Raw genomic sequence first — 70,881 nt, 5'->3', positions numbered from 1 at the left:
GAGCCACGCAATCCATCAGAGTTGCAAGTTAGGGTATTCTCCGTTTCATAGGCTGTTCCATGAAAATGTTTGCGTTGTGAGAAATATTTGAGGTATTTATTGCTGGCTATGTTATTTCAACCTACTTGAAATTATGATCATTTGTAGTGGACTGAATATTGGAAAACCGGGAAAAAGGATGAGAAATAACAAGCATAGATGAAAGAGCATAATCAACTTACTCAGTTGTTAATATACTAAATAATATATTAATAAAATCACTCAATATTGACAAACTCTTCAGTAAGTTACATGTAACTATGGGGGTCTAGGGTCGGCCCCATTTTATTATTGTTAGTGATTTATACACTAGATGGAGTCTGGTATATCAATTGATCCAGGCGAAAGCTGGAAGTTCTTAAAATAGGAGTAATTTAATCAAAATTTGCTTTTCTTGAAACCGAGATAAAAACTTACCCATCTTCTTTTATGGATATTACAATTGGCTTTGTTCCTCAGATGGTAGCCTATTACCTAGAAAAGTTCAATTGGACAACTGGGGTTATAACTAGTGACTTTATCTATTAATACCAATTTGGTTCTACTTGTTTGCACGACAGATTAGCATACAACGTAAATTTTGAATGGTTGTCCGACATAAGGTGTCCCATTCTGTTGTTTTTCTGGAGCAGGGGTGTGCAACCTTCAATACAGGAGGGCCAAGTACAAGTAACTGGATTAAAGCGCGGGCCGCACCTTTGTTCAACATAAGAGTTTTAGTAGTGGCATGCAAGAAAAATGGTTTCCTATTTTTTTTATTGATTTTATGGCATATGGATATGATGAGTTACGGCGCATAAAGTTCTCAAAAAACTGCTATTCAAATTTATTGCCACGCCGACTTTGAGCGAATTCAGTGAGAAATTTGTAGCTGGCTTCTTTTCCCTACTACCAAATTTGCCACAATAGAAGTGTTAGCAATTCGAAGTCCATTTTCCAAGTATTTATTTGTCAGGACCGATCGATAGGGGGATTTCATGATACCCATTTTAGAACAAAAATGTTCGCACGAATATGTTGAGCCAATAAAGGCCATTTTTGAATTTTTTGAAGCTGGAAAGTTATCTTGGTTGAGATATTTTCATTAACAGTTGCCAGCATTCATTTTCAAATACTTTGCTGTTAAATCTGTCTTATTCTAGACGAGATTTAGATGAAATTGACTGATACGCTGGAACCAGAACTCATTTAACTTCTGTATCTATCAACGGTCAAATTCTTCAAACTGCATTTCGCCCGCGCTGCTCTAGTACTCCCACGCAACTAAGAAGTTATAGTTATCCTCTCGATGTCATCAGAGAGTCAATTTTACTTGCTAATAACTTTTGCATCGCAATATAATATATTGCATTCATTTTAAATTATCTTCCAGTACTGCTATCCACATGTGTTTAGCTCGATGAAAAAGTAAATCCACAAACATCTGAAACGGCTCCGTATTCCGATATACCGTCTTTAGAGTGCACTTTAATATCCCAATAAAAAGTACGTGATGTAGAGGGAATTTACGCACCCGGGAAACTTGTTGTTCTATAATTATAGATGTGCAAACATTAAAAAATGTTCCTAAAATATATTCAAGATATAATATTCAAGATCTAATGGCAATAGGAAGGATTTTTTCATAGCCAGTGAAATTTGAAATAAGTTTACTACACATTGCAATACAAATGGTTATTTTGAGATAATTATTTAAACGCAATAGTATTTTTTTAGAAGAAGAATAGTTTCTGATTTTTTTCGAAATGAATAATTAGATGAAAAATAATTAAACAACTAAAAACGGGTACTCTCGAAGTAGGTGAACCAATATGGCGGACACGGGAACGTAGTATGTGTACCAGGTTAGGGTTGGGCCATAATTTCAGGTACAAACACTACGGGAGTCACTTGGCTAGTCCTCGAACTCATAATAAAACTAAAATAAGAAAATTGGATTAAAATTATGGCCTAACCCTAACCTGGTACTCATACTACGTTCCGGTGTCCGCCATCTTGCTTCACATATTTCGGGAGCGCCAAAATATGACATTTTTATTGATTGTTTTTATTTTTTAAACCACGCAATGTATTCATTCAGAAACCTAAATGTATGTTGATGTTTGGTTGGGTCAAACTTATTCGAGGAAACAATCAAAATGACAAGGGTTCTTATTCAAACTAACGAACGATACTACATATAATCACTTAATATGATTTGAATTATGTTTAATTCACTCCGTTGTTTTTGCAATTGAGTTGTCAATTTTGCTTTGTGATTAGTTCATTGAGATAATTAACATAATAAAGATTGAACTGATAAAATAACAGAAACAGATATACTGTTGTTTTATGCATGTGCCCTCTATCTAGGATACCAAACACATGTTAAAGATGTTAAACGACCTTTCCTGCGGCTCTTGTTGATGCTTTAAAGATTAATTACTTTCAAAAAAAAAATGTTCATTGAAAGATAATCATTGAATTAAGATGCGGAAGTCTATTAGTTAGTCGAATGTATTCCCCCGTAAAACGCCGAAAAGTCATTTTCACATTCAATTTTAATCAACTATATGTTCGTTAAGAAGTCAAAAAGTGACTAATGACATGTCACCAAGCATGCGGAGTTTAAAATCTGGGAAATTTATTTTAAATACCTAATCTGGTTTGACGTTTCTAAATTCTACGGAACGGTCGGTACGTTTTTTTGCAAAATATGGAATTGAAACGATACGTTAAGTGCAAAGATAAGCATATAACACCAGCGATCGTCGTTGGGAAATCTCGCACAATTCAAGATGAAGTTGGAGACGCACGAATTCGGTGTTCAAGCAGAGCGGCGCAGGTCACGTGGTACCGGATATTCGAATAGTAAAATGCCATTCGAATATTTTGCCCAGCCTTAGTTGTTACGTATGTTGTTACGATGACTTGATATTTTAAATACACGCACGAGGTTTGTTGCTATTTTAACTTGCGTTGTTTGTGTGCGGCTCTCCATAACTTTGAGATTTGAAATGCGGCTCTGGGGCTAAAAAATTTGAGAACCACTGGTCTAAACTCTAAAGAGACCGACCTAACATTTCACATAAAATGCATGCATTTTAATTCAGAATGCCTGGTTACATAGAGATATAGCTTGCAAATTCAAGACAAATGATTGTATTCAGCACCGTGCTTATCACAAATATAGACATTATATAGGAAACATGCAATAACGCTCAATATATATTTAAATATATATACCCATATCTCAATCATCTCGAAATGAAATTTGTGATTTATCCTGTATTAACGAAACAATATTGCCACCAAACCATCCATGTCGTTTCGAACTCTTTAAATTTATTTGTTGGATTAATCTCACTTTTCTGGAGCCACTACTTTAACAACACTGAACAAAAATTGTTAGTATACCTTTATTTCATCTCAAAAGTTTTGTTCAGGATTTCAGGATTTTTTTTATTATACCTACTAGTGTTACATCTATAAAATTGAGAAGTATGATTTTACTTTGTTTTCAATTAAGCAATATTAGTTTTTAATTAAATGAAACTCTAAAGCAACAGGAGATGGCATTAAATGCTTATTACGGGTTGTGGATATAAGTTATAATTGTTATTATACCACGTGATATATTTAATAAATTTTCATTATTAATAGACGTTTTATTGTTTCACATTGCATCGTGAATTTTTATTTCAATTTTACATTTTGGTTTACAATATACCGCGTACTATATTACTTAATTTACTTCATGTTAAGATTATTTATATCATCACTTTATATTATAAAGAAATATTTATTCACAGAAATAAAGATAATAATCTCTAAATGACAAACATATACAAATTCTGAAAAACATGAAAATAAAATATCCTACTGCTTGTAAATCAACACATATAAATAATTGGGCAATTGTAAATTTTGTCTCATTTGCCTGGGACGTCCTGACTTCTGTTGATAAAACAACAGTGCAGCTATAACCACACAGTCAATTCTTTGTATTCACGGAAATTTTATAAGTAGTACTAATCCGTTTTATCAGAAATTTGTGATTCATTTTTTAGTTTAGCTGCCAAAGCAGTGAGCTTCAACTATTGATTGTGACGCTTAGGTCAACTTTTTCTTTCATTTCTAAGTTATAAATTTCTGAGTTTGAGGTAACTATGAACACAGATCTTCTTTTCTTCATGGTGAATGGAAAATATTTTTATACTTTTTCATAAATACCTTGCAAGAAGAGACGAGTAATTGCATCATAACAATGATACATTTTCTGAATTCAAAGGAACGTTAGGTTGCAAAGAGATTTTAAGCTAGGTTAGGTTGCAATGAGATTTTGAGCTTTTTTATCTATTTTACATAGGTTGCATGATGCAATGTTTCATCATCTTCCAAAACATCCAATTACAGCATCAAGGGTTGGCATAGTGGCTGTGATCACAAACTCTGTACATAAACGTTAAAATAACACCCGCATGCTAATAAATCAACACAACTTCATAATGAGATAATGTACATAATTCATTGTTTGCATTTCAAATCCTGTATCATGTCGATAAAACAACATTATAATATTTCCAATCACATTTTAAATTCCCAATTTCTATTGAAACCTTACAAAGTAAACACTAATATCGTGTACATTGCTATTATGAAAAAAAAGTTCTGATAACCAACACATATGCATAATTGGATAATTGTAACTTTTGTCTTGTTTGCCTTTAACTTCCTGACTGCTGTTGATAAAACAACAATGCAGCTATTTTCAACCACAACATCAACCCTTTGTATTTCTTGAAATATTACAAGTAGGACTAATGCGTAGTATAAAGACTTTGTTATTAAGATATTTAGTTTGGCTGCCAAAGCACCAAGCTTTAACATATCAGATTGTGTCAACAATTTTGTCATTACGAGAAAAATGCACCACTGTAGTCATTTGAGTAGTGATGAAAATTTCTGTGTCAATTTTTCAAATAACTTATTTTTTAAATTAGCATCTACAATTGTGATATATCATCGTCTTATTTTGTTGTTGTTATAATAAAGATAAATTGAAGGAATATAAAATAGTATGACCATATGTATGAATATCTTTCAAAGAAATATAACAAATGTAATAAGAAAACAAGATACTGTGTCAAAAATCGCGCCTTGATTTCGTACACAAAAATCGAAATGAACCAGCTTCCCGTTATTCGAAATAGGTCGCGTGTGTATGCTAATGTAAATTTTGTCAAATAGTGGTTTAATTTCTTAGATAGCAATGTCCTAACGCAAGAGAGATGAAGTTTTTATCAATACTTGACTTATAATTCTTCATTCACTATTGTTCATTAATTCTGCTATAACCCGGGCAACTCAACTTGGTAATCGGAAGTACAATCTTTGGACTCTTTTATGCTACGTTACTTTTGAAATTATCGGTCACCCGCTTGTTGTTGCTTTACCTCAGCATAGACAGCCCCACGACAGCAAATATTTAAAACTTTACGCTGTACGAGACCAAAGAATCATTATACATACTTCGTTTAGCCTGGAATATGGTATAACCCTTATTGGAGAGTACCTATGGAGCGTTTTGGTATTATGTTGTTGTTGATCATCATGTTGTTAGTATTCCTTTCCTTCTTCACTTTTTTTTTATTACCTACTGGACCAATTGCTTTGAAATTTTCAGTGGAAAAAATTGTATTGGTTGCTAGGCAATTACTTTTATTCATTTCAAAAATTTCTGTTGGCTCTATGAGATTCGTTTTTAGTGTGTGATTACCTCATCAAGAAATCGCGCATCTTGCGGCGGTTCACGTTTGCGTTAGTCGTGAAGTTTGCCGTACGTATTGGAATTTATGTTCTTATATTTGAGCTTTGCCCCCTTGTTTACTTTACACAATATATATTGTGTATTTTTGAAGACATAAATTTTTTACTATTCCCTATTTCATTATCACGGAAAGGCCAATTAGTAGAAATTTGAAATTAAATACAAATAGAAAACTGGGATATGTAACAATCAGGCAATATAGCAAATTTATACTTGAAATTAATAATATAATGTTCCGATATAGGAAACTTTTTAAACACTTTGGTGTTATCTGAATTATTTACTGTTTAGCAAAACTATAATTGACTTTTTATTTTTTATTAAATGTATAACATTAAATAAATTTTTTTCAGCAACGAAATGATCGGTAAATCTTTAAAAACACGATCATGCTAAAAGACTCCACTTGAGAATTGGCTATTGTTGGTATTGTCTGCTCAATATAAACATGAAGCAATGTTGAGCTACGTTTTAAACATATAATCCCAGGCATCAAACTGTTTCTAACAACAAACTATACACACGCAATAGCACGAGTATCATTTAGCTATTACAAGAGGAGGGATGTGTTTATTAACTAATAAAAAAGGAAGATGACCTAAGACACAAAGTTATTTCAATGATATAGGCGTATGATTGGCACAATCTAAAGTATTGATGCATATTGCCCTGACAACTAAAAGACACACCCAAAATTACAAAGCCCTTCAACCCGAAGAAGTGTTTGCTTCGATAAATTTATAATGAACAATCAGGAATTATGAAGTGGATTTCTACAGCATATATACTGGGAAATTTTCTGCAAAAATCAGTCCTTATTCGACACCGAGTAGAGACAATCATGAAGACTCTGTTAGTACTTCTGGTCTGCTTGGCCGTAAGTATATTGTTAGGGTATTAAATTAATTTTCAATTTTGTTTGACAACCAAAATCTTCCATTTTCAGGCAGCAAATGCCGCCGTTTACATTCAACCCAGTCACTGCGGTTACGTCCGCTGGAACGTCAGGAGATATTACACTTTCCCATCCACGTGTTTCCAATTCAGCTTCAAGTTCAAACAAGCATGGTGCACTTCTAGATACTATCGCTCTGTGTTGACCTCATATCCCGGAAAGAGATGCACCTCCCGAAAATTCAGAGGTATATTTTATTGAAAGTTTATAAACAGCCATGTCATGCAAAGGGAATTCAGCCAAATAATACATTATTTGTGGAAACAGACAATGTCATGTTTGACAGTTTTTCTGTCTGTTTGATTAGACATAATATTAATAAAAATGTCTCTAAGAATTTCACCCTGAAATAGCTTTTGTCTTTATTATTTGCCAAATTGATGCGTCAATGAAAAAAAAAATGAAATGAAGAAACTGGCCGTTGCAAGGACGTCCAATATCACGTATACCACTACAAATACCCCATATATACACAAATACTAATGTACAATATAAAGTGTGGAGCAATAAATATACAAATTCGAATTTTTATTAATTTGTGCACATTTGCTCCAGGAAATTAGATGATAGCCAGGAAATTTCATTTGACATTTCTTATGCATTATTTTCTATATGAAATTTTAAGAATGGTCTGAAAGGAAGTTCGTTCGGGTTGTCAGAACTCGTTTGTCCAGAAGAGCCCTCTCAATCCACAAACAAATGAAGAAGAGCTACAGAAAATGGTACAATGTAATGTGCGTTCGCGTGTCTGCAGCCAAAAGAAAATACAGAAGATCAGTCAACAAATACACCAAAAGATACCTTCGGTAAGTCCACTAATGTTGCGACTTATAAATGCATTCTCATGACATGATTTAAAATTTGTTATTTACAGTCGTGCTTCAAGGCGTGAGAGAAGACGTATCCTCAAGTTGAAGAGTAAGGCAATCAGAAAATACAATGCTGCTATCAGCAGAATGTACAGACGTGCAGTCAAGAGTTACAAGAGAGTTATGAAGAGAATGTACAGTACTGTTCTCAAGTTCCACAGAAGACTTCGCAGATTGTATGATTAACTTCATAGATAGACATAATGTGCATGAAGATTTCTATACAAAATGATATAACATATTATTTACAGCTCTGTAAGGTGCTTCAGAAACCGCAAGACCAGAATTACCAAATACAGAAGATCTTTGAAGAAACGCATGAACAAATATGTGAGAAGGTACAAGAAGGTCATGAAGAGATTCGTCACCAAGAGAGTTGCCATCTTCAAGAAACTCCTCACTAGAGTCCATTGTAAGTAGTTTTACTTTCAAATAAACAATTTTGAATACAAAAAGCACTTTGTTTGGCATTCGAAGTATCATCATGAACAAATTGAAAGTATTGATCATTTGTGTTGAATTGTGGCTTCAATTTTTAAAAACAATTGTTTTTCTATCATCAATATTTTACAACTGACTACTGTGCTTTGTCAAATTCGTAGTACCACTAATCTATTTCACCCTCATTTGATTTGCCAATCCTTGTTCTAAAAACTGCGTGACAATGTCATTGACGAATCTTTCCTGTCCATATATTTGTGTGTTATCTGTCTTGAGTATAAAATGAATTATTTTTCTCAGGCTCTAGAACATGGAAAAGACGTGACGTGCGCAAAGTTATCAGAGTCTTCAGAAGACGTGAAACAAGAGCATACCTGAGAAGGGCCAGCGTATACAGCCGCAAGCTGAGAAGTGCAACCGCCAGACTTGTGAAGAATTACGCATGTGCTTATCAATGTGCAACAGGAACTTTGTGCTTCAGAAGAAGACGTTATTACCGTACCTGGTAAGACGACAAAAGTTTATTTGATATTGAACTGGTTTGACTAAATTTTGAATGTAACATTGGTAAAAATTTATTTTATGATTTGTTAATATTTTCTAGCCGCAGAATCAGATACGTGTGGAGATTCAAAATCAGAAGATCCAGATGCTTCCGTTTGATCACTTACAGATTCAAGTACAGACAAATGAGATTCAAGAAATTGAAATCTTGTAACACCAGTGAGACATTTCCCACGAATTTTTAATATTTTATGTTACATTTTGTGTTATTTTAAAATAATATAATAAATTTTAGAAAAGGTCAATGTATCTGTCAAGAAATTCACCAAAAAGCTGAAAACCAGAAGAAACAAGGCAATTTCCGCCGCATGGAGAAAATACAGAGCATGGAGAAAACTTGCTATCAGACGTAACAAGAGCGCATTGAAAAGATTCACCAAAATTGTCAACAAGAGACACATAGTTTTGAGAACCTATTTCAGATCCACTTACTTGTGCAGGTGAGTTCATTACAAAAAGAGTTGAATTTAGTTTTCTAAATTAATATATTGGAAGTCATTATGTATAATATAATTCACCTCCAGACGGTTATGACTGAGTTGAATGCACGCAAAAATATTTATGTTGTTCACAGATCCCAACGCATCACTAAACGTTATTTGAGAAAGTTTGCAGCATACAAGAGACAATTGCTTCGTCAAAAGAGAAGGGCAATCAGAAAATACAAGAAAATGCTCGCAAGAAGACTTGCAAGAGCCACCAAGTTCTACAAATCCAGAATTGCTAGCTACAAGAAGATGATCAACCGTTTGATCTCCAGAGTTGTTAAGGGTTACAAACGTTGTTTGTCTACCAGAAAAATAAGAATCACCAAATACAGCAGGCGTCTCAAGAAACTGAGAAGGAGAATGAGGACACGCCTTTCAAGACGTCTGACCAAGGTAAACTATTGTAAGTGTTAAATTAATTTGAATAATATTTTGAAGCCCATACTTTGTAATAATTTTAGAAAATAGGAATTTTTTATTGAATTTAGTTTATTTTTCAAACATAATTTTCTGGTATACAAAATAAATAAAGTTTTTTAGAGATTTTTTATAAAGATTTTTAATTGATATCCTTTTTCAGATCTACAAGCTGAAGGTGAGGCAATATGCTAAATTCATGAAATTCTACACCAGCAAAATACTCCGTGGTGCAGCCCGCAGACTCTACAATGCATACAAACTCAAGGCAAGATCTGACAGAAACAGGGTACTTCGCAAGTTCGACAGAGCATGGAGGAAACACATCCGTACATTCACAAGACACTACGCTTGTTCTTACAGATGCACTTACCGTGCTAAATTCTCCGTCCCAAAGATCCGTGTTGTCTTCAGATACAAATGTGCCTTGCCTACCTACAGGGTGTACCGCTACAAAATCAGGCGCTTCTGGTGAGTTCTTCTAAATTTATCAATGAACAAAGTTGGTTTTGGTTCATGTCCGGCAAACAAGCATATTCAATATACGAATGTTCAATCCTTTGAGATTAAGATAATTTTCCAAGTGATAATGTCATTTTTTACGCACATGGTTTAGTATTATATAATATATTCTTTTTTATAGCACTTACAGAAGATTCAGAATCGTTAGACGCAATAGATGTTACCAATACATTCGTTGTGGATGTGCTTAAATGCAACAATGACCGAACGACCGACCAACAATCATTTTAGTTTAGTTATAGTTTAGGCTGTTGAGTTTACATCAATTGCGTTTAACATATTTTGCTTTTGAAATAAAATTCACGGCAATTGCATAAAATCTAGATTTTATAATTTCCTGAGTGTTCCTAGGTCTGACAGCATTAGAGCAAAATTGTGGTGTGTCTAGTGCGAATTCACCATTAGGCAAGGTAGGGGGGACCTCATGCCTGTTTTAATCGTTTTAAATTTGTAAATCAATATTCCAGAATAGAAGCGTGTCAAAATTTCACAAAACTGATATTTGTCAATTTTTTTAATCAAGTCAATAATTCTTGTACCAAACATTATATAAAAGCGTAAAAAGTTAAATACGATCGAATAAATGAATTTTTCTGAATTCGAGAAACTAAACCTTGAAAACTTATCAAAATGAAATGAACAGTTTTAACCATAATAATGTCCTTATATTTTGACACATCTTAAGGAAATATCGATAATTAGCTATGTATACTAATTTATATGAGCAACAATGAATCTGATCATTATTACAATTTTAATATTTCTGAACTTTTAAACGTAGAACTATTTATTTCAACAAGAGAGCTACGCACAAATATATGGACACGTTAGACCAGAGCGAATCAGTCCTTACCGGTACCTTTGACGCTACCGGTACCCTCAAAAAAGTTCTGAATTTCCAGTAGCAAGAATTTTGCAGAATCAAAACGTACAGCCAGTCATGACACTGACTAAAATCCGTGTTCCCATGGATAAAAAATAATACAGCAAAATTTTAGACCAAATATCAAATTTCATAGAATTCACGCAAAATTTTGAAATAAATAAAAGTAATAGCCTTCTAGCGAAAAAATTAATCTTTAACCACTGAAAATTTCAAAGCAATTGGTCCAGTATTCGAAGAGAAAAGCGACTTTTTAAAAACGTGTCAAAGAACAAGAACAACAACAACATAATATTGAAACGATCGTTTATGTCCACTTCGTGTCCAAAAAAGATAATTTTATTTATCAGTAATTAGGCCATGAATCCTCGACGCTCGCTACTATAAACAGTTAATAAGACATCGAATTGCTCGTGCAATGGCGCAGCTTGAATTTGATAAACAAAAGATTCATGCTCTTCAGCATGCATAGGTCATTTTCATGCCCAATATATATCTCGTATATCAGTGGATCCAGGCGAGATCTGCAGGTCCTTGAACTTGGAGATACAAATTTATTCATCTCATTTTATAGATAGATATTATAATTGGCTCTATTCTTCAGAGCTTTGCAGCTTCTCATCCGAAGAAGACTCATCCACGAGCATCTTAATTGGCCCTGTTTTCGGATCTACTGAATAGAACTATAATAGGATAGAACTTTAAAATCCAAATAAAAAGTACTCAATGTATAGAAAATTTACGCTTATAGGAAATCAATTTATTCTTTAAACTATAAAATCATATAATGTATAATTAGGAAGTAATAAGATGTTTTTCAGTCTAATTCACTCTGTTGGCTTTGCAATTAAGTTGTCATTACTACTTTGTAATTATTTCTTTGAGATACCCAACATAATAAATATTAAGCGTTTTAGCAGGGTTATACTAATAAATAGACAGAAACAGGTATATTATTGTTTTGTACACGTGCCCTATGATCAGGATAGACAAACACATTTAGGGAATCTACTTTAAAGTTGTTGTAGTTTGATAACGATACTATTTGAATGACATAATAACAGAAACAGGCGTTGTATACAGGTATTGTTGTTTTATACGTGCCCTTTATCTGGGATAGACCAACACGTTTAGACAAACAGATGCTGCACGTTGGCAAAATATTATTGACAGACTTTAGAAATGTATTTTATATAAAATCAGGAATGAGATGGACCGATCAACACTTAGCATAAAATAAGCGCCAATTTAAATCCCAATGCCTGGTAATTTATAGATATAGCTTGCAAATTCAAGACAAATGATTGTATTCAGCACCGTGCTGATCACAAATATAGACATTATATAGAAAACATTCAGTAACGCTCAATATATAGATACCTCAATCAGCTCAAACTGAAATTTGTGATTTATTCTGTTTTAACAAAACAAATTTGTCACCAAACCATCCGTGTCGCTTTGAACTCTTTAAATTTATTTGTTGGATTAGTCCCACTTTCCCGGTGCCAATACTTTAACAACACTGAATATAAATTGTGACTGAACGTTTATTTCATTTTTAAAGTTTTGTTCAGGGTTTCGGTTATCCATTATATCTACTAGTGTTACAGCTATAAAATTAAGAAGTATAATTTTACTTTGTTTTCAATTAAATATTTTAGTAAATTTCCGATTAAATGAAACTCTAAAACAGCACAAGATGGCATTCAATGCTTATTACCTGTTGTTGTTGTTGTTGTTGTTGTTATACGTTATAGTTGTTATTATACCATATGATATATTATTGAATATCCAATATTGACAGACGTTTTGCTGTTTCACATTGCATCGTGAATTATATTTCGTTTTTGCCTTTTGGTTTTCAATATACCACATACTACATTACTTAATTTACTTCATATTGAAATTATTCTCTACTGTTACACATGGAACGTTCTTCATTTTTCATAAATTTGCAATAATAAACTAATGTCTAATAGATAGAATCTTGAGCCTCAATGAAATTTTTTATATTAAACCATTATGTATTTCGATAAAAAAACTTTCAAAAGTTTTCTTCTCAAAATTTAAAAATAGCATTCATTGCTATTTCTGAGACACGGGAACCAAAAAGTAAATGTAATTCAGTTGAAAACTCATCACTTTATATTATAAAGAAATATTTATTTACAGAAATAAAATTAATAATCCCTTAATGAAAAACACATAAAAATTTTGCAAACATGAAAAAAAATTGGGAAATTGTAATTTTGGTTTCATTTGCCTTGGACGTCCTAACTTCTGTTGATAAAACAACAGTGCAGCTATTCCCAACCACACAGTCAATTCTTTGTATTCACGGAAATTTTATAAGTAGTACTAATCCGTTATATCAGAAATTTGTTATTCATTTTTTAGTTTAGCTGCCAAAGCAGTGAGCTTCAACTATTGATTGTGACGCTTAGATCAACTTTTTCTTTCATTTCTAAGTTATAAATTTCTAAGTTTGAGGTAACTATGAACACAGATCTTCTTTTCTTCATGGTGAATGGAAAATATTTTTATACTTTTTCATAAATACCTTGCAAGAAGAGACGAGTAATTGCATCATAACAATGATACATTTTCTGAATTCAAAGGAACGTTAGGTTGCAAAGAGATTTTAAGCTAGGTTAGGTTGCAATGAGATTTTGAGCTTTTTTATCTATTTTACATAGGTTGCATGATGCAATGTTTCATCATCTTCCAAAACATCCAATTACAGCATCAAGGGTTGGCATAGTGGCTGTGATCACAAACTCTGTACATAAACGTTAAAATAACACCCGCATGCTAATAAATCAACACAATTTCATAATGAGATAATGTACATAATTCATTGTTTGCATTTCAAATCCTGTATCATGTCGATAAAACAACATTATAATATTTCCAATCACATTTTAAATTCCCAATTTCTATTGAAACCTTACAAACCAAACACTAATATTGTGTATATTAACATTGTTATTATGAAAAAAAATAAAGTTCCGATAACCAACACATATGCATAATTGAATTTAATTGTAATTTTTGTCTTGTTTGTCTTTGACGTCCTGACTGCTGTTGATAAAACAACATGGCAGCTATTTTCAACCATAAATCAATCCTTATCATCTCTTGAAATATTACACTTAGCAATATAAGGATTTTGTTATTGAGATATTTGGTTCACCTGCAAAAGCACTGAGATTCAACACATCAGGTTATGCCAACATTTTCTTAATACGCCAAACATGCACCACTGTAGTCATTTGAGTAGTGATGATAATTTCTGTGTCAACTTTTCAAATAATTTCATTTTTAAATTAGCATCTACTTTAATTAAAATGGTCATATGATGGTGACCTTGCTAAGCTTGGCCTCGATAAATCAACAGTGTCTTTGATTTTATGTTCCGAATATTGCATAAGTATGTTCTCAATAATTGTAACTTAGGTCAACCTCATATTTAATTTCTTAGTAATAAGTTAGAAAAAAAGGGTCTTCTTCATGGTAGATGGGAAATATTGTTAAGACTTTTCATATATACCATGCTAAACGAAACAAGTAACTATCTTATAGCAATAATAAATATATTTTCTGATTAGCCTTATTTAATATCACAAGCCGTATTCAAATTTTGATTTATTTTCGTTTCTTTTTTCGACGATTTTTTTATTTGCATATATTGTCGTAATTTTCTTGTTATATGAATGATAAAATTGGCGAAAAAACAAGATGGAGCGTTCACGTAAACATATAACTTACAAACTAATATGACATATCAAGCAAAGTTTCAAGTTTCTGTTGATGACTTGTTTTGTAATGCGGCGACTCCCTTTTTCGGGATTTTTTACCGTTACTGGAAATTGCAATAAAGTTGTGACGTCAAATATTCAATTTATTTAAATATTTATGGATTGAAATACAAAGTAGTCATTCAAAGGAACGTTAGGTTGAAATGAGAAATTCAACCTATAATTATAGCTTGTAACCTTTTTTTATTTTATTTATTTTACATCGGTTGCATGATGCAATTTATTATTATCTTTCAAAATATCCAATTGCAGCATCAAGGCATTGCATAGTGACTGTGATTACAAACTTGGAAATTAAACATTAAAATAACATACGCTTGCTAATAAATCAACACAACTTCATAATGAGATGATGTATATATTTCATTGTTTTGATTCAAGTCATAAAGCTTGTCGATGAAACAACATAATGAGTATTTCAAATCATATGTTCACTCCTAATTATTATTGAAACCTTACAAAGTAAACACTAATATCGTGTACATTGCTATTATGAAAAAAAAGTTCTGATAACCAACACATATGCATAATTGGATAATTGTAACTTTTGTCTTGTTTGCCTTTAACTTCCTGACTGCTGTTGATAAAACAACAATGCAGCTATTTTCAACCACAACATCAACCCTTTGTATTTCTTGAAATATTACAAGTAGGACTAATGCGTAGTATAAAGACTTTGTTATTAAGATATTTAGTTTGGCTGCCAAAGCACTAAGCTTTAACATATTGAATTGTGTCAACAATTTTGTCATTACGAGAAAAATGCACCACTGTAGTCATTTGAGTAGTGATGAAAATTTCTGTGTCAATTTTTCAAATAACTTATTTTTTAAATTAGCATCTACAATTGTGATATATCATCGTCTTATTTTGTTGTTGTTATAATAAAGATAAATTGAAGGAATATAAAATAGTATGACCATATGTATGAATATCTTTCAAAGAAAGATAACAAATGTAATAAGAAAACAAGATACTGTGTCAAAAATCGCGCCTTGATTTCGTACACAAAAATCGAAATGAACCAGCTTCCCATTATTCGAAATAGGTCGTGTGTGTATGCTAATGTAAATTTTGTCAAAGAGTGGTTTAATTTCTTAGATAGCAATGTTCTAACGCAAGAGAGATGAAGTTTTTATCAATACTTGACTTATAATTCTTCATTCACTATTGTTCATTAATTCTGCTATAACCCGGGCGACTCAACTTGGTAATCGGAAGTACAATCTTTGGACTCTTTTATGCTACGTTACTTTTGAAATTATCGGTCACCCGCTTGTTGTTGCTTTACCTCAGCATAGACAGCCCCACTACAGCAAATATTTGAATCTTCACGCTGAACGAGACCGAAGAATCATTATACATACTTCGTTTAGCCTGGAATATGGTATAACCCTTATTGGAGAGTACCTATGGAGCGTTTTGGTATTATGTTGTTGTTGATCATCATGTTGTTAATATTCCTTTCCTTCTTCACTTTTTTTTTATTACCTACTGGACCAATTGCTTTGAAATTTTCAGTGAAAAAAATTGTATTGGTCGCTAGGCAATTACTTTTATTCATTTCAAAAATTTCTGTTGGCTCTATGAGATTCGTTTTTAGTGTGTGATTACCTCATCAAGAAATCGCGCATCTTGCGGCGGTTCACGTTTGCGTTAGTCGTGAAGTTTGCCGTACGTATTGGAATTTATGTTCTTATATTTGAGCTTTGCCCCCTTGTTTACTTTACACAATATATATTGTGTATTTTTGAAGACATAAATTTTTTACTATTCCCTATTTCATTATCACGGAAAGGCCAATTAGTAGAAATTCGAAATTAAATACAAATATAAAACTGGAATATGTAACAATCAGGCAATATAGCAAATTTATACTTGAAATTAATAATATACTGTTCCGATATAGGAAACTTTTTAAACACTTTGGTGTTATCTGAATTATTTTTTGTTTAGCAAAACTATAATTGACTTTTTATTTTTTATTAAATGTATAACATTAAATAATTTTTTTTCAGCAACGAAATGATCGGTAAATCTTTAAAAACACGATCATGCTAAAAGACTCTACTTGAGAATTGGCTATTGTTGGTATTGTCTGCTCAATATAAACATGAAGCAATGTTGAGCTACGTTTTAAACATATAATCCCAGGCATCAAACTGTTTCTAACAACACACTATACACACGCAATAGCACGAGTATCATTTAGCTATTACAAGAGGAGGGATGTGTTTATTAACTAATAAAAAAGGAAGATGACCTAAGACACAAAGTTATTTCAATGATATAGGCGTATTATTGGCACAATCTAAAGTATTGATGCATATTGCCCTGACAACTAAAAGACACACCCAAAATTACAAAGCCCTTCAACCCGAAGAAGTGTTTGCTTCGATAAATTTATAATGAACAATCAGGAATTATGAAGTGGATTTCTACAGCATATATACTGGGAAATTTTCTGCAAAAATCAGTCCTTATTCGACACCGAGTAGAGACAATCATGAAGACTCTGTTAGTACTTCTGGTCTGCTTGGCCGTAAGTATAGATCTTAAGGTATTAAATTAGTTTTCAATTTTGTTTGACAACCAAAATCTTCCATTTTCAGGCAGCAAATGCCGCCGTTTACATTCAACCCAGTCACTGCGGTTACGTCCGCTGGAACGTCAGGAGATATTACACTTTCCCATCCACGTGTTTCCGATTCAGCTTCAAGTTCAAACAAGCATGGTGCACTTCTAGATACTATCGCTCTGTGTTGACCTCATATCCCGGAAAGAGATGCACCTCCCGAAAATTCAGAGGTAATTTTTATTGAAAGTTTATAAACAGCCATGTCATGCAAAGGGAATTCAGCCAAATAATACATTATTTGTGGAAACAGACAATGTCATGTTTGACAGTTTTTCTGTCTGTTCGATTAGACATAATATTAATAAAAATGTCTCTAAGAATTTCACCCTGAAATAGCTTTTGTCTTTATTATTTGCCAAATTGATGCGTCAATGAAAAAAAAAAAATGAAATGAAGAAACTGGCCGTTGCAAGGACGTCCAATATCACGTATACCACTACAAATACCCCATATATACACAAATACTAATGTACAATATAAAGTGTGGAGCAATAAATATACAAATTCGAATTTTTATTAATTTGTGCACATTTGCTCCAGGAAATTAGATGATAGCCAGGAAATTTCATTTGACATTTCTTATGCATTATTTTCTATATGAAATTTTAAGAATGGTCTGAAAGGAAGTTCGTTCGGGTTGTCAGAACTCGTTTGTCCAGAAGAGCCCTCTCAATCCACAAACAAATGAAGAAGAGCTACAGAAAATGGTACAATGTAATGTGCGTTCGCGTGTCTGCAGCCAAAAGAAAATACAGAAGATCAGTCAACAAATACACCAAAAGATACCTTCGGTAAGTCCACTAATGTTGCGACTTATAAATGCATTCTCATGACATGATTTAAAATTTGTTATTTACAGTCGTGCTTCAAGGCGTGAGAGAAGACGTATCCTCAAGTTGAAGAGTAAGGCAATCAGAAAATACAATGCTGCTATCAGCAGAATGTACAGACGTGCAGTCAAGAGTTACAAGAGAGTTATGAAGAGAATGTACAGTACTGTTCTCAAGTTCCACAGAAGACTTCGCAGATTGTATGATTAACTTCATAGATAGACATAATGTGCATGAAGATTTCTATACAAAATGATATAACATATTATTTACAGCTCTGTGAGGTGCTTCAGAAACCGCAAGACCAGAATTACCAAATACAGAAGATCTTTGAAGAAACGCATGAACAAATATGTGAGAAGGTACAAGAAGGTCATGAAGAGATTCGTCACCAAGAGAGTTGCCATCTTCAAGAAACTCCTCACTAGAGTCCATTGTAAGTAGTTTTACTTTCAAAACTATTCTGAATACAAAAAGCATTTTGTTTGGCATTCGAAGTATCATCATGAACAAATTGAAAGTATTGATCATTTGTGTTGAATTGTGGCTTCAATTTTTAAAAACAATTGTTTTTCTATCATCAATATTTTACAACTGACTACTGTGCTTTGTCAAATTCGTAGTACCACTAATCTATTTCACCCTCATTTGATTTGTCAATCCTTGTTCTAAAAACTGCGTGACAATGTCATTGATGAATCTTTCCTGTCCACATATTTGTGTGTTATCTGTCTTGAGTATAAAATGAATTATTTTTCTCAGGCTCTAGAACATGGAAAAGACGTGACGTGCGCAAAGTTATCAGAGTCTTCAGAAGACGTGAAACAAGAGCATACCTGAGAAGGGCCAGCGTATACAGCCGCAAGCTGAGAAGTGCAACCGCCAGACTTGTGAAGAATTACGCATGTGCTTATCAATGTGCAACAGGAACTTTGTGCTTCAGAAGAAGACGTTATTACCGTACCTGGTAAGACGACAAAAGTTTATTTGATATTGAACTGGTTTGACTAAATTTTGAATGTAACATTGGTAAAAATTTAATTTATGATTTGTTAATATTTTCTAGCCGCAGAATCAGATACGTGTGGAGATTCAAAATCAGAAGATCCAGATGCTTCCGTTTGATCACTTACAGATTCAAGTACAGACAAATGAGATTCAAGAAATTGAAATCTTGTAACACCAGTGAGACATTTCCCACGAATTTTTAATATTTTATGTTACATTTTGTGTTATTTTAAAATAATATAATAAATTTTAGAAAAGGTCAATGTATCTGTCAAGAAATTCACCAAAAAGCTGAAAACCAGAAGAAACAAGGCAATTTCCGCCGCATGGAGAAAATACAGAGCATGGAGAAAACTTGCTATCAGACGTAACAAGAGCGCATTGAAAAGATTCACCAAAATTGTCAACAAGAGACACATAGTTTTGAGAACCTATTTCAGATCCACTTACTTGTGCAGGTGAGTTCATTACAAAAAGAGTTGAATTTAGTTTTCTAAATCAATATATTGGAAGTCATTATGTATAATATAATTCACCTCCAGACGGTTATGACTGAGTTGAATGCACGCAAAAATATTTATGTTGTTCACAGATCCCAACGCATCACTAAACGTTATTTGAGAAAGTTTGCAGCATACAAGAGACAATTGCGTCGTCAAAAGAGAAGGGCAATCAGAAAATACAAGAAAATGCTCGCAAGAAGACTTGCAAGAGCCACCAAGTTCTACAAATCCAGAATTGCTAGCTACAAGAAGATGATCAACCGTTTGATCTCCAGAGTTGTTAAGGGTTACAAACGTTGTTTGTCTACCAGAAAAATAAGAATCACCAAATACAGCAGGCGTCTCAAGAAACTGAGAAGGAGAATGAGGACACGCCTTTCAAGACGTCTGACCAAGGTAAACTATTGTAAGTGTTAAATTAATTTGAATAATATTTTGAAGCCCATACTTTGTAATAATTTTAGAAAATAGGAATTTTTTATTGAATTTAGTTTATTTTTCAAACATAATTTTCTGGTATACAAAATAAATAAAGTTTTTTAGAGATTTTTTATAAAGATTTTTAATCCAAATTGTTATGATTGATATCCTTTTTCAGATCTACAAGCTGAAGGTGAGGCAATATGCTAAATTCATGAAATTCTACACCAGCAAAAGACTCCGTGGTGCAGCCCGCAGACTCTACAATGCATACAAACTCAAGGCAAGATCTGACAGAAACAGGGTACTTCGCAAGTTCGACAGAGCATGGAGGAAACACATCCGTACATTCACAAGACACTACGCTTGTTCTTACAGATGCACTTACCGTGCTAAATTCTCCGTCCCAAAGATCCGTGTTGTCTTCAGATACAAATGTGCCTTGCCTACCTACAGGGTGTACCGCTACAAAATCAGGCGCTTCTGGTGAGTTCTAAATTTATCAATGAACAAAGTTGGTTTTGGTTCATGTCCGGCAAACAAGCATATTCAATATACGAATGCTCAATCCTTTGAGATTAAGATAATTTTCCAAGTGATAATGTCATTTTTTACGCACATTGTTTAGTATTATATAATATATTCTTTTTTATAGCACTTACAGAAGATTCAGAATCGTTAGACGCAATAGATGTTACCAATACATTCGTTGTGGATGTGCTTAAATGCAACAATGACCGAACGACCGACCAACAATCATTTTAGTTTAGTTATAGTTTAGGCTGTTGAGTTTACATCAATTGCGTTTAACATATTTTGCTTTTGAAATAAAATTCACGGCAATTGCATAAAATCTAGATTTTATAATTTCCTGAGTGTTCCTAGGTCTGACAGCATTAGAGCAAAATTGTGGTGTGTCTAGTGCGAATTCACCATTAGGCAAGGTAGGGGGGACCTCATGCCTGTTTTAATCGTTTTAAATTTGTAAATCAATATCCCAGAATAGAAGCGTGTCAAAATTTCACAAAACTGATATTTGTCAATTTTTTTAATCAAGTCAATAATTCTTGTACCAAACATTATATAAAAGCGTAAAAAGTTAAATACGATCGAATAAATGAATTTTTCTGAATTCGAGAAACTAAACCTTGAAAACTTATCAAAATGAAATGAACAGTTTTAACCATAATAATGTCCTTATATTTTGACACATCTTAAGGAAATATCGATAATTAGCTATGTATACTAATTTATATGAGCAACAACCAAATTGATCATTATTACAATTTTAATATTTCTGATCTTTTAAACGTAGAACTATTTATTTCAACAAGAGAGCTACGCATAAATATATGGACTCGTTAGACCAGAGCGAATCAGTCCTTACCGGTACCTTTGACGCTACCGGTACCCTCAAAAAAGTTCTGAATTTCCAGTAGCAAGAATTTTGCAGAATCAAAACGTACAGCCAGTCATGACACTGACTAAAATCCGTGTTCCCATGGATAAAAAATAATACAGCAAAATTTTAGACCAAATATCAAATTTCATAGAATTCACGCAAAATTTTGAAATAAATAAAAGTAATAGCCTTCTAGCGAAAAAATTAATCTTTAACCACTGAAAATTTCAAAGCAATTGGTCCAGTATTCGAAGAGAAAAGCGACTTTTTAAAAACGTGTAAAAGAACAAGAACAACAACAACATAATATTGAAACGATCGTTATGTCCACTTCGTGTCCAAAAAAGATAATTTTATTTATCAGTAATTAGGCCATGAATCCTCGACGGTCGCTACTATAAACAGTTAATAAGACATCGAATTGCTCCTGCAATGGCGCAGCTTGAATTTGATAAACAAAAGATTCATGCTCTTCAGCATGCGTAGGTCATTTTCATGCCCAATATATATCTCGTATATCAGTGGATCCAGGCGAGATCTGAAGGTCCTTGAACTTGGAGATACAAATTTATTCATCTCATTTTATAGATAGATATTATAATTGGCTCTATTCTTCAGAGCTTTGCAGCTTCTCATCAGAAGAAGACTCATCCACGAGCATCTTAATTGGCCCTGTATTCGGATCTACTGAATAGAACTATAAAGGATAGAACTTTAAAATCCAAATAAAAAGTACTCAATGTATAGAAAATTTACGCTTATAGGAAATCAATTTATTCTTTAAACTATAAAATCATATAATGTATAATTAGGAAGTAATAAGATGTTTTTCAGTCTAATTCACTCTGTTGGCTTTGCAATGAAGTTGTCATTACTACTTTGTTATTATTTCTTTGAGATACCCAACATAATAAATATTAAACTAATAAATGGACAGAAACAGGTATATTATTGTTTTGTACACGTGCCCTATGATCAGGATAGACAAACACATTTAGGGAATCTACTTTAAAGTTGTTGTAGTTTGATAACGATACTATTTGAATGACATAATAACAGAAACAGGCGTTGTATACAGGTATTGTTGTTTTATACGTGCCCTTTATCTGGGATAGACCAACACGTTTAGACAAACAGATGCTGCACGTTGGCAAAATATTATTGACAGACTTTAGAAATGTATTTTATATAAAATCAGGAATGAGATGGACCGATCAACACTTAGCATAAAATAAGCGCCAATTTAAATCCCAATGCCTGGTAATTTATAGATATAGCTTGCAAATTCAAGACAAATGATTGTATTCAGCACCGTGCTGATCACAAATATAGACATTATATAGAAAACATACAGTAACGCTCAATATATAGATACCTCAATCAGCTCAAACTGAAATTTGTGATTTATTCTGTTTTAACAAAACAAATTTGTCACCAAACCATCCGTGTCGCTTTGAACTCTTTAAATTTATTTGTTGGATTAGTCTCACTTTCCCGGTGCCAATACTTTAACAACACTGAATATAAATTGTGACTGAACGTTTATTTCATTTCTAAAGTTTTGTTCAGGGTTTCGGTTATCCATTATATCTACTAGTGTTACAGCTATAAAATTAAGAAGTATAATTTTACTTTGTTTTCAATTAAATATATTAGTAAATTTCCGATTAAATGAAACTCTAAAACAGCACAAGATGGCATTCAATGCTTATTACCTGTTGTTGTTGTTGTTATACGTTATAGTTGTTATTATACCATATGATATATTATTGAATATCCAATATTGACAGACGTTTTGCTGTTTCACATTGCATCGTGAATTATATTTCGTTTTTGCCTTTTGGTTTTCAATATACCACATACTACATTACTTAATTTACTTCATATTGAAATTATTCTCTACTGTTACACATGGAACGTTCTTCAATTTTCATAAATTTGCAATAATAAACTAATGTCTAATAGATAGAATCTTGAGCCTCAATGAAACTTTTTATATTAAACCATTTATGTATTTCGATAAAAAAACTTTCAAAAGTTTTCTTCTCAAAATTTAAAAATAGCATTCATTGCTATTTCTGAGACACGGGAACCAAAAAGTAAATGTAATTCAGTTGAAAACTCATCACTTTATATTATGAAGAAATATTTATTTACAGAAATAAAATTAATAATCCCTTAATGAAAAACACATAAAAATTCTGCAAACATGAAAAAAAATTGGGAAATTGTAATTTTGGTTTCATTTGCCTTGGACGTCCTAACTTCTGTTGATAAAACAACAGTGCAGCTATTCCCAACCACACAGTCAATTCTTTGTATTCACGGAAATTTTATAAGTAGTACTAATCCGTTATATCAGAAATTTGTTATTCATTTTTTAGTTTAGCTGCCAAAGCAGTGAGTTTCAACTATTGATTGTGACGCTTAGATCAACTTTTTCTTTCATTTCTAAGTTATAAATTTCTAAGTTTGAGGTAACTATGAACACAGATCTTCTTTTCTTCATGGTGAATGGAAAATATTTTTATACTTTTTCATAAATACCTTGCAAGAAGAGACGAGTAATTGCATCATAACAATGATACATTTTCTGAATTCAAAGGAACGTTAGGTTGCAAAGAGATTTTAAGCTAGGTTAGGTTGCAATGAGATTTTGAGCTTTTTTATCTATTTTACATAGGTTGCATGATGCAATGTTTCATCATCTTCCAAAACATCCAATTACAGCATCAAGGGTTGGCATAGTGGCTGTGATCACAAACTCTGTACATAAACGTTAAAATAACACCCGCATGCTAATAAATCAACACAACTTCATAATGAGATAATGTACATAATTCATTGTTTGCATTTCAAATCCTGTATCATGTCGATAAAACAACATTATAATATTTCCAATCACATTTTAAATTCCCAATTTCTATTGAAACCTTACAAACCAAACACTAATATTGTGTATATTAACATTGTTATTATGAAAAAAAATAAAGTTCCGATAACCAACACATATGCATAATTGAATTTAATTGTAATTTTTGTCTTGTTTGTCTTTGACGTCCTGACTGCTGTTGATAAAACAACATGGCAGCTATTTTCAACCATAAATCAATCCTTATCATCTCTTGAAATATTACACTTAGCAATATAAGGATTTTGTTATTAAGATATTTGGTTCACCTGCAAAAGCACTGAGATTCAACACATCAGGTTATGCCAACATTTTCTTAATACGCCAAACATGCACCACTGTAGTCATTTGAGTAGTGATGATAATTTCTGTGTCAACTTTTCAAATAATTTTATTTTTAAATTAGCATCTACTTTAATTAAAATGGTCATATGATGGTGACCTTGCTAAGCTTGGCCTCGATAAATCAACAGTGTCTTTGATTTTATGTTCTGAATATTGCATAAGTATGTTCTCAATAATTGTAACTTAGGTCAACCTCATATTTAATTTCTTAGTAATAAGTTAGAAAAAAAGGGTCTTCTCCATGGTAGATGGGAAATATTGTTAAGATTTTTCATATATACCATGCTAAAAGAAACAAGTAACTATCTTATAGCAATAATAAATATATTTTCTGATTAGCCTTATTTAATATCACAAGCCGTATTCAAATTTTGATTTATTTTCGTTTCTTTTTTCGACGATTTTTTTATTTGCATATATTGTCGTAATTTTCTTGTTATATGAATGATAAAATTGGCGAAAAAACAAGATGGAGCGTTTACGTAAACATATAACTTACAAACTAATAAGACATATCAAGCAAAGTTTCAAGTTTCTGTTGATGACTTGTTTTGTAATGCGGCGACTCCCTTTTTCGGGATTTTTTACCGTTACTGGAAATTGCAATAAAGTTGTGACGTCAAATATTCAATTTATTTAAATATTTATGGATTGAAATACAAAGTAGTCATTCAAAGGAACGTTAGGTTGAAATGAGAAATTCAACCTATAATTATAGCTTGTAACCTTTTTTTATTTTATTTATTTTACATCGGTTGCATGATGCAATTTATTATTATCTTTCAAAATATCCAATTGCAGCATCAAGGCATTGCATAGTGACTGTGATTACAAACTTGGAAATTAAACATTAAAATAACATACGCTTGCTAATAAATCAACACAACTTCATAATGAGATGATGTATATATTTCATTGTTTTCATTCAAGTCATAAAGCTTGTCGATGAAACAACATAATGAGTATTTCAAATCATATGTTCACTCCTAATTATTATTGAAACCTTACAAAGTAAACACTAATATCGTGTACATTGCTATTATGAAAAAAAAGTTCTGATAACCAACACATATGCATAATTGGATAATTGTAACTTTTGTCTTGTTTGCCTTTAACTTCCTGACTGCTGTTGATAAAACAACAATGCAGCTATTTTCAACCACAACATCAACCCTTTGTATTTCTTGAAATATTACAAGTAGGACTAATGCGTAGTATAAAGACTTTGTTATTAAGATATTTAGTTTGGCTGCCAAAGCACTAAGCTTTAACATATCAGATTGTGTCAACAATTTTGTCATTACGAGAAAAATGCACCACTGTAGTCATTTGAGTAGTGATGAAAATTTCTGTGTCAATTTTTCAAATAACTTATTTTTTAAATTATTATCTACAATTGTGATATATAAATCGTCTTATTTTGTTGTTGTTATAATAAAGATAAATTGAAGGAATATAAAATAGTATGACCATATGTATGAATATCTTTCAAAGAAATATAACAAATGTAATAGGAAAACAAGATACTGTGTCAAAAATCGCGCCTTGATTTCGTACACAAAAATCGAAATGAACCAGCTTCCCGTTATTCGAAATAGGTCGCGTGTGTATGCTAATGTAAATTTTGTCAAATAGTGGTTTAATTTCTTAGATAGCAATGTCCTAACGCAAGAGAGATGAAGTTTTTATCAATACTTGACTTATAATTCTTCATTCACTATTGTTCATTAATTCTGCTATAACCCGGGCGACTCAACTTGGTAATCGGAAGTACAATCTTTGGACTCTTTTATGCTACGTTACTTTTGAAATTATCGGTCACCCGCTTGTTGTTGCTTTACCTCAGCATAGACAGCCCCACGACAGCAAATATTTAAATCTTCACGCTGAACGAGACCAAAGAATCATTATACATACTTCGTTTAGCCTGGAATATGGTATGACCCTTATTGAAGAGTACCTATGGAGCGTTTTGGTATTATGTTGTTGTTGATCATCATGTTGTTAGTATTCCTTTCCTTCTTCACTTTTTTTTTATTACCTACTGGACCAATTGCTTTGAAATTTTCAGTGGAAAAAATTGTATTGATCGCTAGGCAATTACTTTTATTCATTTCAAAAATTTCTGTTGGCTCTATGAGATTTGTTTTTAGTGTGTGATTACCTCATCAAGAAATCGCGCATCTTGCGGCGGTTCACGTTTGCGTTAGTCGTGAAGTTTGCCGTACGTATTGGAATTTATGTTCTTATATTTGAGCTTTGCCCCCTTGTTTACTTTACACAATATATATTGTGTATTTTTGAAGACATAAATTTTTTACTATTCCCTATTTCATTATCACGGAAAGGCCAATTAGTAGAAATTCGAAATTAAATACAAATAGAAAACTGGAATATGTAACAATCAGGCAATATAGCAAATTTATACTTGAAATTAATAATATACTGTTCCGATATAGGAAACTTTTTAAACACTTTGGTGTTATCTGAATTATTTATTGTTTAGCAAAACTATAATTGACTTTTTATTTTTTATTAAATGTATAACATTAAATAAATTTTTTTCAGCAACGAAATGATCGGTAAATCTTTAAAAACACGATCATGCTAAAAGACTCTACTTGAGAATTGGCTATTGTTGGTATTGTCTGCTCAATATAAACATGAAGCAATGTTGAGCTACGTTTTAAACATATAATCCCAGGCATCAAACTGTTTCTAACAACAAACTATACACACGCAATAGCACGAGTATCATTTAGCTATTACAAGAGGAGGGATGTGTTTATTAACTAATAAAAAAGGAAGATGACCTAAGACACAAAGTTATTTCAATGATATAGGCGTATTATTGGCACAATCTAAAGTATTGATGCATATTGCCCTGACAACTAAAAGACACACCCAAAATTACAAAGCCCTTCAACCCGAAGAAGTGTTTGCTTCGATAAATTTATAATGAACAATCAGGAATTATGAAGTGGATTTCTACAGCATATATACTGGGAAATTTTCTGCAAAAATCAGTCCTTATTCGACACCGAGTAGAGACAATCATGAAGACTCTGTTAGTACTTCTGGTCTGCTTGGCCGTAAGTATAGATCTTAAGGTATTAAATTAGTTTTCAATTTTGTTTGACAACCAAAATCTTCCATTTTCAGGCAGCAAATGCCGCCGTTTACATTCAACCCAGTCACTGCGGTTACGTCCGCTGGAACGTCAGGAGATATTACACTTTCCCATCCACGTGTTTCCGATTCAGCTTCAAGTTCAAACAAGCATGGTGCACTTCTAGATACTATCGCTCTGTGTTGACCTCATATCCCGGAAAGAGATGCACCTCCCGAAAATTCAGAGGTAATTTTTATTGAAAGTTTATAAACAGCCATGTCATGCAAAGGGAATTCAGCCAAATAATACATTATTTGTGGAAACAGACAATGTCATGTTTGACAGTTTTTCTGTCTGTTTGATTAGACATAATATTAATAAAAATGTCTCTAAGAATTTCACCCTGAAATAGCTTTTGTCTTTATTATTGTCCAAATTGATGCGTCAATGGAAAAAAAAATGAAATGAAGAAACTGGCCGTTGCAAGGACGTCCAATATCACGTATACCACTACAAATACCCCATATATACACAAATACTAATGTACAATATAAAGTGTGGAGCAATAAATATACAAATTCGAATTTTTATTAATTTGTGCACATTTGCTCCAGGAAATAAGATGATAGCCAGGAAATTTCATTTGACATTTCTTATGCATTATTTTCTATATGAAATTTTAAGAATGGTCTGAAAGGAAGTTCGTTCGGGTTGTCAGAACTCGTTTGTCCAGAAGAGCCCTCTCAATCCACAAACAAATGAAGAAGAGCTACAGAAAATGGTACAATGTAATGTGCGTTCGCGTGTCTGCAGCCAAAAGAAAATACAGAAGATCAGTCAACAAATACACCAAAAGATACCTTCGGTAAGTCCACTAATGTTGCGACTTATAAATGCATTCTCATGACATGATTTAAAATTTGTTATTTACAGTCGTGCTTCAAGGCGTGAGAGAAGACGTATCCTCAAGTTGAAGAGTAAGGCAATCAGAAAATACAATGCTGCTATCAGCAGAATGTACAGACGTGCAGTCAAGAGTTACAAGAGAGTTATGAAGAGAATGTACAGTACTGTTCTCAAGTTCCACAGAAGACTTCGCAGATTGTATGATTAACTTCATAGATAGACATAATGTGCATGAAGATTTCTATACAAAATGATATAACATATTATTTACAGCTCTGTAAGGTGCTTCAGAAACCGCAAGACCAGAATTACCAAATACAGAAGATCTTTGAAGAAACGCATGAACAAATATGTGAGAAGGTACAAGAAGGTCATGAAGAGATTCGTCACCAAGAGAGTTGCCATCTTCAAGAAACTCCTCACTAGAGTCCATTGTAAGTAGTTTTACTTTCAAATAAACAATTTTGAATACAAAAAGCATTTTGTTTGGCATTCGAAGTATCATCATGAACAAATTGAAAGTATTGATCATTTGTGTTGAATTGTGGCTTCAATTTTTAAAAACAATTGTTTTTCTATCATCAATATTTTACAACTGACTACTGTGCTTTGTCAAATTCGTAGTACCACTAATCTATTTCACCCTCATTTGATTTGTCAATCCTTGTTCTAAAAACTGCGTGACAATGTCATTGACGAATCTTTCCTGTCCACATATTTGTGTGTTATCTGTCTTGAGTATAAAATGAATTATTTTTTTCAGGCTCTAGAACATGGAAAAGACGTGACGTGCGCAAAGTTATCAGAGTCTTCAGAAGACGTGAAACAAGAGCATACCTGAGAAGGGCCAGCGTATACAGCCGCAAGCTGAGAAGTGCAACCGCCAGACTTGTGAAGAATTACGCATGTGCTTATCAATGTGCAACAGGAACTTTGTGCTTCAGAAGAAGACGTTATTACCGTACCTGGTAAGACGACAAAAGTTTATTTGATATTGAACTGGTTTGACTAAATTTTGAATGTAACATTGGTAGAAATTTATTTTATGATTTGTTAATATTTTCTAGCCGCAGAATCAGATACGTGTGGAGATTCAAAATCAGAAGATCCAGATGCTTCCGTTTGATCACTTACAGATTCAAGTACAGACAAATGAGATTCAAGAAATTGAAATCTTGTAACACCAGTGAGACATTTCCCACGAATTTTTAATATTTTATGTTACATTTTGTGTTATTTTAAAATAATATAATAAATTTTAGAAAAGGTCAATGTATCTGTCAAGAAATTCACCAAAAAGCTGAAAACCAGAAGAAACAAGGCAATTTCCGCCGCATGGAGAAAATACAGAGCATGGAGAAAACTTGCTATCAGACGTAACAAGAGCGCATTGAAAAGATTCACCAAAATTGTCAACAAGAGACACATAGTTTTGAGAACCTATTTCAGATCCACTTACTTGTGCAGGTGAGTTCATTACAAAAAGAGTTGAATTTAGTTTTCTAAATCAATATATTGGAAGTCATTATGTATAATATAATTCACCTCCAGACGGTTATGACTGAGTTGAATGCACGCAAAAATATTTATGTTGTTCACAGATCCCAACGCATCACTAAACGTTATTTGAGAAAGTTTGCAGCATACAAGAGACAATTGCGTCGTCAAAAGAGAAGGGCAATCAGAAAATACAAGAAAATGCTCGCAAGAAGACTTGCAAGAGCCACCAAGTTCTACAAATACAGACTTGCTAGCTACAAGAAGATGATCAACCGTTTGATCTCCAGAGTTGTTAAGGGTTACAAACGTTGTTTGTCTACCAGAAAAATAAGAATCACCAAATACAGCAGGCGTCTCAAGAAACTGAGAAGGAGAATGAGGACACGCCTTTCAAGACGTCTGACCAAGGTAAACTATTGTAAGTGTTAAATTAATTTGAATATTATTTTGAAGCCCATACATTGTAATATTTTTAGAGAATAGGAATTTTTCATTGAATTTAGTTTATTTTTCAAACATAATTTTCTGGTATACAAAATAAATAAAGTTTTTTAGAGATTTTTTATAAAGATTTTTAATCCAAATTGTTATGATTGATATCCTTTTTCAGATCTACAAGCTGAAGGTGAGGCAATATGCTAAATTCATGAAATTCTACACCAGCAAAAGACTCCGTGGTGCAGCCCGCAGACTCTACAATGCATACAAACTCAAGGCAAGATCTGACAGAAACAGGGTACTTCGCAAGTTCGACAGAGCATGGAGGAAACACATCCGTACATTCACAAGACACTACGCTTGTTCTTACAGATGCACTTACCGTGCTAAATTCTCCGTCCCAAAGATCCGTGTTGTCTTCAGATACAAATGTGCCTTGCCTACCTACAGGGTGTACCGCTACAAAATCAGGCGCTTCTGGTGAGTTCTTCTAAATTTATCAATGAACAAAGTTGGTTTTGGTTCATGTCCGGCAAACAAGCATATTCAATATACGAATGCTCAATCCTTTGAGATTAAGATAATTTTCCAAGTGATAATGTCATTTTTTACGCACATTGTTTAGTATTATATAATATATTCTTTTTTATAGCACTTACAGAAGATTCAGAATCGTTAGACGCAATAGATGTTACCAATACATTCGTTGTGGATGTGCTTAAATGCAACAATGACCGAACGACCGACCAACAATCATTTTAGTTTAGTTATAGTTTAGGCTGTTGAGTTTACATCAATTGCGTTTAACATATTTTGCTTTTGAAATAAAATTCACGGCAATTGCATAAAATCTAGATTTTATAATTTCCTGAGTGTTCCTAGGTCTGACAGCATTAGAGCAAAATTGTGGTGTGTCTAGTGCGAATTCACCATTAGGCAAGGTAGGGGGGAACTCATGCCTGTTTTAATCGTTTTAAATTTGTAAATCAATATTCCAGAATAGAAGCGTGTCAAAATTTCACAAAACTGATATTTGTCAATTTTTTTAATCAAGTCAATAATTCTTGTACCAAACATTATATAAAAGCGTAAAACGTTAAATACGATCGAATAAATGAATTTTTCTGAATTCGAGAAACTAAACCTTGAAAACTTATCAAAATGAAATGAACAGTTTTAACCATAATAATGTCCTTATATTTTGACACATCTTAAGGAAATATCGATAATTAGCTATGTATACTAATTTATATGAGCAACAACCAAATTGATCATTATTACAATTTTAATATTTCTGATCTTTTAAACGTAGAACTATTTATTTCAACAAGAGAGCTACGCATAAATATATGGACACGTTAGACCAGAGCGAATCAGTCCTTACCGGTACCTTTGACGCTACCGGTACCCTCAAAAAAGTTCTGAATTTCCAGTAGCAAGAATTTTGCAGAATCAAAACGTACAGCCAGTCATGACACTGACTAAAATCCGTGTTCCCATGGATAAAAAATAACACAGCAAAATTTTAGACCAAATATCAAATTTCATAGAATTCACGCAAAATTTTGAAATAAATAAGAGTAATAGCCTTCTAGCGAAAAAATTAATCTTTAACCACTGAAAATTTCAAAGCAATTGGTCCAGTATTCGAAGAGAAAAGCGACTTTTTAAAAACGTGTAAAAGAACAAGAACAAGAACAACAACAACATAATATTGAAACGATCGTTATGTCCACTTCGTGTCCAAAAAAGATAATTTTATTTATCAATAATTAGGCCATGAATCCTCGACGCTCGCTACTATAAACAGTTAATAAGACATCGAATTGCTCCTGCAATGGCGCAGCTTGAATTTGATAAACAAAAGATTCATGCTCTTCAGCATGCGTAGGTCATTTTCATGCCCAATATATATCTCGTATATCAGTGGATCCAGGCGAGATCTGCAGGTCCTTGAACTTGGAGATACAAATTTATTCATCTCATTTTATAGATAGATATTATAATTGGCTCTATTCTTCAGAGCTTTGCAGCTTCTCATCAGAAGAAGACTCATCCACGAGCATCTTAATTGGCCCTGTATTCGGATCTACTGAATAGAACTATAATAGGATAGAACTTTAAAATCCAAATAAAAAGTACTCAATGTATAGAAAATTTACGCTTATAGGAAATCAATTTATTCTTTAAACTATAAAATCATATAATGTATAATTAGGAAGTAATAAGATGTTTTTCTGTCTAATTCACTCTGTTGGCTTTGCAATTAAGTTTTCATTACTACTTTGTAATTATTTCTTTGAGATACCCAACATAATAAATATTAAAATAATAAATGAACAGAAACAGGTATATTATTGTTTTATACACGTGCCCAATGATCAGGATAGACAAACACATTTAGGGAATCTACTTTAAAGTTGTTGTAGTTTGATAACGATACTATTTGAATGACATAATAACAGAAACAGGCGTTGTATACAGGTATTGTTGTTTTATACGTGCCCTTTATCTGGGATAGACCAACACGTTTAGACAAACAGATGCTGCACGTTGGCAAAATATTATTGACAGACTTTAGAAATGTATTTTATATAAAATCAGGAATGAGATGGACCGGTCAACACTTAGCATAAAATAAGCGCCAATTTAAATCCCAATGCCTGGTAATTTATAGATATAGCTTGCAAATTCAAGACAAATGATTGTATTCAGCACCGTGCTGATCACAAATATAGACATTATATAGAAAACATACAGTAACGCTCAATATATAGATACCTCAATCAGCTCAAACTGAAATTTGTGATTTATTCTGTTTTAACAAAACAAATTTGTCACCAAACCATCCGTGTCGCTTTGAACTCTTTAAATTTATTTGTTGGATTAGTCTCACTTTCCCGGTGCCAATACTTTAACAACACTGAATATAAATTGTGACCGAACGTTTATTTCATTTCTAAAGTTTTGTTCAGGGTTTCGGTTATTCATTATATCTACTAGTGTTACAGCTATAAAATTGAGAAGTATAATTTTACTTTGTTTTCAATTAAATATATTAGTAAATTTCCGATTAAATGAAACTCTAAAACAGCACAAGATGGCATTCAATGCTTATTACCTGTTGTTGTTGTTGTTATACGTTATAGTTGTTATTATACCATATGATATATTATTGAATATCCAATATTGACAGACGTTTTGCTGTTTCACATTGCATCGTGAATTATATTTCGTTTTTGCCTTTTGGTTTTCAATATACCACATACTACATTACTTAATTTACTTCATATTGAAATTATTCTCTACTGTTACACATGGAACGTTCTTCATTTTTCATAAATTTGCAATAATAAACTAATGTCTAATAGATAGAATCTTGAGCCTCAATGAAATTTTTTATATTAAATCATTTATGTATTTCGATAAAAAAACTTTCAAAAGCTTTCTTCTCAAAATTTAAAAATAGCATTCATTGCTATTTCTGAGACACGGGAACCAAAAAGTAAATGTAATTCAGTTGAAAACTCATCACTTTATATTATAAAGAAATATTTATTTACAGAAATAAAATTAATAATCCCTTAATGAAAAACACATAAAAATTCTGCAAACATGAAAAAAAATTGGGAAATTGTAATTTTGGTTTCATTTGCCTTGGACGTCCTAACTTCTGTTGATAAAACAACAGTGCAGCTATTCCCAACCACACAGTCAATTCTTTGTATTCACGGAAATTTTATAAGTAGTACTAATCCGTTATATCAGAAATTTGTTATTCATTTTTTAGTTTAGCTGCCAAAGCAGTGAGCTTCAACTATTGATTGTGACGCTTAGGTCAACTTTTTCTTTCATTTCTAAGTTATAAATTTCTAAGTTTGAGGTAACTATGAACACAGATCTTCTTTTCTTCATGGTGAATGGAGAATATTTTTATACTTTTTCATAAATACCTTGCAAGAAGAGACAAGTAATTGCATCATAACAATGATACATTTTCTGAATTCAAAAGAACGTTAGGTTGCAAAGAGATTTTAAGCTAGGTTAGGTTGCAATGAGATTTTGAGCTTTTTTATCTATTTTACATAGGTTGCATGATGCAATGTTTCATCATCTTCCAAAACATCCAATTACAGCATCAAGGGTTGGCATAGTGGCTGTGATCACAAACTCTGTACATAAACGTTAAAATAACACCCGCATGCTAATAAATCAACACAACTTCATAATGAGATAATGTACATAATTCATTGTTTGCATTTCAAATCCTGTATCATGTCGATAAAACAACATTATAATATTTCCAATCACATTTTAAATTCCCAATTTCTATTGAAACCTTACAAACCAAACACTAATATTGTGTATATTAACATTGTTATTATGAAAAAAAATAAATTTCCGATAACCAACACATATGCATAATTGAATTTAATTGTAATTTTTGTCTTGTTTGTTTTTGACGTCCTGACTGCTGTTGATAAAACAACATGGCAGCTATTTTAAACCATAAATCAATCCTTATCATCTCTTGAAATATTACACTTAGCAATATAAGGATTTTGTTATTGAGATATTTGGTTCACCTGCAAAAGCACTGAGATTCAACACATCAGGTTATGCCAACATTTTCTTAATACGCCAAACATGCACCACTGTAGTCATTTGAGTAGTGATGATAATTTCTGTGTCAACTTTTCAAATAATTTCATTTTTAAATTAGCATCTACTTTAATTAAAATGGTCATATGATGGTGACCTTGCTAAGCTTGGTCTCGATAAATCAACAGTGTCTTTGATTTTATGTTTTGAATATTGCATAAGTATGTTCTCAATAATTGTAACTTAGGTCAACCTCATATTTAATTTCTTAGTAATAAGTTAGAAAAAAAGGGTCTTCTCCATGGTAGATGGGAAATATTGTTAAGATTTTTCATATATACCATGCTAAAAGAAACAAGTAACTATCTTATAGCAATAATAAATATATTTTCTGATTAGCCTTATTTAATATCACAAGCCGTATTCAAATTTTGATTTATTTTCGTTTCTTTTTTCGACGATTTTTTTATTTGCATATATTGTCGTAATTTTCTTGTTATATGAATGATAAAATTGGCGAAAAAACAAGATGGAGCGTTTACGTAAACATATAACTTACAAACTAATATGACATATCAAGCAAAGTTTCAAGTTTCTGTTGATGACTTGTTTTGTAATGCGGCGACTCCCTTTTTCGGGATTTTTTACCGTTACTGGAAATTGCAATAAAGTTGTGACGTCAAATATTCAATTTATTTAAATATTTATGGATTGAAATACAAAGTAGTCATTCAAAGGAACGTTAGGTTGAAATGAGAAATTCAACCTATAATTATAGCTTGTAACCTTTTTTTATTTTATTTATTTTACATCGGTTGCATGATGCAATTTATTATTATCTTTCAAAATATCCAATTGCAGCATCAAGGCATTGCATAGTGACTGTGATTACAAACTTGGAAATTAAACATTAAAATAACATACGCTTGCTAATAAATCAACACAACTTCATAATGAGATGATGTATATATTTCATTGTTTTCATTCAAGTCATAAAGCTTGTCGATGAAACAACATAATGAGTATTTCAAATCATATGTTCACTCCTAATTATTATTGAAACCTTACAAAGTAAACACTAATATCGTGTACATTGCTATTATGAAAAAAAAGTTCTGATAACCAACACATAAGCATAATTGGATAATTGTAACTTTTGTCTTGTTTGCCTTTAACTTCCTGACTGCTGTTGATAAAACAACAATGCAGCTATTTTCAACCACAACATCAACCCTTTGTATTTCTTGAAATATTACAAGTAGGACTAATGCGTAGTTTAAAGACTTTGTTATTAATATATTGCCAAAGCACTAAGCTTTAACATATCAGATTGTGTCAACAATTTTGTCATTACGAGAAAAATGCACCACTGTAGTCATTTGAGTAGTGATGAAAATTTCTGTGTCAATTTTTCAAATAACTTATTTTTTAAATTAGCATCTACAATTTTGATATATCATCGTCTTATTTTGTTGTTGTTAGAATAAAGATAAATTGAAGGAATATAAAATAGTATGACCATATGTATGAATATCTTTCAAACAAATATAAAAAATGTAATAAGAAAACAAGATACTGTGTCAAAAATCGCGCCTTGATTTCGTACACAAAAATCGAAATGAACCAGCTTCCCGTTATTCGAAATAGGTCGCGTGTGTATGCTAATGTAAATTTTGTCAAATAGTGGTTTAATTTCTTAGATAGCAATGTCCTAACGCAAGAGAGATGACGTTTTTATCAATACTTGAATTATAATTCTTCATTCACTATTGTTCATTAATTCTGCTATAACCCGGGAGACTCAACTTGGTAATCGGAAGTACAATCTTTGGACTCTTTTATGCTACGTTACTTTTGAAATTATCGGTCACCCGCTTGTTGTTGCTTTACCTCAGCATAGACAGCCCCACGACAGCAAATATTTAAATCTTCACGCTGAACGAGACCAAAGAATCATTATACATACTTCGTTTAGCCTGGAATATGGTATAACCCTTATTGGAGAGTACCTATGGAGCGTTTTGGTATTATGTTGTTGTTGATCATCATGTTGTCAGTATTCCTTTCCTTCTTCACTTTTTTTTTATTACCTACTGGACCAATTGCTTTGAAATTTTCAGTGGAAAAATTTTTATTGGTCGCTAGGCAATTACTTTTATTCATTTCAAATATTTCTGTTGGCTCTATGAGATTCGTTTTTAGTGTGTGATTACCTCATCAAGAAATCGCGCATCTTGCGGCGGTTCACGTTTGCGTTAGTCGTGAAGTATGTATTGGAATTTATGTCCTTATATTTGAGCTTTGGCCTCTTGTTTTCTTTACAGAATATATATTGTGTATTTTTAAAGACATAAATTTTTTACTATTCCTTATTTCATCATCACGGAAAGGCCAATTAGTAGAAATTCGAAATGAAATACAAATAGAAAACTGGAATATGTAACAATCAGGCAATATAGCAAATTTATACTCGAAATTAATAATATACTGTTCCGATATAGGAAACTTTTTAAACACTTTGGTGTTATCTGAATTATTTATTGTTTAGCAAAACTATAATTGACTTTTTATTTTTTATTAAATGTATAACATTAAATAAATTTTTTTCAGCAACGAAATGATCGGTAAATCTTTAAAAACACGATCATGCTAAAGGACTCTACTTGAGAATTGGCTATTGATGGTATTGTCTGCTCAATATAAACATGAAGCAATGTTGAGCTACGTTTTAAACATATAATCCCAGGCATCAAACTGTTTCTAACAACAAACTATACACACGCAATAGTACGAGTATCATTTAGCTATTACAAGAGGAGGGATGTGTTTATTAACCAATAAAAAAGGAAGATGACCTAAGACACAAAGTTATTTCAATGATATAGGCGTATTATTGGCACAATCCAAAGTATTGATGCATATTGCCCTGACAACGAAAAGACACACCCAAAATTACAAAGCCCTTCAACCCGAAGTAGTGTTTGCTTCGATAAATTTATAATGAACAATTAAGAATTATGAAGTGGATTTCTACAGCATATATACTGGGAAATTTTCTGCAAAAATCAGTCCTTATTCGACACCGAGTAGAGACAATCATGAAGACTCTGTTAGTACTTCTGGTCTGCTTGGCCGTAAGTATATATCTTAAGGTATTAAATTAGTTTTCAATTTTGTTCGACAACCAAAATCTTACATTTTCAGGCAGCAAATGCCGCCGTTTACATTCAACCCAGTCACTGCGGTTACGTCCGCTGGAACGTCAGGAGATATTACACTTTCCCATCCACGTGTTTCCGATTCAGCTTCAAGTTCAAACAAGCATGGTGCACTTCTAGATACTATCGCTCTGTGTTGACCTCATATCCCGGAAAGAGATGCACCTCTCGAAAATTCAGAGGTAATTTTTATTGAAAGTTTATAAACAGCCATGTCATGCAAAGGGAATTCAGCCAAATAATACATTATTTGTGGAAACAGACAATGTCATGTTTGACAGTTTTTCTGTCTGTTTGATTAGACATAATATTAATAAAAATGTCTCTAAGAATTTCACCCTGAAATAGCTTTTGTCTTTATTATTTGCCAAATTGATGCGTCAATGAAAAAAAAATGAAATGAAGAAACTGGCCGTTGCAAGGACGTCCAATATCACGTATACCACCACAAATACCCCATATATACACAAATACTAATGTACAATATAAAGTGTGAAGCAATAAATATACAAATTCGAATTTTTATTAATTTGTGCACATTTACTCCAGGAAATTAGATGATAGCCAGGAAATTTTATTTGACATTTCTTTTGCATTATTTTCTATATGAAATTTTAAGAATGGTCTGAAAGGAAGTTCGTTCGGGTTGTCAGAACTCGTTTGTCCAGAAGAGCCCTCTCAATCCACAAACAAATGAAGAAGAGCTACAGAAAATGGTACAATGTAATGTGCGTTCGCGTGTCTGCAGCCAAAAGAAAATACAGAAGATCAGTCAACAAATACACCAAAAGATATCTTCGGTAAGTCCACTAATGTTGCGACTTATAAATGCATTCTCATGACATGATTTAAAATTTGGTATTTACAGTCGTGCTTCAAGGCGTGAGAGAAGACGTATCCTCAAGTTGAAGAGTAAGGCAATCAGAAAATACAATGCTGCTATCAGCAGAATGTACAGACGTGCAGTCAAGAGTTACAAGAGAGTTATGAAGAGAATGTACAGTACTGTTCTCAAGTTCCACAGAAGACTTCGCAGATTGTATGATTAACTTCATAGATAGACATAATGTGCATGAAGATTTCCATACAAAATGATATAACATATTATTTACAGCTCTGTAAGGTGCTTCAGAAACCGCAAGACCAGAATTACCAAATACAGAAGATCTTTGAAGAAACGCATGAACAAATATGTGAGAAGGTACAAGAAGGTCATGAAGAGATTCGTCACCAAGAGAGTTGCCATCTTCAAGAAACTCCTCACTAGAGTCCATTGTAAGTAGTTTTACTTTCAAATAAACAATTTTGAATACAAAAAGAATTTTGTTTGGCATTCGAAGTATCATCATGAACAAATTGAAAGTATTGATCATTTGTGTTGAATTGTGGCTTCAATTTTTAAAAACAATTGTTTTTCTATCATCAATACTTTACAACTGACTACTGTGCTTTGTCAAATTCGTAGTAGCCTACCACTAATCTATTTCACCCTCATTTGATTTGTCAATCCTTGTTCTAGAAACTGCGTGACAATGTCATTGACGAATCTTTCCTGTCCATATATTTGTGTGTTATCTGTCTTGAGTATAAAATGAATTATTTTTCTCAGGCTCTAGAACATGGAAAAGACGTGACGTGCGCAAAGTTATCAGAGTCTTCAGAAGACGTGAAACAAGAGCATACCTGAGAAGGGCCAGCGTATACAGCCGCAAGCTGAGAAGTGCAACCGCCAGACTTGTGAAGAATTACGCATGTGCTTATCAATGTGCAACAGGAACTTTGTGCTTCAGAAGAAGACGTTATTACCGTACCTGGTAAGACGACAAAAGTTTATTTGATATTGGACTGGTTTGACTAAATTTTGAATGTAACATTGGTAAAAATTTATTTTATGATTTGTTAATATTTTCCAGCCGCAGAATCAGATACGTGTGGAGATTCAAAATCAGAAGATCCAGATGCTTCCGTTTGATCACTTACAGATTCAAGTACAGACAAATGAGATTCAAGAAATTGAAATCTTGTAACAACAGTAAGACATTTCTCACGAATTTTTAATATTTTATGTTACATTTTGTGTTATTTTAAAATAATATAATAAATTTTAGAAAAGGTCAATGTATCTGTCAAGAAATTCACCAAAAAGCTGAGAGCCAGAAGAAACAAGGCAATTTCCGCCGCATGGAGAAAATACAGAGCATGGAGAAAACTTGCTATCAGACGTAACAAGAGCGCATTGAAAAGATTCACCAAAATTGTCAACAAGAGACACATAGTTTTGAGAACCTATTTCAGATCCACTTACTTGTGCAGGTGAGTTCATTACAAAAAGAGTTGAATTTAGTTTTCTAAATTAATATATTGGAAGTCATTATGTATAATATAATTCACCTCAAGACGGTTATGACTGAGTTGAATGCACGCAAAAATATTTATGTTGTTCACAGATCCCAACGCATCACTAAACGTTATTTGAGAAAGTTTGCAGCATACAAGAGACAATTGCGTCGTCAAAAGAGAAGGGCAATCAGAAAATACAAGAAAATGCTCGCAAGAAGACTTGCAAGAGCCACCAAGTTCTACAAATCCAGACTTGCTAGCTACAAGAAGATGATCAACCGTTTGATCTCCAGAGTTGTTAAGGGTTACAAACGTTGTTTGTCTACCAGAAAAATAAGAATCACCAAATACAGCAGGCGTCTCAAGAAACTGAGAAGGAGAATGAGGACACGCCTTTCAAGACGTCTGACCAAGGTAAACTATTGTAAGTGTTAAATTAATTTGAATATTATTTTGAAGCCCATACATTGTAATAATTTTAGAAAATAGGAATTTTTCATTGAATTTAGTTTATTTTTCAAACATAATTTTCTGGTATACAAAATAAATAAAGTTTTTTAGAGATTTTTTATAAAGATTTTCAATCCAAATTGTTATGATTGATATCCTTTTTCAGATCTACAAGCTGAAGGTGAGGCAATATGCTAAATTCATGAAATTCTACACCAGCAAAAGACTCCGTGGTGCAGCCCGCAGACTCTACAATGCATACAAACTCAAGGCAAGATCTGACAGAAACAGGGTACTTCGCAAGTTCGACAGAGCATGGAGGAAACACATCCGTTCATTCACAAGACACTACGCTTGTTCTTACAGATGCACTTACCGTGCTAAATTCTCCGTCCCAAAGATCCGTGTTGTCTTCAGATACAAATGTGCCTTGCCTACCTACAGGGTGTACCGCTACAAAATCAGGCGCTTCTGGTGAGTTCTAAATTTATCAATGAACAAAGTTGGTTTTGGTTCATGTCCGGCAAACAAGCATATTCAATATACGAATGCTCAATCCTTTGAGATTAAGATAATTTTCCAAGTGATAATGTCATTTTTTACGCACATGGTTTAGTATTATATAATATATTCTTTTTTATAGCACTTACAGAAGATTCAGAATCGTTAGACGCAATAGATGTTACCAATACATTCGTTGTGGATGTGCTTAAATGCAACAATGACCGAACGACCGACCAACAATCATTTTAGTTTAGTTATAGTTTAGGCTGTTGAGTTTACATCAATTGCGTTTAACATATTTTGCTTTTGAAATAAAATTCACGGCAATTGCATAAAATCTAGATTTTATAATTTCCTGAGTGTTCCTAGGTCTGACAGCATTAGAGCAAAATTGTGGTGTGTCTAGTGCGAATTCACCATTAGGCAAGGTAGGGGGGACCTCATGCCTGTTTTAATCGTTTTAAATTTGTAAATCAATATTCCAGAATAGAAGCGTGTCAAAATTTCACAAAACTGATATTTGTCAATTTTTTTAATCAAGTCAATAATTCTTGTATCAAACATTATATAAAAGCGTAAAAAGTGAAATACGATCGAATAAATGAATTTTTCTGAATTCGAGAAACTAAACCTTGAAAACTTATCAAAATGAAATGAACAGTTTTAACCATAATAATGTCCTTATATTTTGACACATCTTAAGGAAATATCGATAATTAGCTATGTATACTAATTTATATGAGCAACAACGAATCTGATCATTATTACAATTTTAATATTTCTGATCTTTTAAACGTAGAACTATTTATTTCAACAAGAGAGCTACGCACAAATATATGGACAAGTTAGACCAGAGCGAATCAGTCCTTACCGGTACCTTTGACGCTACCGGTACCCTCAAAAAAGTTCTGAATTTCCAGTAGCAAGAATTTTGCAGAATCAAAACGTACAGCCAGTCATGACACTGACTAAAATCCGTGTTCCCATGGATAAAAAATAATACAGCAAAATTTTAGACCAAATATCAAATTTCATAGAATTCACGCAAAATTTTGAAATAAATAAAAGTAATAGCCTTCTAGCGATAATCTTTAACCACTGAAAATTTCAAAGCAATTGGTCCAGTATTCGAAGAGAAAAGCGACTTTTTAAAAACGTGTAAAAGAACAAGAACAAGAACAACAACAACATAATATTGAAACGATCGTTATGTCCACTTCGTGTCCAAAAAAGATAATTTTATTTATCAGTAATTAGGCCATGAATCCTCGACGCTCGCTACTATAAACAGTTAATAAGACATCGAATTGCTCCTGCAATGGCGCAGCTTGAATTTGATAAACAAAAGATTCATGCTCTTCAGCATGCGTAGGTCATTTTCATGCCCAATATATATCTCGTATATCAGTGGATCCAGGCGAGATCTGCAGGTCCTTGAACTTGGAGATACAAATTTATTCATCTCATTTTATAGATAGATATTATAATTGGCTCTATTCTTCAGAGCTTTGCAGCTTCTCATCAGAAGAAGACTCATCCACGAGCATCTTAATTGGCCCTGTATTCGGATCTACTGAATAGAACTATAATAGGATAGAACTTTAAAATCCAAATAAAAAATACTCAATGTATAGAAAATTTACGCTTATAGGAAATCAATTTATTCTTTAAACTATAAAATCATAAAATGTATAATTAGGAAGTAATAAGATGTTTTTCAGTCTAATTCACTCTGTTGGCTTTGCAATTAAGTTGTCATTACTACTTTGTAATTATTTCTTTGAGATACCCAACATAATAAATATTAAACTAATAAATGGACAGAAACACGTATATAATTGTTTTGTACACGTGCCCTATGATCAGGATAGACAAACACATTTAGGGAATCTACTTTAAAGTTGTTGTAGTTTGATAACGATACTATTTGAATGACATAATAACAGAAACAGGCGTTGTATACAGGTATTGTTGTTTTATACGTGCCCTTTATCTGGGATAGACCAACACGTTTAGACAAACAGATGCTGCACGTTGGCAAAATATTATTGACAGACTTTAGAAATGTATTTTATATAAAATAAGGAATGAGATGGACCGATCAACACTTAGCATAAAATAAGCGCCAATTTAAATCCCAGTGCCTGGTAATTTATAGATATAGCTTGCAAATTCAAGACAAATGATTGTATTCAGCACCGTGCTGATCACAAATATAGACATTATATAGAAAACATACAGTAACGCTCAATATATAGATACCTCAATCAGCTCAAACTGAAATTTGTGATTTATTCTGTTTTAACAAAACAAATTTGTCACCAAACCATCCGTGTCGCTTTGAACTCTTTAAATTTATTTGTTGGATTAGTCTCACTTTCCCGGTGCCAATACTTTAACAACACTGAATATAAATTGTGACTGAACGTTTATTTCATTTCTAAAGTTTTGTTCAGGGTTTCGGTTATCCATTATATCTACTAGTGTTACAGCTATAAAATTAAGAAGTATAATTTTACTTTGTTTTCAATTAAATATATTAGTAAATTTCCGATTAAATGAAACTCTAAAACAGCACAAGATGGCACTCAATGCTTATTACCTGTTGTTGTTGTTATACGTTATAGTTGTTATTATACCATATGATATATTATTGAATATCCAATATTGACAGACGTTTTGCTGTTTCACATTGCATCGTGAATTATATTTCGTTTTTGCCTTTTGGTTTTCAATATACCACATACTACATTACTTAATTTACTTCATATTGAAATTATGCTCTACTGTTACACATGGAACGTTCTTCAATTTTCATAAATTTGCAATAATAAACTAATGTCTAATAGATAGAATCTTGAGCCTCAATGAAACTTTTTATATTAAACCATTTATGTATTTCGATAAAAAAACTTTCAAAAGCTTTCTTCTCAAAATTTAAAAATAGCATTCATTGCTATTTCTGAGACACGGGAACCAAAAAGTAAATGTAATTCAGTTGGAAACTCATCACTTTATATTATAAAGAAATATTTATTTACAGAAATAAAATTAATAATCCCTTAATGAAAAACACATAAAAATTTTGCAAACATGAAAAAAAATTGGGAAATTGTAATTTTGGTTTCATTTGCCTTGGACGTCCTAACTTCTGTTGATAAAACAACAGTGCAGCTATTCCCAACCACACAGTCAATTCTTTGTATTCACGGAAATTTTATAAGTAGTACTAATCCGTTATATCAGAAATTTGTTATTCATTTATTAGTTTAGCTGCCAAAGCAGTGAGCTTCAACTATTGATTGTGACGCTTAGGTCAACTTTTTCTTTCATTTCTAAGTTATAAATTTCTAAGTTTGAGGTAACTATGAACACAGATCTTCTTTTCTTCATGGTGAATGGAAAATATTTTTATACTTTTTCATAAATACCTTGCAAGAAGAGACGAGTAATTGCATCATAACAATGATACATTTTCTGAATTCAAAGGAACGTTAGGTTGCAATGAGATTTTGAGCTTTTTTATCTATTTTACATAGGTTGCATGATGCAATGTTTCATCATCTTCCAAAACATCCAATTACAGCATCAAGGGTTGGCATAGTGGCTGTGATCACAAACTCTGTACATAAACGGTAAAATAACACCCGCATGCTAATAAATCAACACAACTTCATAATGAGATAATGTACATAATTCATTGTTTGCATTTCAAATCCTGTATCATGTCGATAAAACAACATTATAATATTTCCAATCACATTTTAAATTCCCAATTTCTATTGAAACCTTACAAACCAAACACTAATATTTTGTATATTAACATTGTTATTATGAAAAAAAATAAAGTTCCGATAACCAACACATATGCATAATTGAATTTAATTGTAATTTTTGTCTTGTTTGTCTTTGACGTCCTGACTGCTGTTGATAAAACAACATGGCAGCTATTTTAAACCATAAATCAATCCTTATCATCTCTTGAAATATTACACTTAGCAATATAAGGATTTTGTTATTGAGATATTTGGTTCACCTGCAAAAGTACTGAGATTCAACACATCAGGTTATGCCAACATTTTCTTAATACGCCAAACATGCACCACTGTAGTCATTTGAGTAGTGATGATAATTTCTGTGTCAACTTTTCAAATAATTTCATTTTTAAATTAGCATCTACTTTAATTAAAATGGTCATATGATGGTGACCTTGCTAAGCTTGGTCTCGATAAATCAACAGTGTCTTTGATTTTATGTTTTGAATATTGCATAAGTATGTTCTCAATAATTGTAACTTAGGTCAACCTCATATTTAATTTCTTAGTAATAAGTTAGAAAAAAAGGGTCTTCTCCATGGTAGATGGGAAATATTGTTAAGATTTTTCATATATACCATGCTAAAAGAAACAAGTAACTATCTTATAGCAATAATAAATATATTTTCTGATTAGCCTTATTTAATATCACAAGCCGTATTCAAATTTTGATTTATTTTCGTTTCTTTTTTCGACGATTTTTTTATTTGCATATATTGTCGTAATTTTCTTGTTATATGAATGATAAAATTGGCGAAAAAACAAGATGGAGCGTTTACGTAAACATATAACTTACAAACTAATATGACATATCAAGCAAAGTTTCAAGTTTCTGTTGATGACTTGTTTTGTAATGCGGCGACTCCCTTTTTCGGGATTTTTTACCGTTACTGGAAATTGCAATAAAGTTGTGACGTCAAATATTCAATTTATTTAAATATTTATGGATTGAAATACAAAGTAGTCATTCAAAGGAACGTTAGGTTGAAATGAGAAATTCAACCTATAATTATAGCTTGTAACCTTTTTTTATTTTATTTATTTTACATCGGTTGCATGATGCAATTTATTATTATCTTTCAAAATATCCAATTGCAGCATCAAGGCATTGCATAGTGACTGTGATTACAAACTTGGAAATTAAACATTAAAATAACATACGCTTGCTAATAAATCAACACAACTTCATAATGAGATGATGTATATATTTCATTGTTTTCATTCAAGTCATAAAGCTTGTCGATGAAACAACATAATGAGTATTTCAAATCATATGTTCACTCCTAATTATTATTGAAACCTTACAAAGTAAACACTAATATCGTGTACATTGCTATTATGAAAAAAAGTTCTGATAACCAACACATATGCATAATTGGATAATTGTAACTTTTGTCTTGTTTGCCTTTAACTTCCTGACTGCTGTTGATAAAACAACAATGCAGCTATTTTCAACCACAACATCAACCCTTAGTATTTCTTGAAATATTACAAGTAGGACTAATGCGTAGTATAAAGACTTTGTTATTAAGATATTTAGTTTGGCTGCCAAAGCACTAAGCTTTAACATATTGAATTGTGTCAACAATTTTGTCATTACGAGAAAAATGCACCACTGTAGTCATTTGAGTAGTGATGAAAATTTCTGTGTCAATTTTTCAAATAACTTATTTTTTAAATTAGCATCTACAATTGTGATATATCATCGTCTTATTTTGTTGTTGTTATAATAAAGATAAATTGAAGGAATATAAAATAGTATGACCATATGTATGAATATCTTTCAAAGAAATATAACAAATGTAATAAGAAAACAAGATACTGTGTCAAAAATCGCGCCTTGATTTCGTACACAAAAATCGAAATGAACCAGCTTCCCATTATTCGAAATAGGTCGTGTGTGTATGCTAATGTAAATTTTGTCAAAGAGTGGTTTAATTTCTTAGATAGCAATGTTCTAACGCAAGAGAGATGAAGTTTTTATCAATACTTGACTTATAATTCTTCATTCACTATTGTTCATTAATTCTGCTATAACCCGGGCGACTCAACTTGGTAATCGGAAGTACAATCTTTGGACTCTTTTATGCTACGTTACTTTTGAAATTATCGGTCACCCGCTTGTTGTTGCTTTACCTCAGCATAGACAGCCCCACTACAGCAAATATTTGAATCTTCACGCTGAACGAGACCGAAGAATCATTATACATACTTCGTTTAGCCTGGAATATGGTATAACCCTTATTGGAGAGTACCTATGGAGCGTTTTGGTATTATGTTGTTGTTGATCATCATGTTGTTAATATTCCTTTCCTTCTTCACTTTTTTTTTATTACCTACTGGACCAATTGCTTTGAAATTTTCAGTGAAAAAAATTGTATTGGTCGCTAGGCAATTACTTTTATTCATTTCAAAAATTTCTGTTGGCTCTATGAGATTCGTTTTTAGTGTGTGATTACCTCATCAAGAAATCGCGCATCTTGCGGCGGTTCACGTTTGCGTTAGTCGTGAAGTTTGCCGTACGTATTGGAATTTATGTTCTTATATTTGAGCTTTGCCCCCTTGTTTACTTTACACAATATATATTGTGTATTTTTGAAGACATAAATTTTTTACTATTCCCTATTTCATTATCACGGAAAGGCCAATTAGTAGAAATTCGAAATTAAATACAAATATAAAACTGGAATATGTAACAATCAGGCAATATAGCAAATTTATACTTGAAATTAATAATATACTGTTCCGATATAGGAAACTTTTTAAACACTTTGGTGTTATCTGAATTATTTTTTGTTTAGCAAAACTATAATTGACTTTTTATTTTTTATTAAATGTATAACATTAAATAATTTTTTTTCAGCAACGAAATGATCGGTAAATCTTTAAAAACACGATCATGCTAAAAGACTCTACTTGAGAATTGGCTATTGTTGGTATTGTCTGCTCAATATAAACATGAAGCAATGTTGAGCTACGTTTTAAACATATAATCCCAGGCATCAAACTGTTTCTAACAACACACTATACACACGCAATAGCACGAGTATCATTTAGCTATTACAAGAGGAGGGATGTGTTTATTAACTAATAAAAAAGGAAGATGACCTAAGACACAAAGTTATTTCAATGATATAGGCGTATTATTGGCACAATCTAAAGTATTGATGCATATTGCCCTGACAACTAAAAGACACACCCAAAATTACAAAGCCCTTCAACCCGAAGAAGTGTTTGCTTCGATAAATTTATAATGAACAATCAGGAATTATGAAGTGGATTTCTACAGCATATATACTGGGAAATTTTCTGCAAAAATCAGTCCTTATTCGACACCGAGTAGAGACAATCATGAAGACTCTGTTAGTACTTCTGGTCTGCTTGGCCGTAAGTATAGATCTTAAGGTATTAAATTAGTTTTCAATTTTGTTTGACAACCAAAATCTTCCATTTTCAGGCAGCAAATGCCGCCGTTTACATTCAACCCAGTCACTGCGGTTACGTCCGCTGGAACGTCAGGAGATATTACACTTTCCCATCCACGTGTTTCCGATTCAGCTTCAAGTTCAAACAAGCATGGTGCACTTCTAGATACTATCGCTCTGTGTTGACCTCATATCCCGGAAAGAGATGCACCTCCCGAAAATTCAGAGGTAATTTTTATTGAAAGTTTATAAACAGCCATGTCATGCAAAGGGAATTCAGCCAAATAATACATTATTTGTGGAAACAGACAATGTCATGTTTGACAGTTTTTCTGTCTGTTCGATTAGACATAATATTAATAAAAATGTCTCTAAGAATTTCACCCTGAAATAGCTTTTGTCTTTATTATTTGCCAAATTGATGCGTCAATGAAAAAAAAAAAATGAAATGAAGAAACTGGCCGTTGCAAGGACGTCCAATATCACGTATACCACTACAAATACCCCATATATACACAAATACTAATGTACAATATAAAGTGTGGAGCAATAAATATACAAATTCGAATTTTTATTAATTTGTGCACATTTGCTCCAGGAAATTAGATGATAGCCAGGAAATTTCATTTGACATTTCTTATGCATTATTTTCTATATGAAATTTTAAGAATGGTCTGAAAGGAAGTTCGTTCGGGTTGTCAGAACTCGTTTGTCCAGAAGAGCCCTCTCAATCCACAAACAAATGAAGAAGAGCTACAGAAAATGGTACAATGTAATGTGCGTTCGCGTGTCTGCAGCCAAAAGAAAATACAGAAGATCAGTCAACAAATACACCAAAAGATACCTTCGGTAAGTCCACTAATGTTGCGACTTTTAAATGCATTCTCATGACATGATTTAAAATTTGTTATTTACAGTCGTGCTTCAAGGCGTGAGAGAAGACGTATCCTCAAGTTGAAGAGTAAGGCAATCAGAAAATACAATGCTGCTATCAGCAGAATGTACAGACGTGCAGTCAAGAGTTACAAGAGAGTTATGAAGAGAATGTACAGTACTGTTCTCAAGTTCCACAGAAGACTTCGCAGATTGTATGATTAACTTCATAGATAGACATAATGTGCATGAAGATTTCTATACAAAATGATATAACATATTATTTACAGCTCTGTGAGGTGCTTCAGAAACCGCAAGACCAGAATTACCAAATACAGAAGATCTTTGAAGAAACGCATGAACAAATATGTGAGAAGGTACAAGAAGGTCATGAAGAGATTCGTCACCAAGAGAGTTGCCATCTTCAAGAAACTCCTCACTAGAGTCCATTGTAAGTAGTTTTACTTTCAAAACTATTCTGAATACAAAAAGCATTTTGTTTGGCATTCGAAGTATCATCATGAACAAATTGAAAGTATTGATCATTTGTGTTGAATTGTGGCTTCAATTTTTAAAAACAATTGTTTTTCTATCATCAATATTTTACAACTGACTACTGTGCTTTGTCAAATTCGTAGTACCACTAATCTATTTCACCCTCATTTGATTTGTCAATCCTTGTTCTAAAAACTGCGTGACAATGTCATTGATGAATCTTTCCTGTCCACATATTTGTGTGTTATCTGTCTTGAGTATAAAATGAATTATTTTTCTCAGGCTCTAGAACATGGAAAAGACGTGACGTGCGCAAAGTTATCAGAGTCTTCAGAAGACGTGAAACAAGAGCATACCTGAGAAGGGCCAGCGTATACAGCCGCAAGCTGAGAAGTGCAACCGCCAGACTTGTGAAGAATTACGCATGTGCTTATCAATGTGCAACAGGAACTTTGTGCTTCAGAAGAAGACGTTATTACCGTACCTGGTAAGACGACAAAAGTTTATTTGATATTGAACTGGTTTGACTAAATTTTGAATGTAACATTGGTAAAAATTTAATTTATGATTTGTTAATATTTTCTAGCCGCAGAATCAGATACGTGTGGAGATTCAAAATCAGAAGATCCAGATGCTTCCGTTTGATCACTTACAGATTCAAGTACAGACAAATGAGATTCAAGAAATTGAAATCTTGTAACACCAGTGAGACATTTCCCACGAATTTTTAATATTTTATGTTACATTTTGTGTTATTTTAAAATAATATAATAAATTTTAGAAAAGGTCAATGTATCTGTCAAGAAATTCACCAAAAAGCTGAAAACCAGAAGAAACAAGGCAATTTCCGCCGCATGGAGAAAATACAGAGCATGGAGAAAACTTGCTATCAGACGTAACAAGAGCGCATTGAAAAGATTCACCAAAATTGTCAACAAGAGACACATAGTTTTGAGAACCTATTTCAGATCCACTTACTTGTGCAGGTGAGTTCATTACAAAAAGAGTTGAATTTAGTTTTCTAAATCAATATATTGGAAGTCATTATGTATAATATAATTCACCTCCAGACGGTTATGACTGAGTTGAATGCACGCAAAAATATTTATGTTGTTCACAGATCCCAACGCATCACTAAACGTTATTTGAGAAAGTTTGCAGCATACAAGAGACAATTGCGTCGTCAAAAGAGAAGGGCAATCAGAAAATACAAGAAAATGCTCGCAAGAAGACTTGCAAGAGCCACCAAGTTCTACAAATCCAGAATTGCTAGCTACAAGAAGATGATCAACCGTTTGATCTCCAGAGTTGTTAAGGGTTACAAACGTTGTTTGTCTACCAGAAAAATAAGAATCACCAAATACAGCAGGCGTCTCAAGAAACTGAGAAGGAGAATGAGGACACGCCTTTCAAGACGTCTGACCAAGGTAAACTATTGTAAGTGTTAAATTAATTTGAATAATATTTTGAAGCCCATACTTTGTAATAATTTTAGAAAATAGGAATTTTTTATTGAATTTAGTTTATTTTTCAAACATAATTTTCTGGTATACAAAATAAATAAAGTTTTTTAGAGATTTTTTATAAAGATTTTTAATCCAAATTGTTATGATTGATATCCTTTTTCAGATCTACAAGCTGAAGGTGAGGCAATATGCTAAATTCATGAAATTCTACACCAGCAAAAGACTCCGTGGTGCAGCCCGCAGACTCTACAATGCATACAAACTCAAGGCAAGATCTGACAGAAACAGGGTACTTCGCAAGTTCGACAGAGCATGGAGGAAACACATCCGTACATTCACAAGACACTACGCTTGTTCTTACAGATGCACTTACCGTGCTAAATTCTCCGTCCCAAAGATCCGTGTTGTCTTCAGATACAAATGTGCCTTGCCTACCTACAGGGTGTACCGCTACAAAATCAGGCGCTTCTGGTGAGTTCTAAATTTATCAATGAACAAAGTTGGTTTTGGTTCATGTCCGGCAAACAAGCATATTCAATATACGAATGCTCAATCCTTTGAGATTAAGATAATTTTCCAAGTGATAATGTCATTTTTTACGCACATTGTTTAGTATTATATAATATATTCTTTTTTATAGCACTTACAGAAGATTCAGAATCGTTAGACGCAATAGATGTTACCAATACATTCGTTGTGGATGTGCTTAAATGCAACAATGACCGAACGACCGACCAACAATCATTTTAGTTTAGTTATAGTTTAGGCTGTTGAGTTTACATCAATTGCGTTTAACATATTTTGCTTTTGAAATAAAATTCACGGCAATTGCATAAAATCTAGATTTTATAATTTCCTGAGTGTTCCTAGGTCTGACAGCATTAGAGCAAAATTGTGGTGTGTCTAGTGCGAATTCACCATTAGGCAAGGTAGGGGGGACCTCATGCCTGTTTTAATCGTTTTAAATTTGTAAATCAATATCCCAGAATAGAAGCGTGTCAAAATTTCACAAAACTGATATTTGTCAATTTTTTTAATCAAGTCAATAATTCTTGTACCAAACATTATATAAAAGCGTAAAAAGTTAAATACGATCGAATAAATGAATTTTTCTGAATTCGAGAAACTAAACCTTGAAAACTTATCAAAATGAAATGAACAGTTTTAACCATAATAATGTCCTTATATTTTGACACATCTTAAGGAAATATCGATAATTAGCTATGTATACTAATTTATATGAGCAACAACCAAATTGATCATTATTACAATTTTAATATTTCTGATCTTTTAAACGTAGAACTATTTATTTCAACAAGAGAGCTACGCATAAATATATGGACTCGTTAGACCAGAGCGAATCAGTCCTTACCGGTACCTTTGACGCTACCGGTACCCTCAAAAAAGTTCTGAATTTCCAGTAGCAAGAATTTTGCAGAATCAAAACGTACAGCCAGTCATGACACTGACTAAAATCCGTGTTCCCATGGATAAAAAATAATACAGCAAAATTTTAGACCAAATATCAAATTTCATAGAATTCACGCAAAATTTTGAAATAAATAAAAGTAATAGCCTTCTAGCGAAAAAATTAATCTTTAACCACTGAAAATTTCAAAGCAATTGGTCCAGTATTCGAAGAGAAAAGCGACTTTTTAAAAACGTGTAAAAGAACAAGAACAACAACAACATAATATTGAAACGATCGTTATGTCCACTTCGTGTCCAAAAAAGATAATTTTATTTATCAGTAATTAGGCCATGAATCCTCGACGGTCGCTACTATAAACAGTTAATAAGACATCGAATTGCTCCTGCAATGGCGCAGCTTGAATTTGATAAACAAAAGATTCATGCTCTTCAGCATGCGTAGGTCATTTTCATGCCCAATATATATCTCGTATATCAGTGGATCCAGGCGAGATCTGAAGGTCCTTGAACTTGGAGATACAAATTTATTCATCTCATTTTATAGATAGATATTATAATTGGCTCTATTCTTCAGAGCTTTGCAGCTTCTCATCAGAAGAAGACTCATCCACGAGCATCTTAATTGGCCCTGTATTCGGATCTACTGAATAGAACTATAAAGGATAGAACTTTAAAATCCAAATAAAAAGTACTCAATGTATAGAAAATTTACGCTTATAGGAAATCAATTTATTCTTTAAACTATAAAATCATATAATGTATAATTAGGAAGTAATAAGATGTTTTTCAGTCTAATTCACTCTGTTGGCTTTGCAATGAAGTTGTCATTACTACTTTGTTATTATTTCTTTGAGATACCCAACATAATAAATATTAAACTAATAAATGGACAGAAACAGGTATATTATTGTTTTGTACACGTGCCCTATGATCAGGATAGACAAACACATTTAGGGAATCTACTTTAAAGTTGTTGTAGTTTGATAACGATACTATTTGAATGACATAATAACAGAAACAGGCGTTGTATACAGGTATTGTTGTTTTATACGTGCCCTTTATCTGGGATAGACCAACACGTTTAGACAAACAGATGCTGCACGTTGGCAAAATATTATTGACAGACTTTAGAAATGTATTTTATATAAAATCAGGAATGAGATGGACCGATCAACACTTAGCATAAAATAAGCGCCAATTTAAATCCCAATGCCTGGTAATTTATAGATATAGCTTGCAAATTCAAGACAAATGATTGTATTCAGCACCGTGCTGATCACAAATATAGACATTATATAGAAAACATACAGTAACGCTCAATATATAGATACCTCAATCAGCTCAAACTGAAATTTGTGATTTATTCTGTTTTAACAAAACAAATTTGTCACCAAACCATCCGTGTCGCTTTGAACTCTTTAAATTTATTTGTTGGATTAGTCTCACTTTCCCGGTGCCAATACTTTAACAACACTGAATATAAATTGTGACTGAACGTTTATTTCATTTCTAAAGTTTTGTTCAGGGTTTCGGTTATCCATTATATCTACTAGTGTTACAGCTATAAAATTAAGAAGTATAATTTTACTTTGTTTTCAATTAAATATATTAGTAAATTTCCGATTAAATGAAACTCTAAAACAGCACAAGATGGCATTCAATGCTTATTACCTGTTGTTGTTGTTGTTATACGTTATAGTTGTTATTATACCATATGATATATTATTGAATATCCAATATTGACAGACGTTTTGCTGTTTCACATTGCATCGTGAATTATATTTCGTTTTTGCCTTTTGGTTTTCAATATACCACATACTACATTACTTAATTTACTTCATATTGAAATTATTCTCTACTGTTACACATGGAACGTTCTTCAATTTTCATAAATTTGCAATAATAAACTAATGTCTAATAGATAGAATCTTGAGCCTCAATGAAACTTTTTATATTAAACCATTTATGTATTTCGATAAAAAAACTTTCAAAAGTTTTCTTCTCAAAATTTAAAAATAGCATTCATTGCTATTTCTGAGACACGGGAACCAAAAAGTAAATGTAATTCAGTTGAAAACTCATCACTTTATATTATGAAGAAATATTTATTTACAGAAATAAAATTAATAATCCCTTAATGAAAAACACATAAAAATTCTGCAAACATGAAAAAAAATTGGGAAATTGTAATTTTGGTTTCATTTGCCTTGGACGTCCTAACTTCTGTTGATAAAACAACAGTGCAGCTATTCCCAACCACACAGTCAATTCTTTGTATTCACGGAAATTTTATAAGTAGTACTAATCCGTTATATCAGAAATTTGTTATTCATTTTTTAGTTTAGCTGCCAAAGCAGTGAGCTTCAACTATTGATTGTGACGCTTAGATCAACTTTTTCTTTCATTTCTAAGTTATAAATTTCTAAGTTTGAGGTAACTATGAACACAGATCTTCTTTTCTTCATGGTGAATGGAAAATATTTTTATACTTTTTCATAAATACCTTGCAAGAAGAGACGAGTAATTGCATCATAACAATGATACATTTTCTGAATTCAAAGGAACGTTAGGTTGCAAAGAGATTTTAAGCTAGGTTAGGTTGCAATGAGATTTTGAGCTTTTTTATCTATTTTACATAGGTTGCATGATGCAATGTTTCATCATCTTCCAAAACATCCAATTACAGCATCAAGGGTTGGCATAGTGGCTGTGATCACAAACTCTGTACATAAACGTTAAAATAACACCCGCATGCTAATAAATCAACACAACTTCATAATGAGATAATGTACATAATTCATTGTTTGCATTTCAAATCCTGTATCATGTCGATAAAACAACATTATAATATTTCCAATCACATTTTAAATTCCCAATTTCTATTGAAACCTTACAAACCAAACACTAATATTGTGTATATTAACATTGTTATTATGAAAAAAAATAAAGTTCCGATAACCAACACATATGCATAATTGAATTTAATTGTAATTTTTGTCTTGTTTGTCTTTGACGTCCTGACTGCTGTTGATAAAACAACATGGCAGCTATTTTCAACCATAAATCAATCCTTATCATCTCTTGAAATATTACACTTAGCAATATAAGGATTTTGTTATTAAGATATTTGGTTCACCTGCAAAAGCACTGAGATTCAACACATCAGGTTATGCCAACATTTTCTTAATACGCCAAACATGCACCACTGTAGTCATTTGAGTAGTGATGATAATTTCTGTGTCAACTTTTCAAATAATTTTATTTTTAAATTAGCATCTACTTTAATTAAAATGGTCATATGATGGTGACCTTGCTAAGCTTGGCCTCGATAAATCAACAGTGTCTTTGATTTTATGTTCTGAATATTGCATAAGTATGTTCTCAATAATTGTAACTTAGGTCAACCTCATATTTAATTTCTTAGTAATAAGTTAGAAAAAAAGGGTCTTCTCCATGGTAGATGGGAAATATTGTTAAGATTTTTCATATATACCATGCTAAAAGAAACAAGTAACTATCTTATAGCAATAATAAATATATTTTCTGATTAGCCTTATTTAATATCACAAGCCGTATTCAAATTTTGATTTATTTTCGTTTCTTTTTTCGACGATTTTTTTATTTGCATATATTGTCGTAATTTTCTTGTTATATGAATGAAAAAATTGGCGAAAAAACAAGATGGAGCGTTTACGTAAACATATAACTTACAAACTAATAAGACATATCAAGCAAAGTTTCAAGTTTCTGTTGATGACTTGTTTTGTAATGCGGCGACTCCCTTTTTCGGGATTTTTTACCGTTACTGGAAATTGCAATAAAGTTGTGACGTCAAATATTCAATTTATTTAAATATTTATGGATTGAAATACAAAGTAGTCATTCAAAGGAACGTTAGGTTGAAATGAGAAATTCAACCTATAATTATAGCTTGTAACCTTTTTTTATTTTATTTATTTTACATCGGTTGCATGATGCAATTTATTATTATCTTTCAAAATATCCAATTGCAGCATCAAGGCATTGCATAGTGACTGTGATTACAAACTTGGAAATTAAACATTAAAATAACATACGCTTGCTAATAAATCAACACAACTTCATAATGAGATGATGTATATATTTCATTGTTTTCATTCAAGTCATAAAGCTTGTCGATGAAACAACATAATGAGTATTTCAAATCATATGTTCACTCCTAATTATTATTGAAACCTTACAAAGTAAACACTAATATCGTGTACATTGCTATTATGAAAAAAAAGTTCTGATAACCAACACATATGCATAATTGGATAATTGTAACTTTTGTCTTGTTTGCCTTTAACTTCCTGACTGCTGTTGATAAAACAACAATGCAGCTATTTTCAACCACAACATCAACCCTTTGTATTTCTTGAAATATTACAAGTAGGACTAATGCGTAGTATAAAGACTTTGTTATTAAGATATTTAGTTTGGCTGCCAAAGCACTAAGCTTTAACATATCAGATTGTGTCAACAATTTTGTCATTACGAGAAAAATGCACCACTGTAGTCATTTGAGTAGTGATGAAAATTTCTGTGTCAATTTTTCAAATAACTTATTTTTTAAATTATTATCTACAATTGTGATATATAAATCGTCTTATTTTGTTGTTGTTATAATAAAGATAAATTGAAGGAATATAAAATAGTATGACCATATGTATGAATATCTTTCAAAGAAATATAACAAATGTAATAGGAAAACAAGATACTGTGTCAAAAATCGCGCCTTGATTTCGTACACAAAAATCGAAATGAACCAGCTTCCCGTTATTCGAAATAGGTCGCGTGTGTATGCTAATGTAAATTTTGTCAAATAGTGGTTTAATTTCTTAGATAGCAATGTCCTAACGCAAGAGAGATGAAGTTTTTATCAATACTTGACTTATAATTCTTCATTCACTATTGTTCATTAATTCTGCTATAACCCGGGCGACTCAACTTGGTAATCGGAAGTACAATCTTTGGACTCTTTTATGCTACGTTACTTTTGAAATTATCGGTCACCCGCTTGTTGTTGCTTTACCTCAGCATAGACAGCCCCACGACAGCAAATATTTAAATCTTCACGCTGAACGAGACCAAAGAATCATTATACATACTTCGTTTTGCCTGGAATATGGTATGACCCTTATTGGAGAGTACCTATGGAGCGTTTTGGTATTATGTTGTTGTTGATCATCATGTTGTTAGTATTCCTTTCCTTCTTCACTTTTTTTTTATTACCTACTGGACCAATTGCTTTGAAATTTTCAGTGGAAAAAATTGTATTGATCGCTAGGCAATTACTTTTATTCATTTCAAAAATTTCTGTTGGCTCTATGAGATTTGTTTTTAGTGTGTGATTACCTCATCAAGAAATCGCGCATCTTGCGGCGGTTCACGTTTGCGTTAGTCGTGAAGTTTGCCGTACGTATTGGAATTTATGTTCTTATATTTGAGCTTTGCCCCCTTGTTTACTTTACACAATATATATTGTGTATTTTTGAAGACATAAATTTTTTACTATTCCCTATTTCATTATCACGGAAAGGCCAATTAGTAGAAATTCGAAATTAAATACAAATAGAAAACTGGAATATGTAACAATCAGGCAATATAGCAAATTTATACTTGAAATTAATAATATACTGTTCCGATATAGGAAACTTTTTAAACACTTTGGTGTTATCTGAATTATTTATTGTTTAGCAAAACTATAATTGACTTTTTATTTTTTATTAAATGTATAACATTAAATAAATTTTTTTCAGCAACGAAATGATCGGTAAATCTTTAAAAACACGATCATGCTAAAAGACTCTACTTGAGAATTGGCTATTGTTGGTATTGTCTGCTCAATATAAACATGAAGCAATGTTGAGCTACGTTTTAAACATATAATCCCAGGCATCAAACTGTTTCTAACAACAAACTATACACACGCAATAGCACGAGTATCATTTAGCTATTACAAGAGGAGGGATGTGTTTATTAACTAATAAAAAAGGAAGATGACCTAAGACACAAAGTTATTTCAATGATATAGGCGTATTATTGGCACAATCTAAAGTATTGATGCATATTGCCCTGACAACTAAAAGACACACCCAAAATTACAAAGCCCTTCAACCCGAAGAAGTGTTTGCTTCGATAAATTTATAATGAACAATCAGGAATTATGAAGTGGATTTCTACAGCATATATACTGGGAAATTTTCTGCAAAAATCAGTCCTTATTCGACACCGAGTAGAGACAATCATGAAGACTCTGTTAGTACTTCTGGTCTGCTTGGCCGTAAGTATAGATCTTAAGGTATTAAATTAGTTTTCAATTTTGTTTGACAACCAAAATCTTCCATTTTCAGGCAGCAAATGCCGCCGTTTACATTCAACCCAGTCACTGCGGTTACGTCCGCTGGAACGTCAGGAGATATTACACTTTCCCATCCACGTGTTTCCGATTCAGCTTCAAGTTCAAACAAGCATGGTGCACTTCTAGATACTATCGCTCTGTGTTGACCTCATATCCCGGAAAGAGATGCACCTCCCGAAAATTCAGAGGTAATTTTTATTGAAAGTTTATAAACAGCCATGTCATGCAAAGGGAATTCAGCCAAATAATACATTATTTGTGGAAACAGACAATGTCATGTTTGACAGTTTTTCTGTCTGTTTGATTAGACATAATATTAATAAAAATGTCTCTAAGAATTTCACCCTGAAATAGCTTTTGTCTTTATTATTGTCCAAATTGATGCGTCAATGGAAAAAAAAATGAAATGAAGAAACTGGCCGTTGCAAGGACGTCCAATATCACGTATACCACTACAAATACCCCATATATACACAAATACTAATGTACAATATAAAGTGTGGAGCAATAAATATACAAATTCGAATTTTTATTAATTTGTGCACATTTGCTCCAGGAAATAAGATGATAGCCAGGAAATTTCATTTGACATTTCTTATGCATTATTTTCTATATGAAATTTTAAGAATGGTCTGAAAGGAAGTTCGTTCGGGTTGTCAGAACTCGTTTGTCCAGAAGAGCCCTCTCAATCCACAAACAAATGAAGAAGAGCTACAGAAAATGGTACAATGTAATGTGCGTTCGCGTGTCTGCAGCCAAAAGAAAATACAGAAGATCAGTCAACAAATACACCAAAAGATACCTTCGGTAAGTCCACTAATGTTGCGACTTATAAATGCATTCTCATGACATGATTTAAAATTTGTTATTTACAGTCGTGCTTCAAGGCGTGAGAGAAGACGTATCCTCAAGTTGAAGAGTAAGGCAATCAGAAAATACATTGCTGCTATCAGCAGAATGTACAGACGTGCAGTCAAGAGTTACAAGAGAGTTATGAAGAGAATGTACAGTACTGTTCTCAAGTTCCACAGAAGACTTCGCAGATTGTATGATTAACTTCATAGATAGACATAATGTGCATGAAGATTTCTATACAAAATGATATAACATATTATTTACAGCTCTGTAAGGTGCTTCAGAAACCGCAAGACCAGAATTACCAAATACAGAAGATCTTTGAAGAAACGCATGAACAAATATGTGAGAAGGTACAAGAAGGTCATGAAGAGATTCGTCACCAAGAGAGTTGCCATCTTCAAGAAACTCCTCACTAGAGTCCATTGTAAGTAGTTTTACTTTCAAATAAACAATTTTGAATACAAAAAGCATTTTGTTTGGCATTCGAAGTATCATCATGAACAAATTGAAAGTATTGATCATTTGTGTTGAATTGTGGCTTCAATTTTTAAAAACAATTGTTTTTCTATCATCAATATTTTACAACTGACTACTGTGCTTTGTCAAATTCGTAGTACCACTAATCTATTTCACCCTCATTTGATTTGTCAATCCTTGTTCTAAAAACTGCGTGACAATGTCATTGACGAATCTTTCCTGTCCACATATTTGTGTGTTATCTGTCTTGAGTATAAAATGAATTATTTTTTTCAGGCTCTAGAACATGGAAAAGACGTGACGTGCGCAAAGTTATCAGAGTCTTCAGAAGACGTGAAACAAGAGCATACCTGAGAAGGGCCAGCGTATACAGCCGCAAGCTGAGAAGTGCAACCGCCAGACTTGTGAAGAATTACGCATGTGCTTATCAATGTGCAACAGGAACTTTGTGCTTCAGAAGAAGACGTTATTACCGTACCTGGTAAGACGACAAAAGTTTATTTGATATTGAACTGGTTTGACTAAATTTTGAATGTAACATTGGTAGAAATTTATTTTATGATTTGTTAATATTTTCTAGCCGCAGAATCAGATACGTGTGGAGATTCAAAATCAGAAGATCCAGATGCTTCCGTTTGATCACTTACAGATTCAAGTACAGACAAATGAGATTCAAGAAATTGAAATCTTGTAACACCAGTGAGACATTTCCCACGAATTTTTAATATTTTATGTTACATTTTGTGTTATTTTAAAATAATATAATAAATTTTAGAAAAGGTCAATGTATCTGTCAAGAAATTCACCAAAAAGCTGAAAACCAGAAGAAACAAGGCAATTTCCGCCGCATGGAGAAAATACAGAGCATGGAGAAAACTTGCTATCAGACGTAACAAGAGCGCATTGAAAAGATTCACCAAAATTGTCAACAAGAGACACATAGTTTTGAGAACCTATTTCAGATCCACTTACTTGTGCAGGTGAGTTCATTACAAAAAGAGTTGAATTTAGTTTTCTAAATCAATATATTGGAAGTCATTATGTATAATATAATTCACCTCCAGACGGTTATGACTGAGTTGAATGCACGCAAAAATATTTATGTTGTTCACAGATCCCAACGCATCACTAAACGTTATTTGAGAAAGTTTGCAGCATACAAGAGACAATTGCGTCGTCAAAAGAGAAGGGCAATCAGAAAATACAAGAAAATGCTCGCAAGAAGACTTGCAAGAGCCACCAAGTTCTACAAATCCAGACTTGCTAGCTACAAGAAGATGATCAACCGTTTGATCTCCAGAGTTGTTAAGGGTTACAAACGTTGTTTGTCTACCAGAAAAATAAGAATCACCAAATACAGCAGGCGTCTCAAGAAACTGAGAAGGAGAATGAGGACACGCCTTTCAAGACGTCTGACCAAGGTAAACTATTGTAAGTGTTAAATTAATTTGAATATTATTTTGAAGCCCATACATTGTAATATTTTTAGAGAATAGGAATTTTTCATTGAATTTAGTTTATTTTTCAAACATAATTTTCTGGTATACAAAATAAATAAAGTTTTTTAGAGATTTTTTATAAAGATTTTTAATCCAAATTGTTATGATTGATATCCTTTTTCAGATCTACAAGCTGAAGGTGAGGCAATATGCTAAATTCATGAAATTCTACACCAGCAAAAGACTCCGTGGTGCAGCCCGCAGACTCTACAATGCATACAAACTCAAGGCAAGATCTGACAGAAACAGGGTACTTCGCAAGTTCGACAGAGCATGGAGGAAACACATCCGTACATTCACAAGACACTACGCTTGTTCTTACAGATGCACTTACCGTGCTAAATTCTCCGTCCCAAAGATCCGTGTTGTCTTCAGATACAAATGTGCCTTGCCTACCTACAGGGTGTACCGCTACAAAATCAGGCGCTTCTGGTGAGTTCTTCTAAATTTATCAATGAACAAAGTTGGTTTTGGTTCATGTCCGGCAAACAAGCATATTCAATATACGAATGCTCAATCCTTTGAGATTAAGATAATTTTCCAAGTGATAATGTCATTTTTTACGCACATTGTTTAGTATTATATAATATATTCTTTTTTATAGCACTTACAGAAGATTCAGAATCGTTAGACGCAATAGATGTTACCAATACATTCGTTGTGGATGTGCTTAAATGCAACAATGACCGAACGACCGACCAACAATCATTTTAGTTTAGTTATAGTTTAGGCTGTTGAGTTTACATCAATTGCGTTTAACATATTTTGCTTTTGAAATAAAATTCACGGCAATTGCATAAAATCTAGATTTTATAATTTCCTGAGTGTTCCTAGGTCTGACAGCATTAGAGCAAAATTGTGGTGTGTCTAGTGCGAATTCACCATTAGGCAAGGTAGGGGGGAACTCATGCCTGTTTTAATCGTTTTAAATTTGTAAATCAATATTCCAGAATAGAAGCGTGTCAAAATTTCACAAAACTGATATTTGTCAATTTTTTTAATCAAGTCAATAATTCTTGTACCAAACATTATATAAAAGCGTAAAACGTTAAATACGATCGAATAAATGAATTTTTCTGAATTCGAGAAACTAAACCTTGAAAACTTATCAAAATGAAATGAACAGTTTTAACCATAATAATGTCCTTATATTTTGACACATCTTAAGGAAATATCGATAATTAGCTATGTATACTAATTTATATGAGCAACAACCAAATTGATCATTATTACAATTTTAATATTTCTGATCTTTTAAACGTAGAACTATTTATTTCAACAAGAGAGCTACGCATAAATATATGGACACGTTAGACCAGAGCGAATCAGTCCTTACCGGTACCTTTGACGCTACCGGTACCCTCAAAAAAGTTCTGAATTTCCAGTAGCAAGAATTTTGCAGAATCAAAACGTACAGCCAGTCATGACACTGACTAAAATCCGTGTTCCCATGGATAAAAAATAACACAGCAAAATTTTAGACCAAATATCAAATTTCATAGAATTCACGCAAAATTTTGAAATAAATAAGAGTAATAGCCTTCTAGCGAAAAAATTAATCTTTAACCACTGAAAATTTCAAAGCAATTGGTCCAGTATTCGAAGAGAAAAGCGACTTTTTAAAAACGTGTAAAAGAACAAGAACAAGAACAACAACAACATAATATTGAAACGATCGTTATGTCCACTTCGTGTCCAAAAAAGATAATTTTATTTATCAATAATTAGGCCATGAATCCTCGACGCTCGCTACTATAAACAGTTAATAAGACATCGAATTGCTCCTGCAATGGCGCAGCTTGAATTTGATAAACAAAAGATTCATGCTCTTCAGCATGCGTAGGTCATTTTCATGCCCAATATATATCTCGTATATCAGTGGATCCAGGCGAGATCTGCAGGTCCTTGAACTTGGAGATACAAATTTATTCATCTCATTTTATAGATAGATATTATAATTGGCTCTATTCTTCAGAGCTTTGCAGCTTCTCATCAGAAGAAGACTCATCCACGAGCATCTTAATTGGCCCTGTATTCGGATCTACTGAATAGAACTATAATAGGATAGAACTTTAAAATCCAAATAAAAAGTACTCAATGTATAGAAAATTTACGCTTATAGGAAATCAATTTATTCTTTAAACTATAAAATCATATAATGTATAATTAGGAAGTAATAAGATGTTTTTCTGTCTAATTCACTCTGTTGGCTTTGCAATTAAGTTTTCATTACTACTTTGTAATTATTTCTTTGAGATACCCAACATAATAAATATTAAACTAATAAATGAACAGAAACAGGTATATTATTGTTTTATACACGTGCCCAATGATCAGGATAGACAAACACATTTAGGGAATCTACTTTAAAGTTGTTGTAGTTTGATAACGATACTATTTGAATGACATAATAACAGAAACAGGCGTTGTATACAGGTATTGTTGTTTTATACGTGCCCTTTATCTGGGATAGACCAACACGTTTAGACAAACAGATGCTGCACGTTGGCAAAATATTATTGACAGACTTTAGAAATGTATTTTATATAAAATCAGGAATGAGATGGACCGGTCAACACTTAGCATAAAATAAGCGCCAATTTAAATCCCAATGCCTGGTAATTTATAGATATAGCTTGCAAATTCAAGACAAATGATTGTATTCAGCACCGTGCTGATCACAAATATAGACATTATATAGAAAACATACAGTAACGCTCAATATATAGATACCTCAATCAGCTCAAACTGAAATTTGTGATTTATTCTGTTTTAACAAAACAAATTTGTCACCAAACCATCCGTGTCGCTTTGAACTCTTTAAATTTATTTGTTGGATTAGTCTCACTTTCCCGGTGCCAATACTTTAACAACACTGAATATAAATTGTGACCGAACGTTTATTTCATTTCTAAAGTTTTGTTCAGGGTTTCGGTTATCCATTATATCTACTAGTGTTACAGCTATAAAATTGAGAAGTATAATTTTACTTTGTTTTCAATTAAATATATTAGTAAATTTCCGATTAAATGAAACTCTAAAACAGCACAAGATGGCATTCAATGCTTATTACCTGTTGTTGTTGTTGTTATACGTTATAGTTGTTATTATACCATATGATATATTATTGAATATCCAATATTGACAGACGTTTTGCTGTTTCACATTGCATCGTGAATTATATTTCGTTTTTGCCTTTTGGTTTTCAATATACCACATACTACATTACTTAATTTACTTCATATTGAAATTATTCTCTACTGTTACACATGGAACGTTCTTCATTTTTCATAAATTTGCAATAATAAACTAATGTCTAATAGATAGAATCTTGAGCCTCAATGAAACTTTTTATATTAAACCATTTATGTATTTCGATAAAAAAACTTTCAAAAGCTTTCTTCTCAAAATTTAAAAATAGCATTCATTGCTATTTCTGAGACACGGGAACCAAAAAGTAAATGTAATTTAGTTGGAAACTCATCACTTTATATTATAAAGAAATATTTATTTACAGAAATAAAATTAATAATCCCTTAATGAAAAACACATAAAAATTTTGCTAACATGAAAAAAAATTGGGAAATTGTAATTTTGGTTTCATTTGCCTTGGACGTCCTAACTTCTGTTGATAAAACAACAGTGCAGCTATTCCCAACCACACAGTCAATTCTTTGTATTCACGGAAATTTTATAAGTAGTACTAATCCGTTATATCAGAAATTTGTTATTCATTTATTAGTTTAGCTGCCAAAGCAGTGAGCTTCAACTATTGATTGTGACGCTTAGGTCAACTTTTTCTTTCATTTCTAAGTTATAAATTTCTAAGTTTGAGGTAACTATGAACACAGATCTTCTTTTCTTCATGGTGAATGGAAAATATTTTTATACTTTTTCATAAATACCTTGCAAGAAGAGACGAGTAATTGCATCATAACAATGATACATTTTCTGAATTCAAAGGAACGTTAGGTTTCAAAGAGATTTTAAGCTAGGTTAGGTTGCAATGAGATTTTGAGCTTTTTTATCTATTTTACATAGGTTGCATGATGCAATGTTTCATCATCTTCCAAAACATCCAATTACAGCATCAAGGGTTGGCATAGTGGCTGTGATCACAAACTCTGTACATAAACGTTAAAATAACACCCGCATGCTAATAAATCAACACAACTTCATAATGAGATAATGTACATAATTCATTGTTTGCATTTCAAATCCTGTATCATGTCGATAAAACAACATTATAATATTTCCAATCACATTTTAAATTCCCAATTTCTATTGAAACCTTACAAACCAAACACTAATATTGTGTATATTAACATTGTTATTATGAAAAAAAATAAAGTTCCGATAACCAACACATATGCATAATTGAATTTAATTGTAATTTTTGTCTTGTTTGTCTTTGACGTCCTGACTGCTGTTGATAAAACAACATGGCAGCTATTTTAAACCATAAATCAATCCTTATCATCTCTTGAAATATTACACTTAGCAATATAAGGATTTTGTTATTGAGATATTTGGTTCACCTGCAAAAGCACTGAGATTCAACACATCAGGTTATGCCAACATTTTCTTAATACGCCAAACATGCACCACTGTAGTCATTTGAGTAGTGATGATAATTTCTGTGTCAACTTTTCAAATAATTTCATTTTTAAATTAGCATCTACTTTAATTAAAATGGTCATATGATGGTGACCTTGCTAAGCTTGGCCTCGATAAATCAACAGTGTCTTTGATTTTATGTTTTGAATATTGCATAAGTATGTTCTCAATAATTGTAACTTAGGTCAACCTCATATTTAATTTCTTAGTAATAAGTTAGAAAAAAAGGGTCTTCTCCATGGTAGATGGGAAATATTGTTAAGATTTTTCATATATACCATGCTAAAAGAAACAAGTAACTATCTTATAGCAATAATAAATATATTTTCTGATTAGCCTTATTTAATATCACAAGCCGTATTCAAATTTTGATTTATTTTCGTTTCTTTTTTCGACGATTTTTTTATTTGCATATATTGTCGTAATTTTCTTGTTATATGAATGATAAAATTGGCGAAAAAACAAGATGGAGCGTTTACGTAAACATATAACTTACAAACTAATAAGACATATCAAGCAAAGTTTCAAGTTTCTGTTGATGACTTGTTTTGTAATGCGGCGACTCCCTTTTTCGGGATTTTTTACCGTTACTGGAAATTGCAATAAAGTTGTGACGTCAAATATTCAATTTATTTAAATATTTATGGATTGAAATACAAAGTAGTCATTCAAAGGAACGTTAGGTTGAAATGAGAAATTCAACCTATAATTATAGCTTGTAACCTTTTTTTATTTTATTTATTTTACATCGGTTGCATGATGCAATTTATTATTATCTTTCAAAATATCCAATTGCAGCATCAAGGCATTGCATAGTGACTGTGATTACAAACTTGGAAATTAAACATTAAAATAACATACGCTTGCTAATAAATCAACACAACTTCATAATGAGATGATGTATATATTTCATTGTTTTCAATCAAGTCATAAAGCTTGTCGATGAAACAACATAATGAGTATTTCAAATCATATGTTCACTCCTAATTATTATTGAAACCTTACAAAGTAAACACTAATATCGTGTACATTGCTATTATGAAAAAAAAGTTCTGATAACCAACACATATGCATAATTGGATAATTGTAACTTTTGTCTTGTTTGCCTTTAACTTCCTGACTGCTGTTGATAAAACAACAATGCAGCTATTTTCAACCACAACATCAACCCTTTGTATTTCTTGAAATATTACAAGTAGGACTAATGCGTAGTATAAAGACTTTGTTATTAAGATATTTAGTTTGGCTGCCAAAGCACTAAGCTTTAACATATCAGATTGTGTCAACAATTTTGTCATTACGAGAAAAATGCACCACTGTAGTCATTTGAGTAGTGATGAAAATTTCTGTGTCAATTTTTCAAATAACTTATTTTTTAAATTAGCATCTACAATTGTGATATATCATCGTCTTATTTTGTTGTTGTTATAATGAAGATAAATTGAAGGAATATAAAATAGTATGACCATATGTATGAATATCTTTCAAAGAAATATAACAAATGTAATAGGAAAACAAGATACTGTGTCAAAAATCGCGCCTTGATTTCGTACACAAAAATCGAAATGAACCAGCTTCCCGTTATTCGAAATAGGTCGCGTGTGTATGCTAATGTAAATTTTGTCAAATAGTGGTTTAATTTCTTAGATAGCAATGTCCTAACGCAAGAGAGATGAAGTTTTTATCAATACTTGACTTATAATTCTTCATTCACTATTGTTCATTAATTCTGCTATAACCCGGGCGACTCAACTTGGTAATCGGAAGTACAATCTTTGGACTCTTTTATGCTACGTTACTTTTGAAATTATCGGTCACCCGCTTGTTGTTGCTTTACCTCAGCATAGACAGCCCCACGACAGCAAATATTTAAATCTTCACGCTGAACGAGACCAAAGAATCATTATACATACTTCGTTTAGCCTGGAATATGGTATGACCCTTATTGGAGAGTACCTATGGAGCGTTTTGGTATTATGTTGTTGTTGATCATCATGTTGTTAGTATTCCTTTCCTTCTTCACTTTTTTTTTATTACCTACTGGACCAATTGCTTTGAAATTTTCAGTGGAAAAAATTGTATTGGTCGCTAGGCAATTACTTTTATTCATTTCAAAAATTTCTGTTGGCTCTATGAGATTCGTTTTTAGTGTGTGATTACCTCATCAAGAAATCGCGCATCTTGCGGCGGTTCACGTTTGCGTTAGTCGTGAAGTTTGCCGTACGTATTGGAATTTATGTTCTTATATTTGAGCTTTGCCCCCTTGTTTACTTTACACAATATATATTGTGTATTTTTGAAGACATAAATTTTTTACTATTCCCTATTTCATTATCACGGAAAGGCCAATTAGTAGAAATTCGAAATTAAATACAAATAGAAAACTGGAATATGTAACAATCAGGCAATATAGCAAATTTATACTTGAAATTAATAATATACTGTTCCGATATAGGAAACTTTTTAAACACTTTGGTGTTATCTGAATTATTTATTGTTTAGCAAAACTATAATTGACTTTTTATTTTTTATTAAATGTATAACATTAAATAAATTTTTTTCAGCAACGAAATGATCGGTAAATCTTTAAAAACACGATCATGCTAAAAGACTCTACTTGAGAATTGGCTATTGTTGGTATTGTCTGCTCAATATAAACATGAAGCAATGTTGAGCTACGTTTTAAACATATAATCCCAGGCATCAAACTGTTTCTAACAACAAACTATACACACGCAATAGCACGAGTATCATTTAGCTATTACAAGAGGAGGGATGTGTTTATTAACTAATAAAAAAGGAAGATGACCTAAGACACAAAGTTATTTCAATGATATAGGCGTATTATTGGCACAATCTAAAGTATTGATGCATATTGTCCTGACAACTAAAAGACACACCCAAAATTACAAAGCCCTTCAACCCGAAGAAGTGTTTGCTTCGATAAATTTATAATGAACAATCAGGAATTATGAAGTGGATTTCTACATCATATATACTGGGAAATTTTCTGCAAAAATCAGTCCTTATTCGACACCGAGTAGAGACAATCATGAAGACTCTGTTAGTACTTTTGGTCTGCTTGGCCGTAAGTATAGATCTTAAGGTATTAAATTAGTTTTCAATTTTGTTTGACAACCAAAATCTTCCATTTTCAGGCAGCAAATGCCGCCGTTTACATTCAACCCAGTCACTGCGGTTACGTCCGCTGGAACGTCAGGAGATATTACACTTTCCCATCCACGTGTTTCCGATTCAGCTTCAAGTTCAAACAAGCATGGTGCACTTCTAGATACTATCGCTCTGTGTTGACCTCATATCCCGGAAAGAGATGCACCTCCCGAAAATTCAGAGGTAATTTTTATTGAAAGTTTATAAACAGCCATGTCATGCAAAGGGAATTCAGCCAAATAATACATTATTTGTGGAAACAGACAATGTCATGTTTGACAGTTTTTCTGTCTGTTTGATTAGACATAATATTAATAAAAATGTCTCTAAGAATTTCACCCTGAAATAGCTTTTGTCTTTATTATTTTCCAAATTGATGCGTCAATGAAAAAAAAATGAAGAAACTGGCCGTTGCAAGGACGTCCAATATCACGTATACC

The 70,881-nt window shown here is 32.3% G+C and overlaps 9 protein-coding genes across 9 annotated transcripts in view; all 9 read left to right on the top strand.

Moving 5' to 3' along the window:
• Positions 1–6,673: 6,673 nt before the first annotated feature.
• Positions 6,674–10,423, top strand: LOC144421042 (uncharacterized). The gene is made up of 11 exons (XM_078111158.1): positions 6,674–6,725; positions 6,795–6,990; positions 7,429–7,609; positions 7,678–7,848; positions 7,924–8,084; positions 8,414–8,618; positions 8,718–8,836; positions 8,913–9,117; positions 9,252–9,558; positions 9,746–10,053; positions 10,226–10,423. The coding sequence occupies exons 1-11, from the start codon at positions 6,690–6,692 to the stop codon at positions 10,293–10,295; spliced, it is 1,959 nt and encodes a 652-aa protein (XP_077967284.1). The 5' UTR covers positions 6,674–6,689; the 3' UTR covers positions 10,296–10,423.
• A 6,844-nt stretch (positions 10,424–17,267) lies between these two features.
• Positions 17,268–18,483, top strand: LOC144420906 (uncharacterized). Its single transcript, XM_078110744.1, has 4 exons — positions 17,268–17,347; positions 17,418–17,613; positions 18,054–18,234; positions 18,303–18,483. The coding sequence occupies exons 1-4, from the start codon at positions 17,312–17,314 to the stop codon at positions 18,481–18,483; spliced, it is 594 nt and encodes a 197-aa protein (XP_077966870.1). The 5' UTR covers positions 17,268–17,311.
• A 79-nt stretch (positions 18,484–18,562) lies between these two features.
• Positions 18,563–21,057, top strand: LOC144421052 (uncharacterized). Its single transcript, XM_078111193.1, has 7 exons — positions 18,563–18,709; positions 19,036–19,240; positions 19,340–19,458; positions 19,535–19,739; positions 19,874–20,180; positions 20,383–20,690; positions 20,860–21,057. The coding sequence occupies exons 1-7, from the start codon at positions 18,616–18,618 to the stop codon at positions 20,927–20,929; spliced, it is 1,308 nt and encodes a 435-aa protein (XP_077967319.1). The 5' UTR covers positions 18,563–18,615; the 3' UTR covers positions 20,930–21,057.
• A 6,817-nt stretch (positions 21,058–27,874) lies between these two features.
• On the top strand, positions 27,875–31,668 carry LOC144421036 (uncharacterized). The gene is made up of 11 exons (XM_078111124.1): positions 27,875–27,954; positions 28,025–28,220; positions 28,659–28,839; positions 28,908–29,078; positions 29,154–29,314; positions 29,644–29,848; positions 29,948–30,066; positions 30,143–30,347; positions 30,482–30,788; positions 30,991–31,298; positions 31,471–31,668. The coding sequence occupies exons 1-11, from the start codon at positions 27,919–27,921 to the stop codon at positions 31,538–31,540; spliced, it is 1,959 nt and encodes a 652-aa protein (XP_077967250.1). The 5' UTR covers positions 27,875–27,918; the 3' UTR covers positions 31,541–31,668.
• A 6,821-nt stretch (positions 31,669–38,489) lies between these two features.
• Positions 38,490–42,269, top strand: LOC144421044 (uncharacterized). Its single transcript, XM_078111166.1, has 11 exons — positions 38,490–38,554; positions 38,625–38,820; positions 39,258–39,438; positions 39,507–39,677; positions 39,753–39,913; positions 40,248–40,452; positions 40,552–40,670; positions 40,747–40,951; positions 41,086–41,392; positions 41,595–41,902; positions 42,072–42,269. Exons 1-11 carry the CDS (start codon positions 38,519–38,521, stop codon positions 42,139–42,141), a joined length of 1,959 nt encoding a protein of 652 aa, XP_077967292.1. The 5' UTR covers positions 38,490–38,518; the 3' UTR covers positions 42,142–42,269.
• Positions 42,270–49,054: 6,785 nt separating this feature from the next.
• LOC144420905 (uncharacterized) lies at positions 49,055–50,270 on the top strand. Its single transcript, XM_078110743.1, has 4 exons — positions 49,055–49,134; positions 49,205–49,400; positions 49,841–50,021; positions 50,090–50,270. The coding sequence occupies exons 1-4, from the start codon at positions 49,099–49,101 to the stop codon at positions 50,268–50,270; spliced, it is 594 nt and encodes a 197-aa protein (XP_077966869.1). The 5' UTR covers positions 49,055–49,098.
• A 79-nt stretch (positions 50,271–50,349) lies between these two features.
• Positions 50,350–52,844, top strand: LOC144421053 (uncharacterized). The gene is made up of 7 exons (XM_078111194.1): positions 50,350–50,496; positions 50,823–51,027; positions 51,127–51,245; positions 51,322–51,526; positions 51,661–51,967; positions 52,170–52,477; positions 52,647–52,844. Exons 1-7 carry the CDS (start codon positions 50,403–50,405, stop codon positions 52,714–52,716), a joined length of 1,308 nt encoding a protein of 435 aa, XP_077967320.1. The 5' UTR covers positions 50,350–50,402; the 3' UTR covers positions 52,717–52,844.
• A 6,817-nt stretch (positions 52,845–59,661) lies between these two features.
• LOC120343288 (uncharacterized) lies at positions 59,662–63,455 on the top strand. The gene is made up of 11 exons (XM_039412423.2): positions 59,662–59,741; positions 59,812–60,007; positions 60,446–60,626; positions 60,695–60,865; positions 60,941–61,101; positions 61,431–61,635; positions 61,735–61,853; positions 61,930–62,134; positions 62,269–62,575; positions 62,778–63,085; positions 63,258–63,455. Exons 1-11 carry the CDS (start codon positions 59,706–59,708, stop codon positions 63,325–63,327), a joined length of 1,959 nt encoding a protein of 652 aa, XP_039268357.2. The 5' UTR covers positions 59,662–59,705; the 3' UTR covers positions 63,328–63,455.
• Positions 63,456–70,349: 6,894 nt separating this feature from the next.
• LOC144421032 (uncharacterized) overlaps positions 70,350–70,881 on the top strand; it is a 3,657-nt gene continuing 3,125 nt past the window's right edge. Inside the window, exons 1-2 of the mRNA XM_078111104.1 lie at positions 70,350–70,358; positions 70,429–70,624. The gene's annotated coding sequence lies outside the window, so the exon portion shown is untranslated. The remainder of the gene's footprint in view (positions 70,359–70,428; positions 70,625–70,881) is intronic.

Source organism: Styela clava, chromosome 3, assembly GCF_964204865.1.
Source record: "Styela clava chromosome 3, kaStyClav1.hap1.2, whole genome shotgun sequence".
Taxonomy (NCBI): Eukaryota; Metazoa; Chordata; class Ascidiacea; order Stolidobranchia; family Styelidae; genus Styela; species Styela clava.
Note: the sequence above shows the minus strand (reverse complement) of the source record. Positions and strands in the feature narration are given on the sequence as shown.

What these genes read in the sequence shown, in the direction of transcription:
- LOC144421053 (XM_078111194.1), top strand. Translation starts at nt 50,403, where the DNA reads ATGAACAAATATGTGAGAAGGTACAAGAAGGTCATGAAGAGATTCGTC. An exon ending in AGACGTTATTACCGTACCTG is followed by an intron (nt 51,028 to 51,126) that starts GTAAGACGACAA and finishes AATATTTTCTAG; the next exon opens with CCGCAGAATCAGATACGTGT. An exon ending in ATTGAAATCTTGTAACACCA is followed by an intron (nt 51,246 to 51,321) that starts GTGAGACATTTC and finishes AATAAATTTTAG; the next exon opens with AAAAGGTCAATGTATCTGTC.
- LOC144421052 (XM_078111193.1), top strand. Translation starts at nt 18,616, where the DNA reads ATGAACAAATATGTGAGAAGGTACAAGAAGGTCATGAAGAGATTCGTC. An exon ending in AGACGTTATTACCGTACCTG is followed by an intron (nt 19,241 to 19,339) that starts GTAAGACGACAA and finishes AATATTTTCTAG; the next exon opens with CCGCAGAATCAGATACGTGT. An exon ending in AGATCCACTTACTTGTGCAG is followed by an intron (nt 19,740 to 19,873) that starts GTGAGTTCATTA and finishes TGTTGTTCACAG; the next exon opens with ATCCCAACGCATCACTAAAC.
- LOC144420905 (XM_078110743.1), top strand. Translation starts at nt 49,099, where the DNA reads ATGAAGACTCTGTTAGTACTTCTGGTCTGCTTGGCC. An exon ending in CACCTCCCGAAAATTCAGAG is followed by an intron (nt 49,401 to 49,840) that starts GTAATTTTTATT and finishes TGAAATTTTAAG; the next exon opens with AATGGTCTGAAAGGAAGTTC. An exon ending in TACACCAAAAGATACCTTCG is followed by an intron (nt 50,022 to 50,089) that starts GTAAGTCCACTA and finishes TGTTATTTACAG; the next exon opens with TCGTGCTTCAAGGCGTGAGA.
- LOC144421036 (XM_078111124.1), top strand. Translation starts at nt 27,919, where the DNA reads ATGAAGACTCTGTTAGTACTTCTGGTCTGCTTGGCC. An exon ending in AGATCCACTTACTTGTGCAG is followed by an intron (nt 30,348 to 30,481) that starts GTGAGTTCATTA and finishes TGTTGTTCACAG; the next exon opens with ATCCCAACGCATCACTAAAC. An exon ending in TTTCAAGACGTCTGACCAAG is followed by an intron (nt 30,789 to 30,990) that starts GTAAACTATTGT and finishes ATCCTTTTTCAG; the next exon opens with ATCTACAAGCTGAAGGTGAG.
- LOC144420906 (XM_078110744.1), top strand. Translation starts at nt 17,312, where the DNA reads ATGAAGACTCTGTTAGTACTTCTGGTCTGCTTGGCC. An exon ending in TACTTCTGGTCTGCTTGGCC is followed by an intron (nt 17,348 to 17,417) that starts GTAAGTATAGAT and finishes TTCCATTTTCAG; the next exon opens with GCAGCAAATGCCGCCGTTTA. An exon ending in CACCTCCCGAAAATTCAGAG is followed by an intron (nt 17,614 to 18,053) that starts GTAATTTTTATT and finishes TGAAATTTTAAG; the next exon opens with AATGGTCTGAAAGGAAGTTC.
- LOC120343288 (XM_039412423.2), top strand. Translation starts at nt 59,706, where the DNA reads ATGAAGACTCTGTTAGTACTTCTGGTCTGCTTGGCC. An exon ending in CACCTCCCGAAAATTCAGAG is followed by an intron (nt 60,008 to 60,445) that starts GTAATTTTTATT and finishes TGAAATTTTAAG; the next exon opens with AATGGTCTGAAAGGAAGTTC. An exon ending in AGATCCACTTACTTGTGCAG is followed by an intron (nt 62,135 to 62,268) that starts GTGAGTTCATTA and finishes TGTTGTTCACAG; the next exon opens with ATCCCAACGCATCACTAAAC.
- LOC144421042 (XM_078111158.1), top strand. Translation starts at nt 6,690, where the DNA reads ATGAAGACTCTGTTAGTACTTCTGGTCTGCTTGGCC. An exon ending in TACTTCTGGTCTGCTTGGCC is followed by an intron (nt 6,726 to 6,794) that starts GTAAGTATATTG and finishes TTCCATTTTCAG; the next exon opens with GCAGCAAATGCCGCCGTTTA. An exon ending in CACAGAAGACTTCGCAGATT is followed by an intron (nt 7,849 to 7,923) that starts GTATGATTAACT and finishes TATTATTTACAG; the next exon opens with CTCTGTAAGGTGCTTCAGAA.
- LOC144421044 (XM_078111166.1), top strand. Translation starts at nt 38,519, where the DNA reads ATGAAGACTCTGTTAGTACTTCTGGTCTGCTTGGCC. An exon ending in TACTTCTGGTCTGCTTGGCC is followed by an intron (nt 38,555 to 38,624) that starts GTAAGTATATAT and finishes TTACATTTTCAG; the next exon opens with GCAGCAAATGCCGCCGTTTA. An exon ending in ATTGAAATCTTGTAACAACA is followed by an intron (nt 40,671 to 40,746) that starts GTAAGACATTTC and finishes AATAAATTTTAG; the next exon opens with AAAAGGTCAATGTATCTGTC.